General features: G+C 51.5%; 3 protein-coding genes and 1 long non-coding RNA gene across 4 annotated transcripts; 1 reads left to right on the top strand and 3 right to left on the bottom strand.

Annotated features, from left to right (window-relative positions):
- Nucleotides 1-1,701: 1,701 nt before the first annotated feature.
- On the bottom strand, nucleotides 1,702-17,773 carry doc2a (double C2-like domains, alpha). Its single transcript, XM_069186543.1, has 8 exons — nucleotides 17,682-17,773; nucleotides 11,640-11,935; nucleotides 10,681-10,760; nucleotides 9,780-9,854; nucleotides 9,547-9,656; nucleotides 5,454-5,580; nucleotides 4,149-4,208; nucleotides 1,702-1,863 (listed from the first exon to the last, which is right to left on the bottom strand). Exons 2-8 carry the CDS (start codon nucleotides 11,929-11,931, stop codon nucleotides 1,702-1,704), a joined length of 906 nt encoding a protein of 301 aa, XP_069042644.1. The 5' UTR covers nucleotides 11,932-11,935; nucleotides 17,682-17,773.
- A 12,801-nt stretch (nucleotides 17,774-30,574) lies between these two features.
- nupr1b (nuclear protein 1b) lies at nucleotides 30,575-35,142 on the bottom strand. The gene is made up of 3 exons (XM_069186541.1): nucleotides 34,809-35,142; nucleotides 31,904-32,038; nucleotides 30,575-31,083 (listed from the first exon to the last, which is right to left on the bottom strand). Exons 1-2 carry the CDS (start codon nucleotides 34,906-34,908, stop codon nucleotides 31,911-31,913), a joined length of 228 nt encoding a protein of 75 aa, XP_069042642.1. The 5' UTR covers nucleotides 34,909-35,142; the 3' UTR covers nucleotides 30,575-31,083; nucleotides 31,904-31,910.
- Nucleotides 32,045-34,802, bottom strand: LOC138231335 (uncharacterized). The gene is made up of 3 exons (XR_011186607.1): nucleotides 34,378-34,802; nucleotides 34,232-34,267; nucleotides 32,045-34,195 (listed from the first exon to the last, which is right to left on the bottom strand). It is a non-coding gene; the product is annotated as an uncharacterized lncRNA (long non-coding RNA).
- Nucleotides 35,143-42,340: 7,198 nt separating the features above from the next.
- Nucleotides 42,341-62,421, top strand: sgf29 (SAGA complex associated factor 29). The gene is made up of 10 exons (XM_069186542.1): nucleotides 42,341-42,720; nucleotides 45,723-45,800; nucleotides 45,936-46,011; nucleotides 52,241-52,313; nucleotides 54,326-54,390; nucleotides 56,501-56,630; nucleotides 58,351-58,497; nucleotides 59,048-59,083; nucleotides 59,895-60,057; nucleotides 61,950-62,421. Exons 2-10 carry the CDS (start codon nucleotides 45,726-45,728, stop codon nucleotides 62,064-62,066), a joined length of 882 nt encoding a protein of 293 aa, XP_069042643.1. The 5' UTR covers nucleotides 42,341-42,720; nucleotides 45,723-45,725; the 3' UTR covers nucleotides 62,067-62,421.
- Nucleotides 62,422-62,500: the final 79 nt, after the last annotated feature.

Raw genomic sequence — 62,500 nt, 5'->3', positions numbered from 1 at the left:
TTCTCTAATCCCAGAGTATCTGTCACAGTGCAGTAGGAAGTGCACCTCTGTCTCTATTTCTCCCTGCTGGCAGTGGGAGCACAGCCTGTCCTCTCTGGGCAGCCAGGTCTGCCTGTGTCGCCCAGTTTCTATGGCCAGGTTGTGGTCACTGAGCCTGTCCTCTCTGGGCAGCCAGGTCTGCCTGTGTCGCCCAGTTTCTATGGCCAGGTTGTGGTCACTGAGCCTGTACTTCGTCAGGGTCTGTTTCTGTTTGTTATTTTTTATTTTGGTCTAATATTCAGCTCGAGTGTTTTGTCTGTTTAAGGTTCTGTAGCATTCCAGTTTATGTTGTGTTTGTGTGTGTGTGTCCCAGTGTGTGAGATATTGCTGTTTGATCTGTGCTGTGATGTGGTTGAGTCTGGGTTGTGATGCTCTAGCAGTGCTGTCCTGAGGCTGGTTAGTGTTGGTGTGGCTCAGGTCAGTGAGCCTCAGGACCAGCTGGCTCAGGGGGCTCTGTTTTGGGCTCAGCTCTTGGCTCAGCAGGGCTTTGTGGTGGTAGGAATTTTGGTCACTGTTTTTTAGGTGTAGCCAATACTTTAATATTCTTTTCTGTATGTTTATCAATAGTGGGTACTGGCCTAATTCGGCCCTGCACCCGTTGTTAGGAGTTTTTCTCTGCACACGGAGGATGATTCTACAGATCTCCATGTGCAGAGTTTCTGTGGGGTGTTTGTCCCATTGGGTGTAATCCTGGTCTGTGAGGGGACCCCAAACTTCACTGCCGTATAGGTCAATGGGTTGGATTACACTTTCAAATATTTGGAGCCAGATTCTTGTTGGTGGGTTGATGTTGAAGAGCCTCCTTCTTATTGCGTAGAAAGCCCTGAGTGCCTTCTCCCTCAGTGCCTTCACTGCCAGGTCAAAACTCCCGGAAGAGCTGATGGTGAGACCGAGATATGTGTAGCTGGATGTGTGCTCCAATGTGTTGTTGTTCAGTGTGAATTTGTACCTGTTTCCCTGAGGTCTGGCTTTCTTCTGGAAAACCATAACTCTGGTCTTGTCCAGATTGACTGTCAGTGCCCAGGTCTGACAGTCCTGCTCCAGCAGTGCCAGGTTCTGCTGTTCTGGGTCCAGATGGGCTGGCAGTGCCCAGGTCTGACAGTACTGCTCCAGCAGCGCCAGGTTCTGCTGTTCTGGGTCCAGATTGACTGTCAGTGCCCAGGTCTGACAGTCCTGCTCCAGCAGTGCCAGGTTCTGCTGTTCTGGGTCCAGATGGGCTGTCAGTGCCCAGGTCTGACAGTCCTGCTCCAGCAGTGCCAGGTTCTGCTGTTCTGGGTCCAGATGGGCTGGCAGTGCCCAGGTCTGACAGTCCTGCTCCAGCAGTGCCAGGTTCTGCTGTTCTGGGTCCAGATTGACTGGCAGTGCCCAGGTCTGACAGTACTGCTCCAGCAGTGCCAGGTTCTGCTGCAGCCCCTGTTCTGTGGGCGACAGCAGGACCAGGTCATCTGCGTAGAGCAGGAACTTGATTTCTGTGTGGTGTAGTGTGAGACCAGGAGCTGCAGACTGCTCCAACATTCCTGCTAATTCATTGATATAGATATTGAACAGTGTTGGGCTCAGGCTGCAGCCCTGTCTCACCCCGCGGCCTTGGGTGAAGAATTTAGTCCTTTTGTCTCTCTCTCTCCTCTCTCTCATCTCACCCCCCCGCCCCCCGCCCTGTGCTCACGTCTTGACGTAGGGGTCGGAGAAGCCGTTGACATCCATGGCGGCGAGATGAGCACAGCGCACCACCCCCACAGCCAGACCCCCCCGCTGGGGGCAGAAGAGCAGAGACAACAAGATCCTGCCCCTCTCCTCCATCACCTGACTCTCCACACACTCCCACTGTCAGAGAGAGAGAGAGAGAGAGGGATTAATACGCACACACTGACTGGACACTCCAGTACATTAACACTGCACTGAGAGAGAGGGGTTAATACACACACACTGACTGGACACTCCAGTACATTAACACTGCACTGAGAGAGAGAGAGAGGGGTTAATACAGACACACTGACTGGACACTCCAGTACATTAACACTGCACTGAGAGAGAGAGAGAGAGAGGGGTTAATACACACACTGACTGGACACTCCAGTACATTAACACTGCACTGAGAGAGAGAGAGGGGTTCATACAGACACAGACTGGACACTCCAGTACATTAACACTGCACTGAGAGAGAGAGGGGTTCATACACACACACTGACTGGACACTCCAGTACATTAACACTGCACTGAGAGAGAAAGGGGTTCATACACACACACTGACTGGACACTCCAGTACATTAACACTGCACTGAGAGAGAGAGGGGTTAATACAGACACACTGACTGGACACTCCAGTACATTAACACTGCACTGAGAGAGAGAGAGAGAGGGGTTAATACACACACTGACTGGACACTCCAGTACATTAACACTGCACTGAGAGAGAGAGAGGTTAATACACACACTGACTGAACACTCCAGTACATTAACACTGCACTGAGAGAGAGAGGGGTTCACACACACACACTGACTGGACACTTCAGTACATTAACACTGCACTGAGAGAGAGGGGTTCATACAGACACACTGACTGGACACTCCAGTACATTAACACTGCACTGAGAGAGAGAGGGGTTCATACAGACACACTGACTGGACACTCCAGTACATGAACGCTGCACTGAGAGAGAGAGGGGTTAATACACACACACTGACTGGACACTCCAGTACATTAACACTGCACTGAGAGAGAGAGAGAGGGGTTCATACAGACACACTGACTGGACACTCCAGTACATGAACGCTGCACTGAGAGAGAGAGGGGTTAATACACACACACTGACTGGACACTCCAGCACATTAACACTGCACTGAGAGAGAGGGGTTAATACAGACACACTGACTGGACACTCCAGTACATTAACACTGCACTGAGAAAGAGAGGGGTTAATACAGACACACTGGACACTCCAGTACATTAACAGTGTACTGAGAGAGAGAGGGGTTAATACAGACACACTGACTGGACACTCCAGTACATTAACACTGCGCTAAGAGAGAGAGAGAGGGGTTAATACAGACACACTGGACTGAGAGAGAGGGGTTAATATCTCTCATGTAGCAGGATATTCTCTGTGTGTCTCACCTGTCTCAGGTAGCAGGATATTCTCTGTGTGTCTCACCTCTCTCAGGTAGCAGGATATTCTCTGTGTGTCTCACCTGTCTCAGGTAGCAGGATATTCTCTGTGTGTCTCACCTCTCTCAGGTAGCAGGATATTCTCTGTGTGTCTCACCTCTCTCAGGTAGGAGGATATTCTCTGTGTGTCTCACCTGTCTCAGGTAGCAGGATATTCTCTGTGTGTCTCACCTCTCTCAGGTAGCAGGATATTCTCTGTGTGTCTCACCTCTCTCAGGTAGCAGGATATTCTCTGTGTGTCTCACCTCTCTCAGGTAGCAGGATATTCTCTGTCTGTCTCACCTGTCTCAGGTAGCAGGATATTCTCTGTGTGTCTCACCTCTCTCAGGTAGCAGGATATTCTCTGTGTGTCTCACCTTTCTCAGGTAGCAGGATATTCTCTGTGTGTCTCACCTCTCTCAGGTAGCAGGATATTCACTGTGTGTCTCACCTGTCTCAGGTAGCAGGATATTCACTGTGTGTCTCACTTTTCTCAGGTAGCAGGATATTCTCTGTGTGTCTCACCTTTCTCAGGTAGCAGGATATTCTCTGTGTGTCTCACCTCTCTCAGGTAGCAGGATATTCACTGTGTCTCACCTGTCTCAGGTAGCAGGATATTCTCTGTGTGTCTCACCTCTCTCAGGTACAGGATATTCTCTGTGTGTCTCACCTGTCTCAGGTAGCAGGATATTCTCTGTGTGTCTCACCTCTCTCAGGTAGCAGGATATTCACTGTGTGTCTCACCTGTCTCAGGTAGCAGGATATTCACTGTGTGTCTCACCTCTCTCAGGTAGCAGGATATTCTCTGTTTGTCTCACCTCTCTCAGGTAGCAGGATATTCTCTGTGTGTCTCACCTCTCTCAGGTAGCAGGATATTCTCTGTGTGTCTCACCTCTCTCAGGTAGCAGGATATTCACTGTGTCTCACCTGTCTCAGGTTGCAGGATATTCTCTGTGTGTCTCACCTCTTTCAGGTAGCAGGATATTCCTCTCAGAGCTTCACTCATGGCTGATGGTGATGGCAGCTGTGACAGAGATAAAGAGGATTCATATAATTTATTTTTATAATCTTTCCTGTCTGTCTCTCTTCTCTCCCTCTCTTGTCTCTCTGCTCTCTCTGTGCTGTCTCTCCCTCTATCCCTCTCCCTGTCCCATCTCTCTCTGTCCTGTCTGTCTCTCTCCTCTCTTTGTCCTGTGTCTCTCTCTGTCCCATCTCTCCCTTTATCCCTCTGTCTGTCCCATCCCTCTCTTTCCTGTCTGTCTCTCTTTGTCCTATCTCTCTCTCTGTCCTGTGTATCTCTGTCCTGTCTCTCTCTCTGTCCCGTCTCTCTCTGTCCCGTGTCCTTGACTGGGGCTGTGTCTCTCTGTCCTGTGTCCAAGTCTGGGGCTGTGTCTCTCTGTCCTGTCCCTGTCTGGGGCTGTGTCTCTGTCCTGTGTCCCTGTCTGGGGCTGTGTCTCTCTTTGTCCTGTGTCCAAGTCTGGGTCTGTCTCTCTCTGTTCTGTGTCCCAGTGTGGGGCTGTCCTGTCTCTCTGTCCTGTGTCCCTTTGTCCTGTGTCCCGGTGTGGGACTGTCTCTCTCTCTGTCCTGTGTCCCGGTGTGGGTCTGTCTCTCTCTCTCTGTCCTGTGTCTCTCTGTCCTGTGTCCCGGTGTGGGGCTGTCCTGTCTCTCTGTCTTGTGTCTCTCTGTCCTGTGTCCTGGTGTGGGTCTGTGTCTCTCTCTGTCCTGTGTCTCTCTGTTCTATGTCCCGGTGTGGGGCTGTCCTGTCTCTCTGTCCTGTGTCCCGGTTTGGGGCTGTCTCTCTCTCTCTGTCCTGTGTCTCTCTGTCCTGTGTCCCAGTGTGGGGCTGTCCTGTCTCTCTGTCCTGTGTCTCTCTGTCCTGTATCCTGGTAAGGGTCTGTGTCTCTCTCTGTCCTGTGTCTCTCTGTCCTATGTCCCGGTGTGGGGCTGTCCTGTCTCCATCTGTCCTGTGTCCCCGTGTGGGACTGTCTCTCTCTCTGTCCTGTGTCCTGGTGTGGGGCTGTCTCTCTCTCTGTCTTGTGTCTCTCTGTCCTGTGTCCCGGTGTGGGGCTGTCTCTCTGCCTGTGTCCCGATGTGGGACTGTCCTGTCTCTCTCTCTGTCCTGTGTCCTGTGTGGGGCTGTCCTGTCTCTCTCTGTCCTGTGTCCTGTGTGGGGCTGTCCTGTGTCCTGTGTGGGGCTGTCCTGTGTCCTGTCTCTCTCTGTCCTGTGTCCCGGTGTGGGGCTGTGTTCGAGACAGGTGTCTTTGCTCACAGGGGGGTGTGGCTCTAGACAGATGTTGTACTGCTTGATCAGGCCTGGCTTCAGCCTCCTCAGAGCCAGGCGTGCCTCACCGATGAACTCGTTGTGGGTCAGCTTGTCCTCATCGCAGACCGTCACCCTGAGACAGAGACAGTCTGCATTAACACTGACTCCCCACTCATCTCTGGACTGGAGGGGGACAGTGTGACCCCGACTGGACCAGTGATCTCTGGACTGGTCTAGTCTAACACTGCACTGAGAGAGAGAGGGGTTAATACAGACACACTGACTGGACACTCCAGTACATTAACACTGCACTGAGAGAGAGAGGGGTTAATACAGACACACTGACTGGACACTCCAGTACATTAACACTGCACTGAGAGAGAGGGGTTAATACACACACACTGACTGGACACTCCAGTACATTAACACTGCACTGAGAGAGAGAGAGGGGTTAATACAGACACACTGACTGGACACTCCAGTACATTAACACTGCACTGAGAGAGAGAGGGGTTAATACAGACACACTGACTGGACACTCCAGTACATTAACACTGCACTGAGAGAGAGAGAGGGGTTAATACAGACACACTGACTGGACACTCCAGTACATTAACACTGCACTGAGAGAGAGGGGTTAATACAGACACACTGACTGGACACTCCAGTACATTAACACTGCACTGAGAGAGAGGGGTTAATACACACACACTGACTGGACACTCCAGTACATTAACACTGCACTGAGAGAGAGAGGGGGGTTAATACACACACACTGACTGGATACTCCAGTACATGAACACTGCACTGAGAGAGAGAGGGGTTAATACAGACACACTGACTGGACACTCCAGTACAGTAACACTGCACTGAGAGAGAGAGGGGTTATAACAGACACACTGACTGGACACTCCAGTACATTAACACTGTACTGAGAGAGAGAGGGGTTAATACAGACACACTGACTGGACACTCCAGTACATTAACACTGCACTGAGAGAGAGAGAGAGGGGTTAATACACACACACTGACTGGACACTCCAGTACATTAACACTGCACTGAGAGAGAGAGGGGGGTTAATACACACACACTGACTGGATACTCCAGTACATGAACACTGCACTGAGAGAGAGAGGGGTTAATACAGACACACTGACTGGACACTCCAGTACAGTAACACTGCACTGAGAGAGAGAGGGGTTATAACAGACACACTGACTGGACACTCCAGTACATTAACACTGCACTGAGAGAGAGGGGTTAATACACACACACTGACTGGACACTCCAGTACATTAACACTGCACTGAGAGAGAGAGAGGGGTTAATACACACACACTGACTGGATACTCCAGTACATGAACACTGCACTGAGAGAGAGAGGGGTTAATACAGACACACTGACTGGACACTCCAGTACAGTAACACTGCACTGAGAGAGAGAGGGGTTAATACACACACACTGACTGGACACTCCAGTACATTAACACTGCACTGAGAGAGAGAGAGGGGTTAATACAGACACACTGACTGGACACTCCAGTACAGTAACACTGCACTGAGAGAGAGAGGGGTTAATACAGACACACTGACTGGACACTCCAGTACAGTAACACTGCACTGAGAGAGAGAGGGGTTCATACAGACACACTGACTGGACACTCCAGTACATTAACACTGCACTGAGAGAGAGGGGGGTTCATACACACACACTGACTGGACACTCCAGTACAGTAACACTGCACTGAGAGAGAGAGGTTTATATAGACAAAGATATTTGCCTTCTGGTGTAGTTTAATTGGGGAATATCACAGCATGTTAAGACAAGAACACAGATTTAAATAATTGGAGAGTGAGAAAGCAGAGTGAAAGTTTGGCTCTTGAGAAATCAGCAGAGTATTGAGTCTCACGTGTGAGACTGTGTTTGTAATTAGAATGCTACAAAGACAGACAGGCAGGTCAGCAGAGAGAGAGACAGGCAGAGCACTAGCAAGACAAACAGATCAGTAGAGAGACAGACAGGCAGATCACTAGCGAGACAAACAGATCAGTAGAGAGACAGACAGGCAGATCTCTAGCGAGACAAACAGATCAGTAGAGAGACAGACAGGCAGGTCAGCAGAGACGGACAGGTCAGTAGAGAGACAGACAAGCAGATCAGCACAGACAGGAAGGTCAGTAGAGATAAAGACAGGCTGATCAGCACAGAGACAGACAGGCACAACACAGAGACAGACAGGCAGATCAGCATAGAGACAGACAGGCAGATCAGCGCAGAGACAGACAGACAGACCAGCACAGAGACAGGCAGGCAGGTCAGCACAGAGACAGACTGGAAAATCATCAGAGAGAGAAAAAGAGACAGACAGGTTGAGAGATTGAGAGAGATATTTGTGCTCCACAGAGGTCAGGCCAACCCGCTTGAGACACACTGTCTGTCCTCCAGGGCCCAACAGCACTGACCCCCAGCAGAGTGCCTGGCCTCAATCTGTCACTGAAGGACTGACACTGGCCGACGGGCGAGACAGGCGCTGACAGTGTTTACATCAGGCTGTCAGAGAGTCTGAGAGTCACACACACCCAGCCCAGAGCCTCTGAGAGTCACACACACCCACCCCAGTGAGAGTCTGAGAGTCACACACACACACCCCAGAGCCTCTGAGAGTCACACACACCCACCCCAGTGAGAGTCTGAGAGTCACACACACACACCCCAGAGCGTCTGAGAGTCACACACACCCACCCCAGTGAGACTCTGAGAGTCACACACACACCAGTGAGTCTGGATCAGTGTCTCAGTGTCTCAGTGGGTCAGTGGGTCAGTGGGTCAGTGTGTCAGTGTCTCAGTGGATCAGAGGATTAGTGGATCAGTGGATCAGAGGATCAGAGTATCAGTGGGTCAGAGGATCAGTGTGTCAGTGCCTCAGTGGGTCAGTGGGTCAGTGGGTCAGTGTCTCAGTGGATCAGTGGGTCAGAGGATCAGTGGGTCAGTGGATCAGATGATCAGCGGATCAGAGGATCAGTACCTCAGTGGATCAGTGGATCAGTGGATCAGTGGGTCAGTGTGTCACTGTGTCACTGTGTCACTGTGTCAGTGCCTCAGTGGGTCAGTGGGTCAGTGGGTCACTGTGTCAGTGGGTCAGTGGGTCAGTGGGTCAGTGGATCAGTGGATCAGAGGATCAGTACCTCAGTGGATCAGTGGGTCAGTGGGTCAGTCTGTCAGTGGATTAGTGGGTCAGAGGATCAGTAGGTCAGTGGGTCAGTGGGTCACTGTGTCGTTGGATCAGAGGATCAGAGGATCAGATGATCAGATGATCAGAGGATCAGTGTGTCAGTACCTCAGTGGGTCAGTGGGTCAGTGGGTGACTGTGTCAGTGCCTCAGTGGGTCAGTGGGTCAGTGGGTCAGTGGATCAGTGTCTCAGTGTCTCAGTGGGTCAGTGGGTCAGTGGGTCAGTGGGTCACTGTGTCAGTGCCTCAGTGGGTCAGTGGATCAGTGTCTCAGTGTCTCAGTGGATCAGTGGATCAGAGGATCAGAGGATCAGAGGATCAGATGATCAGAGGATCAGTGTGTCAGTACCTCAGTGGGTCAGTGGGTCACTGTGTCAGTGCCTCAGTGGGTCAGTGGGTCAGTGGGTCAGTGGGTCAGTGGATCAGTGTCTCAGTGGATCAGTGGATCAGTGGATCAGTGTCTCAGTGTCTCAGTGGATCAGTGGGTCAGAGGATCAGAGGATCAGAGGATCAGTGTCTCAGTGTCTCAGTGTCTCAGTGTCTCAGTGTCTCAGTGGATCAGAGGATCAGAGGATCAGTGGATCAGAGGATCAGAGGATCAGAGTATCAGTGTGTCAGTACCTCAGTGTCTCAGTGTCTCAGTGGATCAGAGGATCAGAGGATCAGTGGATCAGTGGATCAGAGGATCAGAGGATCAGAGGATCAGAGTATCAGTGTGTCAGTGTCTCAGTGTGTCAGTGTCTCAGTGGATCAGTGGATCAGAGGATCAGAGGATCAGTGGATCAGTGGATCAGTGGATCAGTGGATCAGTGGATCAGAGGATCAGAGGATCAGAGGATCAGAGGATCAGAGGATCAGTGTGTCAGTACCTCAGTGTTCTCTTCATGATGTCCTCGTTAGTGATTCCGAAATAGGTGAGGGTCTCATTCCAGACGGGGTTCAGGGAGTTCCTCACGGTCCGAGTCTTCAGCTTGTTGGCCTAAACCCCCACAGGGAGAAACACAGCTGCAGTCACCAAGCCACAGTGACAGCGCCCCCCGCCGCTCAGGCCAGCTGCAGAACTGCAGCCACCAGGCCTCTCACTGCCTCTGGTCAACAGTACCTTGCAGGCGCCAGGCAGGAGGTGGAGCTTCACATAGGGGTCAGCCAGTCCATTAAAATCCATTGGTTTCAAACCCTGAAACACAGACAGGGGTTAATACAGACAGCAGCTGAACACCACTGTACATTAACACTGCACTGAGAGAGAGAGGGGTTAATACACAAACACTGACTGGACACTCCAGTACATTAACACTGCACTGAGAGAGAGGGGGGTTAATACAGACACAATGACTGGACACTCCAGTACATTAACACTGCACTGAGAGAGAGAGGGGTTCATACACACACACTGACTGGACACTCCAGTACATTAACACTGCACTGAGAGAGAGAGGGGTTAATACAGACACACTGACTGGACAGTCCAGTACATTAACACTGCACTGAGAGAGAGGGGGTTAATACAGACACACTGACTGGACACTCCAGTACATGAACACTGCACTGAGAGAGAGAGGGGTTAATACACACACTGACTGGACACTCCAGTACATTAACACTGCACTGAGAGAGAGAGAGGGGTTAATACAGACACACTGACTGGACACTCCAGTACATTAACACTGCACTGAGAGAGAGAGAGGGGTTAATACACACACTGACTGGACACTCCAGTACATTAACACTGCACTGAGAGACAGAGAGGGGTTCATACAGACACACTAACTGGACACTCCAGTACATTAACACTGCACTGAGAGAGAGGGGTTAATACACACACTGACCAGACACTCCAGTACATTAACACTGCACTGAGAGAGAGAGGGGTTAATACAGACACTGACTGGACACTCCAGTACATTAACACTGCACTGAGAGAGAGGGGTTAATACAGACACACTGACTGGACACTACAGTACATTAACACTGCACTGAGAGAGAGAGGGGTTAATACAGACCTTGGCTCTCAGTATAGTACAGTGCAGGGTGCTGGTGTCTCTCTCATACAGCAGGTTGAACTCCAAAGTGCCCAGAGATGCTGAAACAGAGAATCTGTTTGAAGTCCGATGCCCCAGAGACAGGAGGCCTGTGGGTCACTTGATCACTTTCCCTTGACCCCAGATGCTCAGTCACACAATTCACTAGTGATCATGCACAATCATGCACAATCAGTCACTCTTCAGCCCAGATCTCTTCTGAGCACTGACATAAGATCACTGTTGTGATTCTTGTCATTATTCTGTCACTCTCTTCACCCAGCTCAGTGTGTATTAACCCCTCTCTCTCTCAGTGCAGTGTTAATGTACTGGAGTGTCCAGTCAGTGTGTCTGTATTAACCCCTCTCTCTCTCAGTGCAGTGTTAATGTACTGGAGTGTCCAGTCAGTGTGTCTGTATTAACCCCTCTCTCTCAGTGCAGTGTTAATGTACTGGAGTGTCCAGTCAGTGTGTCTGTATTAACCCCTCTCTCTCTCAGTGCAGTGTTAATGTACTGGAGTGTCCAGTCAGTGTGTGTGTATTAACCCCCCTCTCTCTCAGTGCAGTGTTAATGTACTGGAGTGTCCAGTCAGTGTGTCTGTATTAACCCCACTCTCTCTCAGTGCAGTGTTAATGTACTGGAGTGTTCAGTCAGCGTGTCTGTATTAACCCCTCTCTCTCTCAGTGCAGTGTTAATGTACTGGAGTGTCCAGTCAGTGTGTGTGTATTAACCCCTCTCTCTCTCAGTGCAGTGTTAATGTACTGGAGTGTCCAGTCAGTGTGTGTATTAACCCCTCTCTCTCTCAGTGCAGTGTTAATGTACTGGAGTGTCCAGTCAGTGTGTCTGTATTAACCCCTCTCTCTCTCTCAGTGCAGTGTTCATGTACTGGAGTGTCAGTCAGTGTGTCTGTATTAACCCCTCTCTCTCTCAGTGTGTCTTACTTGTGTCGTCACTGTCGTAGCTGTCGATTTCCACGGACGTGTCCATGCTTCCCAGCATGCTCTGCCTGTCTGCCAGGGTCAGCGCCCCCGTGCCCCCCGGAGGCAGCCCTGGCGAGAGCCCCCCCCCGGCCCCCCCGGGGAGGGTGGGGGGGGGCAGGTCGGCCCCCGTGGGGGAGAGCCGGGGGAAGTAGGCGGAGATCTGCCGGATGGGCCTGATGGGACCGGGACAGACGTCTATGGCCATGTGCTCCTGGATCGAGATGGTGAGTCTCTTGCCCCTGCGGACCGTCATGGGGCTGAGCCACAGAGAGAGGGGTTAATACACAGAGAGACAGGGGAGTTAATACACAGAGAGAGAGAGAGGGGTTAATACACACACAGAGAGAGAGAGACTGGGGTTAATACACAGAGAGAGGGGTTAAAATATACAGAGGGAGACTGTGGTTAATACACAGAGAGAGAGACTGGGGTTAATACACAGAGAGAGAGAGACTGGGGTTAATACACAGAGAGAGAGACTGGGGTTAATACACAGAGGGAGACTGGGGTTAATACACAGAGAGAGAGACTGGGGTTAATACACAGAGAGAGAGAGCCACACCGACACTAACCAGCCTCAGGACAGCACTGCTAGAGCACCACAACCCAGACTCAACCACATCACAGCACAGATCAAACAGCAATATCTCACACACTGGGACACACACACACAAACACAACATAAACTGGAATGCTACAGAACCTTAAACAGACAATACACACTAGCTGAATATTTGACCAAAATAAAAAATAACAAACAGAAACAGACCCTGACGAAGTACAGGCTCAGTGACCACAACCTGGCCATAGAAACTGGACACAGGCAGACCTGGCTGCCCAGAGAGGACAGGCTCAGTGACCACAGCCTGGACACACACACTGGACACAGGCAGACCTGGCTGTCCAGAGAGGACAGGCTCAGTGACCACAGCCTGGACACACACACTGGACACAGGCAGACCTGGTTGTCCAGAGAGGACAGGCTCAGTGACCACAGCCTGGACACACACACTGGACACAGGCAGACCTGGCTGTCCAGAGAGGACAGGCTCAGTGACCACAGCCTGGACACACACACTGGACACAGGCAGACCTGGTTGTCCAGAGAGGACAGGCTCAGTGACCATAGCCTGGACACACACACTGGACACAGGCAGACCTGGCTGTCCAGAGAGGACAGGCTCAGTGACCACAGCCTGGACACACACACTGGACACAGGCAGACCTGGTTGTCCAGAGAGGACAGGCTCAGTGACCACAGCCTGGACACACACACTGGACACAGGCAGACCTGGCTGTCCAGAGAGGACAGGCTCAGTGACCACAGCCTGGACACACACACTGGACACAGGCAGACCTGGTTGTCCAGAGAGGACAGGCTCAGTGACCACAGCCTGGACACACACACTGGACACAGGCAGACCTGGCTGTCCAGAGAGGACAGGCTGTGCTCCCACTGCCAGCGGGGAGAAATAGAGACAGAGGTGCACTTCCTACTGCACTGTGACAGATACTCTGGGATTAGAGAAACATTCTTCCCCAAATTCAGAAATCTAATCCCAGAGTTCCCACACCTGCCAGAATCACAACGGGTCCCAATCCTACTGGGAGAGGGAGGAGGGAACTCAGTTGATCTGGCAGCCCAGTATGTGATCTCCTGTCACAGCCTGAGGAACAGTGAGTCTCCCAATAATGCTCCAGCCGCCTACAGTATATGTCAATATTTTATAATATGTCTTTGTTGTAAATGTCTGTAACATGTCTGTAGATTTTATTTTACTTCTATTTTTTGTTTTGTTCCATGTTAATTTTATTATTTTTATTTGCTTTGGCAACACTGATTGTACCCATCGGTCATGCTAATAAAGCACCTTGAACTGAACTGAATTGAATTGAGAGAGAGAGAGGGGTTAATACACAGAGAGACAGGGGGGTTAATACACAGAGAGAGACTGGGGTTAATACACAGAGAGACAGGGGGGTTAATACAGACAGAGAGAGAGGGGTTAATACTCAGAGAGATAGAGGGGTTAATACACGGAGAGAGACTGGGGTTAATACACAGAGAGAGAGAGAGGTTAATACACAGAGAGAGACTGGGGTTAATACACAGAGAGACAGGGAGGTTAATACACAGAGAGACAGGGGGGTTAATACACAGAGAGAGACTGGGGTTAATACACAGAGAGAGGGGTTAAAATATACAGAGAGCGAGAGGGGTTAATACACAGACGGGGGGTTAATATAGAGAGGGGGTTAATACACAGAGAGAGAGGGGTTAATACACAGAGACAGGGTTAATACACAGAGAGAGAGGGGTTAATATATAGAGAGGGGGGTTAATACACGGAGAGAGGTTAATACACAGAGTGAGACTGGGGTTAATACACAGAGAGAGAGGGGTAAATACACAGAGGTACAAATGGAGAGACAGAGAGACAGAGAGAGAGAGACAGGCTTAGATACATGTAGAGAGAGAGAGATTCACAGACAGACACAGAGACAGACAGACACAGAGAGGGAGGGAGACAGGCAGAGAGACAGACAAACACCGAGAGTGAGAGAGGGAGACAGACAGAGAGACAGACAGACACAGAGAGAGAAGGAGACAGGCAGAGAGATAGACAGACACACAGAGAGAGAGGGGGAGACAGGCAGAGAGAGACAGAGAGAGAGGGAGACAGGCAGAGAGACAGATACACAGAAAGAGAGATAGAGAGAGGGAGACAGGCAGAGAGACAGACAGATACACAGAGAGGGAGATAGAGAGAGGGAGACAGCAGAGAGACAGACAGATACACAGAGAGAGAGATAGAAAGAGAGAGAGAGGCAGAGAGACAGACACAGAGAGAGAGGAAGAGAGACAGTGAAAGGCAGCAGCAGAGACAGAAGGCAGTTTGAGAATTTGGGGCTGTGCAGCTGAGACTGAAGGAGAGACTTTGTAAATTTTTAATTAGCTTGTGTTCCTGCCAGTGTCCCTCAGCATGTGTCTGAGTATTAGTGTTTGTGTGTGTGTGAGAGACTGTGTCTGAGAATTAGTGTTTGTGTGTGAGAGACTGTGTGTCTGAGTATTAGTGTTTGTGTGTGTGTGAGAGACTGTGTGTCTGAGTATTAGTGTTTGTGTGTGTGTGAGAGACTGTGTGTCTGAGTATTAGTGTTTGTGTGTGTGTGTGAGAGACTGTGTGTCTGAGTATTAGTGTTTGTGTGTGTGAGAGAGACTGTGTGTCTGAGTATTAGTGTTTGTGTGTGTGTGAGAGACTGTGTGTCTGAGTATTAGTGTTTGTGTGTGTGAGAGAGACTGTGTGTCTGAGTATTAGTCTTTGTTTGTGTGTGAGACACTGTGTGTGTCTGTGTATTAGTGTTTGTGTGTGTGTGAGAGACTGTGTGTCTGAGTATTAGTGTTTGTGTGTGTGTGAGAGACTGTGTGTCTGAGTATTACTGTTTGTGTGTGTGTGAGAGACTGTGTGTCTGAGTATTAGTGTTTGTGTGTGTGTGAGAGACTGTGTGTCTTAGTACTAGTGTTTGTGTGTGTGTGTGTGAGAGACTGTGTGTCTGAGTATTAGTGTTTGTGTGTGTGTGAGAGACTGTGTGTCTGAGTATTAGTGTTTGTGTGTGTGTGAGAGACTGTGTGTGTCTGAGAATTAGTGTTTGTGTGTGTGAGAGAGACTGTGTGTGTCTGAGAATTAGTGTTTGTGTGTGTGAGAGACTGTGTGTCTGAGTATTAGTGTTTGTGTGAAAGAGACTGTGTGTCTGAATATTAGTGTTTGTGTGTGTATGAGAGAGACACTGTGTGTCAGAGTATTAGTGTTTGTGTGTGAGACTGTGTGTCTGAGTATTAGTGTTTGTATATGTATGAGAATCTGTGTCTGAGCATTAGTGTCTATGTGTGTGAGAATCTGTGTGTCTGAGTATTAGTGTCTTTGTGTGTGAGTGAGAATTTGTGTGTGTGTGCGTGAGAATTTGTTTGTGTATGATTGTGTGTGTGAATCCGTGTGTGAGTGACAATTTGTGATTTTCTATGAGTGTGAATTTGTGTGCATTAGTCTGAATTTGTTTGCATGAATCTGTGTGTATGAATGAGAATTTGTATGTGCATGAATCTGTGTGTATGAATGAGAATTTGTTTGCATGAATCTGTGTGTGTGAATGAGAATTTGTTTGCATGAATCTGTGTGTGTGAATGAGAATTTGTGTGTGCATGAGTGGGACTATGTCTATGAGTGAGAATTTGTATGTATGAGTGAGAATTTGTGATTGTGTAGGAGTGTGAATTGGTGATCGTGTCTGTGAATTTGTGTGTATGAGTGTGAATCTGTGATTGTGTAAGAATGTGAATTGGTGATTGTGTCTGTGACTTTGTGTGTATCAATGTGAATCTGTGATTGTGTAGGAGTGTGAATTGGTGATTGTGTATGTGAATTTGTGTGTATCAGTGTGAATCTGTGATTGTGTAAGTGTGAATCTGTGATTGTGTGTGTAAATAGTATTGATAGTGATGATCTGTATGTGCCGTTGTTGATTGAACTGAATAATAGAGTCAACTGGATACAAACAGACAGAGAGAGACAGGAGAGAGAGAGAGACAGGAGAGATGGGAGAGAGACAGGGGAGAGATAGAGACAGGAGAGACGGGAGACAGGGGAGAGAGAGAGACAGGAGAGATGGGAGAGAGACAGGGGAGAGAGAGAGGCAGGAGAGATGGGAGAGAGACAGGGGAGAGATAGAGGCAGGAGAGACGGGAGAGAGACAGGGGAGAGAGAGACAGGGGAGAGAGACAGAAGAGAGATAGACAGGAGAGACGGGAGAGAGACAGGGTAGAAAGACAGGGGAGAGAGAGACAGGGGAGATGGGAGAGAAACGAGAGAGAGAGACAGGGGAGAGAGACAGGAGAGACGGGAGAGAGACAGGGGAGAGAAAGATAGGAGAGACGGGAGAGAGAGACAGGAGAGACGGGAGAGAGACAGGGGAGAGAGAGAGACAGGTGATAAAGGGGAGAGAGACAGAAGAGAGAGAGGGAGGGAGAGAAACGGGAGAGAGAGAGACAGGAGAGACGGGAGAGAGGAAAGAGAGAGACAGGAGAGACGGGAGAGAGACAGGAGAGACGGGAGAGAGGAAAGAGAGAGACAGGAGAGAGACAGGGGAGAGAGACAGGAGAGATGGGAGAGAGACAGGGGAGAGATAGAGACAGGAGAGACGGGAGAGAGACAGGGGAGAGAGACAGGAGAGACGGGAGAGAGACAGGGGAGAGAGAGACAGGGGAGAGAGACAGAAGAGAGATAGACAGGAGAGACGGGAGAGAGAGACAGGGTAGAAAGACAGGGGAGAGAGAGACGGGGGAGATGGGAGAGAAACGAGAGAGAGAGACAGGGGAGAGAGACAGGAGAGACGGGAGAGAGACAGGGGAGAGAGAGATAGGAGAGATGGGAGAGAGACGGGAGAGAGAGACAGGAGAGACGGGAGAGAGACAGGGGAGAGAGAGAGAGACAGGTGATAAAGGGGAGAGAGACAGAAGAGAGAAAGGGAGGGAGAGAAACAGGGGAGAGAGAGAGACAGGAGAGACGGGAGAGAGGAAAGAGAGAGACAGGAGAGACGAGAGAGAGACAGGAGAGAGAGAGACAGGAGAGACGGGAGAGAGGAAAGAGAGAGACAGGAGAGAGACAGGAGAGACGGGAGAGAGACAGGGGAGAGAGACAGAAGAGATGGGAGAGAGAGACGGGAGAGAGACAGGAGAGGGAGAGACAGGAGAGACGGGAGAGAGACAGGGGAGAGAGGCAGAAGAGATGGGAGAGAGAGACGGGAGAGAGACAGGGGAGAGAGAGAGACAGAAGGAGAGACAGGAGAGAGAAAGACAGGGGATAGAGAGGGGGAGAGAGAGACAGGAGGAGAGACGGGGAGGGATACAGGGGGACAGAGCCAGAGAGAGAGAGGCAGGGCGAGGGGAAGGAGGAGAGAGAGGAGAGGGAGATTGAGAGAGATGGAGGACGATGCCGGCGGTCCTCTTACCTGGTGCAGGGTGAGTAGGGCGGTCAGAGAGGAAGAGGAGAGCTCGCTCTGCTGATGGAGCTGGGCTGTGCCTGACAGTGGAGGACGGAGAGAGAGAGGGAGAGAGGGAGAGAGAGAGGGAGAGAGAGAGGATGAGTCTCTGGTGAGCAATGAGAGAGCAGGAGAGAAACAGCCCTCCATTCCTGCACAGTGTGTGCGTGTCTCCGCGTGCGTGTGAGTCTCTGTGTTTGGTGTGTGTCACTCTCTGTGTGTGTCTGTGAGTGTGTGCGTTTCTGTGTGTGTCTCTGTGTTTCTCTGGTGTGTTGCTCTCTGGGTGTGTGTGTCTGTGACTGTGAGTGTGTGTGTTTCTGTGTGTGTCTCTGTGAGTGTCTGTATGCGTGTGTTTCTGTGTGAGTGTGTATGTGTGTGTCTGTGAGTTTGTGTGTTACTGTATGAGTGCGTGTATGTGTGTGTTTGTGACTGTGAGTGTTTCTGTGTGAGTGTGTATGTGTGTGTCTGTGTGAGTGTGTGTATGTGTGTGTCTGTGACTGTGTGTGTCTCTGTGTGAGTGTGTATGTGTGTGTCTGTGAGAGTGTGAGTGTGTGTCTCTGTGTGAGTGTGTGTATGTGTGTGCCTGTGTTGGTGGCTCTGTAGCAGAGCTGAGATGTTAAGTCAGTGAGTTAAGCCTCTCCGGGTGGTGTTAAGGTACAGTAGTGAACTGCACCAGCTGTAGTCTGCCTGCTCGCTCGTCTCGCAGTATAATTAGACCCTAATGACACCTCTCTCTGTATGTGACTGCGGCTCTCCCTCTGCATGCAGATCATGCCCAGAGCTCTGTCACGCAGTCAGGGTGTCAGTGTGTCACGCAGTCAGGGTGTCAGTGTGTCAGTGTGTCAGGCAGTCAGGGTGTCAGGCAGTCAGGGTCTCAGGCAGTCCGTGTGTCAGTGTGTCACTGTGTCACTGTGTCAGGCAGTCAGTGTGTCAGTCTGTCAGTATGTCAGTGTGTCAGGCAGTCAGTGTGTCAGTGTGTCAGTGTGTCAGGCAGTCAGTGTGTCAGTGTGTCAGTGTGTCAGTGTGTCAGGCAGTCAGGGTCTCAGGCAGTCCGTGTGTCAGTGTGTCACTGTGTCACTGTGTCAGGCAGTCAGTGTGTCAGTCTGTCAGTATGTCAGTGTGTCAGGCAGTCAGTGTGTCAGTGTGTCAGTGTGTCAGGCAGTCAGTGTGTCTGTGTGTCAGTGTGTCAGTGAGTCAGGCAGTCAGTGTGTCAGTGTGTCAGTATGTCAGTGTGTCAGGCAGTCAGTGTGTCAGTGTGTCAGTGTGTCAGGCAGTCAGTGTGTCTGTGTGTCAGTGTGTCAGTGTGTCAGGCAGTCAGTGTGTCAGTGTGTCAGTATGTCAGTGTGTCAGGCAGTCAGTGTGTCAGTGTGTCAGTGTGTAAGTGTGTCAGTGTGTCAGGCAGTCAGTGTGTCAGTGTGTCAGTATGTCAGTGTGTCAGGCAGTCAGTGTGTCTGTGTGTCAGTGTGTCAGGCAGTCAGTGCGTCTTCTGTCAGTGTGTCACTGTGTCAAGCCGTCAGTGTGTCAGTTTGTCAGTGTGTCAGGCAGTGAGTTTGTCAGTTTGTCAGTGTTTCAGGCAGTCACTGTGTCAGGCAGTCTGTCAGCGTGTCAGTAGGTCTGGGTGTCAGTGTGTCAGGCAGAAAGTGTGTCAGTTGGTCAGTGTGTCAGGAAGTCAGCGTGTTAGTTAGTCAGTGTGTCAGAGTGTCAGGCAGACAGTGTGTCAGTATTTCTCTCAGTGTGTAAGTCGGTCAGTGCGTCATTGTGTCAGGCAGTCTGTCAGGCAGCCAGTGTGTCAGAAGGACAGTGTGTAGTATATATATATATCAGGAGTATGTGAATATACTGATTGTGTGTGTACTAGCAGTGTGTTTATACAGTATACATACTGTCAGTGTGTGTGTATACTAGCAGTGTGTTTATACAGTATATATACTGTCAGTGTGTGTATATACTAGCAGTGTGTTTATACAGTATATATACTGTCAGTGTGTATATATACTAGCAGTGTGTTTATACAGTATATATACTGTCAGTGTGTGTGTATATACTAGCAGTGTGTTTATACAGTATATATACTGTCAGTGTGTGTGTGTATACTAGCAGTGTGTTTATACAGTATATATACTGTCAGTGTGTGTGTATATACTAGCAGTGTGTTTATACAGTATATATACTGTCAGTGTGTGTGTATACTAGCAGTGTGTTTATACAGTATCTATACTGTCAGTGTGTGTGTATATACTAGCAGTGTGTTTATACAGTATATATACTGTCAGTGTGTGTATATACTAGCAGTGTGTTTATACAGTATATATACTGTCAGTGTGTGTGTATATACTAGCAGTGTGTTTATACAGTATATATACTGTCAGTGTGTGTGTATATACTAGCAGTGTGTTTATACAGTATATATACTGTCAGTGTGTGTGTATATACTAGCAGTGTGTTTATACAGTATATATACTGTCAGTGTGTGTGTATATACTAGCAGTGTGTTTATACAGTATCTATACTGTCAGTGTGTGTGTATACTAGCAGTGTGTTTATACAGTATATATACTGTCAGTGTGTGTATATACTAGCAGTGTGTTTATACAATATATATACTGTCAGTGTGTGTGTATACTAGCAGTGTGTTTATACAGTATATATACTGTCAGTGTGTGTATATACTAGCAGTGTGTTTATACAGTATATATACTGTCAGTGTGTGTGTATATACTAGCAGTGTGTTTATACAGTATATATACTGTCAGTGTGTGTGTATATACTAGAAGTGTGTTTATACAGTATCTATACTGTCAGTGTGTGTATATACTAGCAGTGTGTTTATACAGTATATATACTGTCAGTGTGTGTATACTAGCAGTGTGTTTATACAGTATATATACTGTCAGTGTGTGTGTATACTAGCAGTGTGTTTATACAGTATATATACTGTCAGTGTGTGTGTGTACTAGCAGTGTGTTTATACAGTATATATACTGTCAGTGTGTGTATATACTAGCAGTGTGTTTATACAGTATATATACTGTCAGTGTGTGTGTATACTAGCAGTGTGTTTATACAGTATATATACTGTCAGTGTGTGTGTATATACTAGCAGTGTGTTTATACAGTATATATACTGTCAGTGTGTGTGTATACTAGCAGTGTGTTTATACAGTATACATACTGTCAGTGTGTGTGTATATACTAGCAGTGTGTTTATACAGTATATATACTGTCAGTGTGTGTATATACTAGCAGTGTGTTTATACAGTATATATACTGTCAGTGTGTGTGTATATACTAGCAGTGTGTTTATACAGTATATATACTGTCAGTGTGTGTGTATATACTAGCAGTGTGTTTATACAGTATATATACTGTCAGTGTGTGTATACTAGCAGTGTGTTTATACAGTATACATACTGTCAGTGTGTGTGTATACTAGCAGTGTGTTTATACAGTATATATACTGTCAGTGTGTGTATATACTAGCAGTGTGTTTATACACTATATATACTGTCAGTGTGTGTATACTAGCAGTGTGTATATACAGTATATATACTGTCAGTGTGTGTGTATATACTAGCAGTGTGTTTATACAGTATATATACTGTCAGTGTGTGTGTATACTAGCAGTGTGTTTATACAGTATATATACTGTCAGTGTGTGTGTATATACTAGCAGTGTGTTTATACAGTATCTATACTGTCAGTGTGTGTGTATATACTAGCAGTGTGTTTATACAGTATATATACTGTCAGTGTGTGTGTATATACTAGCAGTGTGTTTATACAGTATATATACTGTCAGTGTGTGTATACTAGCAGTGTGTTTATACAGTATATATACTGTCAGTGTGTGTGTATACTAGCAGTGTGTTTATACACTATATATACTGTCAGTGTGTGTGTATATACTAGCAGTGTGTTTATACAGTATATGTACTGTCAGTGTGTGTGTATATACTAGCAGTGTGTTTATACAGTATATATACTGTCAGTGTGTGTGTATACTAGCAGTGTGTTTATACAGTATATGTACTGTCAGTGTGTGTATACTAGCAGTGTGTTTATACAGTATCTATACTGTCAGTGTGTGTGTATACTAGCAGTGTGTTTATACACTATATATACTGTCAGTGTGTGTGTATATACTAGCAGTGTGTTTATACAGTATATATACTGTCAGTGTGTGTGTATACTAGCAGTGTGTTTATACACTATATATACTGTCAGTGTGTGTGTATATACTAGCAGTGTGTTTATACACTATATATACTGTCAGTGTGTGTGTATATACTAGCAGTGTGTTTATACAGTATATGTACTGTCAGTGTGTGTATACTAGCAGTGTGTTTATACAGTATATATACTGTCAGTGTGTGTGTATACTAGCAGTGTGTTTATACAGTATCTATACTGTCAGTGTGTGTGTATATACTAGCAGTGTGTTTATACAGTATATATACTGTCAGTGTGTGTATATACTAGCAGTGTGTTTATACAGTATATGTACTGTCAGTGTGTGTGTATATACTAGCAGTGTGTTTATACAGTATATATACTGTCAGTGTGTGTGTATACTAGCAGTGTGTTTATACAGTATCTATACTGTCAGTGTGTCTCTCTGCCTCTCTGCTCCTCTGTCTTTCTCTCTGATGTTTTTGCAGCTGTTAGAAGTGTGCAGTGGGATTCTGGGAAGTAATTCAGAGAGCAGGCTTGTGAAGGAGAGAGAGAGCTAAATTAATTTCAGTCACATTTCAGTTGAACTACGTGAAATTAGATTAATTGAAAATGATCATCGTCAGTACATGACCTCCTTATTAATTCATTAGGAATGTCTTCTTTGGCCCAGTGGCTACAGCTCCATTAGTCTGCAGCACGACTTCATTATCAGGGGAACAGATTAATACAACCAGTATCAGGAGCTACAGTCCCAGTACAGTAGACCAGTCTGTTACAATAGGAGCTACAGTCCCAGTACAGTAGGACAGTCCTGTTACAATAGGGGCTACAGTCCCAGTACAGTAGACCAGTCTGTTACAATAGGGGCTACAGTCCCAGTACAGTAGGACAGTCTGTTACAATAGGAGCTACAGTCCCAGTACAGTAGGACAGTCTGTTACAATAGGAGCTGCAGCTCCAGTACAGATGTACTCAGTGTCACAAACAGGACTGAAATCTTCCCAATTTCCTTTGGAGTTCTCAGAAGCAGTTGCTAGGCAACAAGAGGAACTTCATTGGAATTGCAGATAGAAGCAGGGATGAGCACTGACTGTCTGTGTGTCTGTGTGTCTGTGTGAGTCTGTGTGTGTGTGTGAGAGTCTGTGTGTGTTTGTGTGAGTCTGTGTGTGTGTGAGTCTGTGTGTGTGTGAGTCTTTGTGTGTGTGAGTCTGTGTATGTGTGTCTGTGTGAGTCTGTCTGTCTCCCTGTCTGTGTGTGTGTGTGTGTCTGTGTCTGTGTTTCTGTCTGTCTCCCTGTCTGTGTGTGTGTGAGTCTCTGTGTGTGTGAGTCTGTGTGAGTCTGTCTCCCTGTCTGTCTGTGTGTTTGTCTTTGTGAGTCTTTGTGAGTCTGTGTGTGTCTGTGTCACTGAGGTCACCCCTCTCTCTCACCTCACTGAGGTCACCCCTCTCTCTCTCTCCTCACTGAGGTCACCCCTCTCTCTCTCCTCACTGAGGTCACCCCTCTCTCTCTCCTCACTGAGGTCACCCCTCTCTCTCTCCTCACTGAGGTCACCCCTCTCTCTCCTCACTGAGGTCACCCCTCTCTCTCTCTCCTCACTGAGGTCACCCCTCTCTCTCTCCTCACTGAGGTCACCCCTCTCTCTCTCCTCACTGAGGTCACCCCTCTCTCACCTCACTGAGGTGACCCCTCTCTCACCTCACTGAGGTCACCCCTCTCTCTCCTCACTGAAGTCACCCCTCTCTCTCCTCACTGAGGTCACCCCTCTCTCTCTCTCCTCACTGAGGTGACCCCTCTCTCTCCTCACTGAGGTCACCCCTCTCTCTCTCTCCTCACTGAGGTCACCCCTCTCTCTCTCCTCACTGAGGTCACCCCTCTCTCTCTCCTCACTGAGGTCACCCCTCTCTCTCCTCACTGAGGTCACCCCTCTCTCTCTCTCCTCACTGAGGTCACCCCTCTCTCTCTCATCACTGAGGTCACCCCCTCTCTCTCTCCTCACTGAGGTCACTCCTCTCTCTCTCTCCTCACTGAGGTCACCCCTCTCTCTCTCCTCACTGAGGTCACCCCTCTCTCTCTCCTCACTGAGGTCACCCCTCTCTCTCTCTCCTCACTGAGGTCACCCCTCTCTCTCTCCTCACTGAGGTCACCCCTCTCTCTCCTCACTGAGGTCACCCCTCTCTCTCCTCACTGAGGTCACCCCTCTCTCTCTCCTCACTGAGGTCACCCCTCTCTCTCCTCACTGAGGTCACCCCCCTCTCTCACCTCACTGAGGTCACCCCTCTCTCTCTCACCTCACTGAGGTCACCCCTCTCTCTCTCTCCTCACTGAGGTCACCCCTCTCTCTCTCCTCACTGAGGTCACCCCTCTCTCTCTCCTCACTGAGGTCACCCCTCTCTCTCTCTCCTCACTGAGGTCACTCCTCTCTCTCTCCTCACTGAGGTCACCCCTCTCTCTCTCTCCTCACTGAGGTCACCCCTCTCTCTCTCCTCACTGAGGTCACCCCTCTCTCTCTCACCTCACTGAGGTCACCCCTCTCTCTCTCTCCTCACTGAGGTCACCCCTCTCTCTCTCCTCACTGAGGTCACCCCTCTCTCTCCTCACTGAGGTCACCCCTCTCTCTCTCTCCTCACTGAGGTCACCCCTCTCTCTCTCACCTCACTGAGGTGACCCCTCTCTCACCTCACTGAGGTCACCCCTCTCTCTCCTCACTGAGGTCACCCCTCTCTCTCTCTCCTCACTGAGGTCACCCCTCTCTCTCCTCACTGAGGTCACCCCTCTCTCTCACCTCACTGAGGTCACCCCTCTCTCTCTCTCCTCACTGAGGTCACCCCTCTCTCTCCTCACTGAGGTCACCCCTCTCTCTCTCTCCTCACTGAGGTCACCCCTCTCTCTCTCCTCACTGAGGTCACCCCTCTCTCTCCTCACTGAGGTCACCCCTCTCTCTCCTCACTGAGGTCACCCCTCTCTCACCTCACTGAGGTCACCCCTCTCTCTCTCTCCTCACTGAGGTCACCCCTCTCTCTCCTCACTGAGGTCACCCCTCTCTCTCTCCTCACTGAGGTCACCCCTCTCTCTCTTATCACTGAGGTCACCCCTCTCTCTCTCTCCTCACTGAGGTCACCCCTCTCTCTCTCCTCACTGAGGTCACCCCTCTCTCTCTCCTCACTGAGGTCACCCCTCTCTCTCTCTCCTCACTGAGGTGACCCCTCTCTCTCCTCACTGAGGTCACCCCTCTCTCTCTCTCCTCACTGAGGTCACCCCTCTCTCTCTCCTCACTGAGGTCACCCCTCTCTCTCTCTCCTCACTGAGGTCACCCCTCTCTCTCTCCTCACTGAGGTCACCCCTCTCTCTCTCCTCACTGAGGTCACCCCTCTCTCTCCTCACTGAGGTCACCCCTCTCTCTCTCTCCTCACTGAGGTCACCCCTCTCTCTCTCCTCACTGAGGTCACCCCTCTCTCTCTCCTCACTGAGGTCACCCTCTCTCTCTCTCCTCACTGAGGTCACCCCTCTCTCTCTCCTCACTGAGGTCACCCCTCTCTCTCTTATCACTGAGGTCACCCCTCTCTCTCTCTCCTCACTGAGGTCACCCCTCTCTCTCTCCTCACTGAGGTCACCCCTCTCTCTCCTCACTGAGGTCACCCCTCTCTCTCTCTCCTCACTGAGGTCACCCCTCTCTCTCACCTCACTGAGGTCACCCCTCTCTCTCACCTCACTGAGGTGACCCCTCTCTCACCTCACTGAGGTCACCCCTCTCTCTCTCTCCTCACTGAGGTCACCCCTCTCTCTCCTCACTGAGGTCACCCCTCTCTCACCTCACTGAGGTCACCCCTCTCTCTCTCATCACTGAGGTCACCCCTCTCTCTCTCCTCACTGAGGTCACCCCTCTCTCTCTCTCCTCACTGAGGTCACCCCTCTCTCTCTCTCCTCACTGAGGTCACCCCTCTCTCTCTCCTCACTGAGGTCACCCCTCTCTCTCTCCTCACTGAGGTCACCCCTCTCTCTCCTCACTGAGGTCACCCCTCTCTCTCTCCTCACTGAGGTCACCCCTCTCTCTCTCTCCTCACTGAGGTCACCCCTCTCTCTCCTCACTGAGGTCACCCCTCTCTCTCTCCTCACTGAGGTCACCCCTCTCTCTCTCCTCACTGAGGTCACCCCTCTCTCTCTCTCCTCACTGAGGTCACCCCTCTCTCTCTCCTCACTGAGGTCACCCCTCTCTCTCTCCTCACTGAGGTCACCCCTCTCTCTCTCTCTCCTCACTGAGGTCACCCCTCTCTCTGCTCACTGAGGTCACCCCTCTTTCTCCTCACTGAGGTCACCCCTCTCTCTCTCACCTCACTGAGGTCACCCCTCTCTCTCTCTCTCCTCACTGAGGTCACCCCTCTCTCTCTCCTCACTGAGGTCACCCCTCTCTCTCCTCACTGAGGTCACCCCTCTCTCTCTCTCCTCACTGAGGTCACCTCTCTCTCACCTCACTGAGGTCACCCCTCTCTCTCCTCACTGAGGTCACCCCTCTCTCTCTCTCCTCACTGAGGTCACCCCTCTCTCTCTCCTCACTGAGGTCACCCCTCTCTCTCTCCTTACTGAGGTCACCCCTCTCTCTCTCCTCACTGAGGTCACCCCTCTCTCTCTCCTCACTGAGGTCACCCCCCTCTCTCACCTCACTGAGATCACTCCTCTCTCTCTCCTCACTGAGGTCACCCCTCTCTCTCTTACCTCACTGAGGTCACCCCTCTCTCTCTCACCTCACTGAGGTCACCCCTCTCTCACCTCACTGAGGTCACCCCTCTCTCTCTCTCCTCACTGAGGTCACCCCCTCTCTCCTCACTGAGGTCACTCCTCTCTCACCTCACTGAGGTCACCCCTCTCTCTCTCTCCTCACTGAGGTCACCCCTCTCTCTCACCTCACTGAAGTCACCCCTCTCTCTCCTCACTGAGGTCACCCCTCTCTCTCACCTCACTGAGGTCACCCCTCTCTCTCTCCTCACTGAGGTCACCCCTCTCTCTCCTCACTGAGGTCACCCCTCTCTCTCTCCTCACTGAGGTCACCCCTCTCTCTCTCTCCTCACTGAGGTCACCCCTCTCTCTCTCTCCTCACTGAGGTCACCTCTCTCTCTCCTCACTGAGGTCACCCCTCTCTCTCCTCACTGAGGTCACCCCTCTCTCTCTCCTCACTGAGGTCACCCCTCTCTCTCTCTCCTCACTGAGGTCACCCCTCTCTCTCACCTCACTTAGGTCACCCCTCTCTCTCTCCTCACTGAGGTCACCCCTCTCTCACCTCACTGAGGTCACCCCTCTCTCACCTCACTGAGGTCACCCCTCTCTCTCCTCACTGAAGTCACCCCTCTCTCTCCTCACTGAGGTCACCCCTCTCTCTCTCCTCACTGAGGTGACCCCTCTCTCTCTCTCCTCACTGAGGTGACCCCTCTCTCTCCTCACTGAGGTCACCCCTCTCTCTCTCCTCACTGAGGTCACCCCTCTCTCTCTCCTCACTGAGGTCACCCCTCTCTCTCACCTCACTGAGGTCACCCCTCTCTCTCCTCACTGAGGTCACCCCTCTCTCTCACCTCACTGAGGTCACCCCTCTCTCTCTCACCTCACTGAGGTCACCCCTCTCTCTCTCCTCACTGAGATCACTCCTCTCTCTCTCATCACTGAGGTCACCCCTCTCTCACCTCACTGAGGTCACCCCTCTCTCTCTCCTCACTGAGGTCACCCCTCTCTCTCTCCTCACTGAGGTCACCCCTCTCTCTCCTCACTGAGGTCAGCCCTCTCTCTCTCCTCACTGAGATCACTCCTCTCTCTCTCATCACTGAGGTCACCCCTCTCTCTCCTCACTGAGTTCACCCCTCTCTCTCTCCTCACTGAGGTCACCCCTCTCTCTCCTCACTGAGGTCCAGTGGTGGGGAGTCCATTCTCTGGGGTCTCAAACCCTGATTCCGATCTGGTCCAGGACCCTGGTGTCTCTTCTCTGCGGTCAGCAGTGCTGGGTGTGGGCTTGCTGCTGCCCCCTGGTGTTCGTCTCTGGTACTGAGACGCTACAGCGGTGCGATGTGGAATCTCCCATCTCTCAGACCAGATACTGGATCTTGGAACAAACTACATTTTTTTACAGATTACGAGTCAACTGCAGAATAGGGAAGTTCATGAAGGAGATGTAAGTCGACATGCTGTCTCGAACCCCTGATCTCTCCAAAGGTGATGTGAAGAGGCCCTTCCTGCTCACTAGTCCCTGTACTGACTGATGTACTGTGATGTGAAGAGGCCCTTCCTGCTCACTAGTCCCTGTACTGACTGATGTACTGTGATGTGAAGAGGCCCTTCCTGCTCACTAGTCCCTGTACTGACTGATGAACTGTGATGTGATGAGGCCCTTCCTGCTCACTAGTCCCTGTACTGACTGATGAACTGTGATGTGATGAGGCCCTTCCTGCTCACTAGTCCCTGTACTGACTGGTGTACTGTGATGTGAAGCGGCCCTTCCTGCTCACTAGTCCCTTTATTGACTGCTGTACTGTGATGTGAAGAGGCCCTTCCTGCTCACTAGTCCCTGTGCTGACTGATGTACTGTGATGTGAAGAGGCCCTTCCTGCTCACTAGTCCCTTTATTGACTGCTGTACTGTGATGTGAAGAGGCCCTTCCTGCTCACTAGTCCCTGTACTGACTGATGTACTGTGATGTGAAGAGGCCCTTCCTGCTCACTAGTCCCTGTACTGACTGGTGTACTGTGATGTGAAGAGGCCCTTCCTGCTCACTAGTCCCTGTGCTGACTGATGTACTGTGATGTGAAGAGGCCCTTCCTGCTCACTAGTCCCTTTATTGACTGCTGTACTGTGATGTGAAGAGGCCCTTCCTGCTCACTAGTCCCTGTACTGACTGATGTACTGTGATGTGAAGAGGCCCTTCCTGCTCACTAGTCCCTGTACTGACTGATGTACTGTGATGTGAAGAGGCCCTTCCTGCTCACTAGTCCCTGTACTGACTGGTGTACTGTGATGTGAAGAGGCCCTTCCTGCTCACTAGTCCCTGTGCTGACTGATGTACTGTGATGTGAAGAGGCCCTTCCTGCTCACTAGTCCCTGTACTGACTGCTGTACTGTGATGTGAAGAGGCCCTTTCTGCTCACTAGTCCCTGTACTGACTGATGTACTGTGACATGATGAGGCCCTTCCTGCTCACTAGTCCCTGTACTGACTGGTGTACTGTGATGTGAAGAGGCCCTTCCTGCTCACTAGTCCCTGTACTGACTGATGTACTGTGACGTGATGAGGCCCTTCCTGCTCACTAGTCCCTGTACTGACTGATGTACTGTGATGTGATGAGGCCCTTCCTGCTCACTAGTCCCTGTACTGACTGGTGTACTGTGATGTGAAGAGGCCCTTCCTGCTCACTAGTCCCTGTACTGACTGATGTACTGTGATGTGAAGAGGCCCTTCCTGCTCACTAGTCCCTGTACTGACTGCTGTACTGTGATGTGAAGAGGCCCTTTCTGCTCACTAGTCCCTGTACTGACTGATGTACTGTGACATGATGAGGCCCTTCCTGCTCACTAGTCCCTGTACTGACTGGTGTACTGTGATGTGAAGAGGCCCTTCCTGCTCACTAGTCCCTGTGCTGACTGATGTACTGTGATGTGAAGAGGCCCTTCCTGCTCACTAGTCCCTGTACTGACTGCTGTACTGTGATGTGAAGAGGCCCTTTCTGCTCACTAGTCCCTGTACTGACTGATGTACTGTGACATGATGAGGCCCTTCCTGCTCACTAGTCCCTGTACTGACTGGTGTACTGTGATGTGAAGCGGCCCTTCCTGCTCACTAGTCCCTGTACTGACTGATGTACTGTGATGTGAAGCGGCCCTTCCTGCTCACTAGTCCCTGTACTGACTGATGTACTGTGATGTGAAGAGGCCCTTCCTGCTCACTAGTCCCTTTATTGACTGCTGTACTGTGATGTGAAGAGGCCCTTCCTGCTCACTAGTCCCTGTACTGACTGCTGTACTGTGATGTGAAGAGGCCCTTCCTGCTCACTAGTCCCTGTACTGACTGATGTACTGTGATGTGAAGAGGCCCTTCCTGCTCACTAGTCCCTGTACTGACTGGTGTACTGTGACATGATGAGGCCCTTCCTGCTCACTAGTCCCTGTACTGACTGATGTACTGTGATGTGATGAGGCCCTTCCTGCTCACTAGTCCCTGTACTGACTGATGTACTGTGATGTGAAGAGGCTCTTCCTGCTCACTAGTCCCTGTACTGACTGATGTACTGTGATGTGAAGAGGCCCTTCCTGCTCACTAGTCCCTGTACTGACTGGTGTACTGTGATGTGAAGACGCCCTTCCTGCTCACTAGTCCCTGTACTGACTGTGTACTGTGATGTGAAGAGGCCCTTCCTGCTCACTAGTCCCTGTACTGACTGATGTACTGTGATGTGAAGAGGCCCTTCCTGCTCACTAGTCCCTGTACTGACTGGTGTACTGTGATGTGAAGACGCCCTTCCTGCTCACTAGTCCCTGTACTGACTGGTGTACTGTGATGTGAAGACGCCCTTCCTGCTCACTAGTCCCTGTACTGACTGATGTACTGTGATATACGAGCGAATAAGTACAGGCTGTGTAGCAGACATTTCACTGCTGTGCCGCACTGGGATGTGAACCCTCAGCCCCCCCCAGAGAGGCAGTCACAGACAACAGCGGGCGTGTGGTTCGAAAGCCTTTATTCGGGACAGAGGGGCTGAGTCTCAGGAAGGCGATCGCTGATGCTCCTCGCAGGGGGACAGTCTCGGGGCGCAGGGGCGCCATCTCGGGGCGCAGGGGGGTCCCAGGGGCACTGTCACCTGTCTGAGGGTCTGGGACAGTCATGTCTCACCCGGGGACACACTCCTCCTGTCTGGAGCCTCTCCTCTCCCTCTGTCTCTCCTCCATCCTCCTCTCTCTCACTCCTCTCTTCTCTCTCTCCTCTCTCTCTCCTCCATCCTCCTCTCTCTCCTCTCCTCTCTGTTGCCGGGGTCGTTGTCTTGCTCCGTTGCTAGGGCCGCCCGGGTCCGTTGCCGGGGTCGTTGTCTTGCTCCGTTGCTAGGGCCGCCCGGGTCCGTTGCCAGGGTCATTTTGCTCCGTTGCTAGGGCCGCCCGGGTCCGTTGCCAGGGTCATTTTGCTCCGTTGCTAGGGCCGTCCGGGTCCGATGCCGGGTTTGGCTGTCCGGTTCACACTGCAGAGTCCGAGAGACAGGAGAGGCAGGTCAACACAAGGACCCTGACTCACCTGTCTCACCTGTCTCTCACTCCCCTGTCTCACTGACTCACCTGTCTCTCACTCCCCTGTCTCACTGACTCATCTGTCTCTCACTCCCTTGTCTCACTGACTCACCTGTCTCACCTGTCTCTCACTCCCCTGTCTCACTGACTCATCTGTCTCACCTGTCTCTCACTCCCCTGTCTCACTGACTCATCTGTCTCACCTGTCTCTCACTCCCCTGTCTCACTGACTCATCTGTCTCTCACTCCCTTGTCTCACTGACTCACCTGTCTCACCTGTCTCTCACTCCCCTGTCTCACTGACTCACCTGTCTCTCACTCCCCTGTCTCACTGACTCATCTGTCTCTCACTCCCTTGTCTCACTGACTCACCTGTCTCACCTGTCTCTCACTCCCCTGTCTCACTGACTCATCTGTCTCACCTGTCTCTCACTCCCCTGTCTCACTGACTCATCTGTCTCTCACTCCCTTGTCTCACTGACTCATCTGTCTCACCTGTCTCTCACTCCCCTGTCTCACTGACTCACCTGTCTCTCACTCCCCTGTCTCACTAACTCATCTGTCTCTCACTCCCCTGTCTCTCACTCCCTTGTCTCACTGACTCACCTGTCTAACCTGTCTCTCACTCCCCTCTCTCACTGACCCACCTGTCTCTCTGACCCACCTGTCTCACTCACTCACCTGTCTCTCTCTCTGCCCCACCTGTCTCTCTGACCCACCTGTCTCACTCACTCACCTGTCTCTCTCTCTGCCCCACCTGTCTCTCTGGCTCACCTGTGTCTCACTCTCTGCTGTGCCTCAGGCTGTTCTGCAGCTTGGTGCTCAGTTTCCTCTCGTGTCCTGCTGGGCTGGGCCTGTTGGTGTTGCAGCTGGACTCTCGTTTGGACCGGCCCTTCCTGGAGGAGCTCACTGGGGGAGAGGAGAGGGACAGGCCCGTCAACAACCTGTCTCACCTCACACACCATCACACCTGTCACCAACCTGTCTCACCTCACACACCCTCACATCGTCACCAACCTGTCTCACCTCACACACCCTCACACCTGTCACCAACCTGTCTCACCTCACACACCCTCACACCTGTCACCAACCTGTCTCACCTCACACACACTCACACCGTCACCAACCTGTCTCACCTCACACACACTCACACCATCAACTACCTGTCTCACCTCACACACACTCACATCCGTCAACAACCTGTCTCACCTCACACACACTCACACCGTCACCAACCTGTCTCACCTCACACTCACTCACACCATCAACAACCTGTCTCACCTCATACACACTCACGCCTGTCACCAACCTGTCTCACCTCACACACACTCACGCCTGTCACCAACCTGTCTCACCTCACACACACTCACATCCGTCAACAACCTGTCTCACCTCACACACGCTCACACCGTCAACAACCTGTCTCACCTCACACACACTCACATCCGCCAACAACCTGTCTCACCTCACACACACTCACACCATCACCAACCTGTCTCACCTCACACACACTCACACCATCACCAACCTGTCTCACCTCACACACACTCACATCCGTCAACAACCTGTCTCACCTCACACACACTCACACCGTCACCAACCTGTCTCACCTCACACACACTCACACCATCAACTACCTGTCTCACCTCACACACACTCACGTCCGTCAACAACCTGTCTCACCTCACACACACTCACACCGTCACCAACCTGTCTCACCTCACACACACTCACACCATCACCAACCTGTCTCACCTCACACACCCTCACACCATCACCAACCTGTCTCACCTCACACACACTCACATCCGTCAACAACCTGTCTCACCTCACACACACTCACACCGTCACCAACCTGTCTCACCTCACACACACTCACACCATCAACTACCTGTCTCACCTCACACACACTCACGTCCGTCAACAACCTGTCTCACCTCACACACACTCACACCGTCACCAACCTGTCTCACCTCACACTCACTCACACCATCAACAACCTGTCTCACCTTATACACACTCACGCCTGTCACCAACCTGTCTCACCTCACACACACTCACGCCTGTCACCAACCTGTCTCACCTCACACACACTCACGTCCGTCAACAACCTGTCTCACCTCACACACACTCACACCGTCAACAACCTGTCTCACCTCACACACACTCACATCCGTCAACAACCTGTCTCACCTCACACACCCTCACACCATCACCAACCTGTCTCACCTCACACACACTCACATCCGTCAACAACCTGTCTCACCTCACACACACTCACACCGTCACCAACCTGTCTCACCTCACACACACTCACACCATCAACTACCTGTCTCACCTCACACACACTCACGTCCGTCAACAACCTGTCTCACCTCACACACACTCACACCGTCACCAACCTGTCTCACCTCACACTCACTCACACCATCAACAACCTGTCTCACCTTATACACACTCACGCCTGTCACCAACCTGTCTCACCTCACACACACTCACGCCTGTCACCAACCTGTCTCACCTCACACACACTCACGTCCGTCATCAACCTGTCTCACCTCACACACACTCACGCCTGTCACCAACCTGTCTCACCTCACACACACTCACGTCCGTCACCAACCTGTCTCACCTCACACACACTCACACCATCAACAACCTGTCTCACCTCACACACACTCACACCGTCAACAACCTGTCTGACCTCACACACACTCACACCGTCAACAACCTGTCTCACCTCACACACACTCACACCGTCAACAACCTGTCTGACCTCACACACACTCACACCGTCAACAACCTGTCTCACCTCACACACACTCACACCGTCAACAACCTGTCTCACCTCACACACACTCACACCATCAACAACTTGTCTCACCTCACACACACTCACGCCTGTCACCAACCTGTCTCACCTCACACTCACTCACACCATCAACAACCTGTCTCACCTCACACACACTCACACCATCAACAACCTGTCTGACCTCACACACACTCACACCATCAACTACCTGTCTCACCTCACACACACTCACGTCCGTCAACAACCTGTCTCACCTCACACACACTCACACCATCACCAACCTGTCTCACCTCACACACACTCACACCATCAACTACCTGTCTCACCTCACACACACTCACACCATCAACAACCTGTCTCACCTCACACACACTCACGCCCGTCACCAACCTGTCTCACCTCACACTCACTCACACCTGTCACCAACCTGTCTCACCTCACACACACTCACGTCCGTCACCAACCTGTCTCACCTCACACACACTCACACCATCAACAACCTGTCTCACCTCACACACACTCACGTCCGTCACCAACCTGTCTGACCTCACACACACTCACACCATCAACTACCTGTCTCACCTCACACACACTCACGTCCGTCAACAACCTGTCTCACCTCACACACACTCACACCATCAACTACCTGTCTCACCTCACACACACTGTTGGTCAGGTTGTAGAACTCGTACTTGTCAGAGTACTAACCATCACACACACACACTCACACTCACACTCACACACACACACTCACACTCACACTCACACAATCACACATTCATACACACACACTCACACACTCATACACACACACTCTCACTCACACTCACACTCACACACACACTCACACACACTCTGGTGTCTTACCACAGTATCTGTCGGTCAGGTTGTAGAACTCATACTTGTCATAGTACTCTCCCTCAAACTGGGTGGGCTGCAGTTTCTTCACCTCGACAAAGCAGGCCATGGCTCTGAGCGGGCTCTGAGAGGGCTCTGAGCGGGTTCTGAGGGGGTCCCCTGGTTCTGCTCAGGAGTCAGGGAGCTCTGTGCTCTGTGCTCTGTGCTCTGATCGTCACTGACGTCTGCTCTGTGAAAAACAGCTTGAGCCCCTGTTATATAACCCCTGTCTCCTCCCTGCCTGACTCACCTCCTCTCTCTCTCTCCTCTCTCTCTCCTCTCTCTCTCCACTCTCTCTGCTCTCTCCTCTCTCTCTCCACTCTCTCTCCACTCTCTCTCTCTCCTCTCTCTCCCCTCCCAGTTTCACTCACATGATGAGTGTTGCATCAGCTCAGTCAATATTATTGCTGCTCCCAGTGTCTGGACAGCTGGACACATGGACACATGGACACATTCCCAGTCCAGAGGGAAGACAGATCTGCTCCAGGGCACTGCAGCCTGGTCTCGGCTGGGCAAGACAGAGCTGAAAGGTGCTATATGACCTAAAGATTATTCCTACTGGAGACTGGACGCTGGTTCAGTACAGACTGTACACACACACCACACTCTCCTCGTCTCACTCTCTCTCTCTCTCTCTCAGTCGCACTATCACCTGACTTCAGATTAGATTAGAAAAGTCAATATTTTTCTACAAACCTGTGTGCAAAACACCCGTAAATGTCACCTGACAGAGGACAGGACACTGGGTGACACAGACAGACCTGGCTGTCCAGAGAGGACAGGCTCAGTGACCACAGCCTGGACACACACACTGGACACAGGCAGACCTGGTTGTCCAGAGAGGACAGGCTCAGTGACACAGCCTGGACACACACACTGGACACAGGCAGACCTGGCTGCCCAGAGAGGACAGGCTCAGTGACCACAGCCTGGACACACACACTGGACACAGGCAGACCTGGCTGTCCAGAGAGGACAGGCTCAGTGACCACAGCCTGGACACACACTGGACACAGGCAGACCTGGCTGTCCAGAGAGGACAGGCTCAGTGACCACAGCCTGGACACACACACTGGACACAGGCAGACCTGGCTGTCCAGAGAGGACAGGCTCAGTGACCACAGTCTGGACACACACACTGGACACAGGCAGACCTGGCTGTCCAGAGAGGACAGGCTGTGCTCCCACTGCCAGCAGGGTGAAATAGAGACAGAGGTGCACTTCCTACTGCACTGTGACAGATACTCTGGGATTAGAGAAACATTCTTCTCCAAATTTACACAGCTAATCCCGGAATTCCCACATATACGTTGTATTAACAATAATACAGTGTGTGATCTCCTGTCCCAGCCTGAGGAACAGACAGTGAGCCTGTCTCTCAATAATAATAATACAGTGTGTGATCTCCTGTCCCAGCCTGAGGAACAGACAGTGAGCATTTCTCTCAATAATAATAATACAGTGTGTGATCTCCTGTCCCAGCCTGAGGAACAGACAGTGAGCCTGTCTCTCAATAATAATACAGTGTGTGATCTCCTGTCCCAGCCTGAGGAACAGACAGTGAGCCTGTCTCTCAATAATAATAATACAGTGTGTGATCTCCTGTCCCAGCCTGAGGAACAGACAGTGAGCCCGTCTCTCAATAATAATAATACAGTGTGTGATCTCCTGTCCCAGCCTGAGGAACAGACAGTGAGCCTGTCTCTCAATAATAATAATACAGTGTGTGATCTCCTGTCCCAGCCTGAGGAACAGACAGTGAGCCTGTCTCTCAATAATAATAATACAGTGTGTGATCTCCTGTCCCAGCCTGAGGAACAGACAGTGAGCCTGTCTCTCAATAATAATAATACAGTGTGTGATCTCCTGTCCCAGCCTGAGGAACAGACAGTGAGCCTGTCTCTCAATAATAATAATACAGTGTGTGATCTCCTGTCCCAGCCTGAGGAACAGACAGTGAGCCTGTCTCTCAATAATAATAATACAGTGTGTGATCTCCTGTCCCAGCCTGAGGAACAGACAGTGAGTCTGTCTCTCAATAATAATAATACAGTGTGTGATCTTCTGTCCCAGCCTGAGGAACAGACAGTGAGCCAGTCTCTCAATAATATTAATACAGTGTGTGATCTCCTGTCCCAGCCTGAGGAACAGACAGTGAGCCTGTCTCTCAATAATAATAATACAGTGTGTGATCTCCTGTCCCAGCCTGAGGAACAGACAGTGAGCTCGTCTCTCAATAATAATAACACAGTGTGTGATCTCCTGTCCCAGCCTGAGGAACAGACAGTGAGCCCGTCTCTCAATAATAATAACACAGTGTGTGATCTCCTGTCCCAGCCTGAGGAACAGACAGTGAGCCTGTCTCTCAATAATAATAATACAGTGTGTGATCTCCTGTCCCAGCCTGAGGAACAGACAGTGAGCCTGTCTCTCAATAATAATAATACAGTGTGTGATCTCCTGTCCCAGCCTGAGGAACAGACAGTGAGCCTGTCTCTCAATAATAATAATACAGTGTGTGATCTCCTGTCCCAGCCTGAGGAACAGACAGTGAGCCTGTCTCTCAATAATAATAATACAGTGTGTGATCTCCTGTCCCAGCCTGAGGAACAGACAGTGAGCCTGTCTCTCAATAATAATAATACAGTGTGTGATCTCCTGTCCCAGCCTGAGGAACAGACAGTGAGCCTGTCTCTCAATAATAATAATACAGTGTGTGATCTCCTGTCCCAGCCTGAGGAACAGACAGTGAGCCCGTCTCTCAATAATAATAATAATACAGTGTGTGATCTCCTGTCCCAGCCTGAGGAACAGACAGTGAGCCCGTCTCTCAATAATAATAATAATAATACAGTGTGTGATCTCCTGTCCCAGCCTGAGGAACAGACAGTGAGCCCATCTCTCAATAATAATAATACAGTGTGTGATCTCCTGTCCCAGCCTGAGGAACAGACAGTGAGCCCGTCTCTCAATAATAATAACACAGTGTGTGATCTCCTGTCCCAGCCTGAGGAACAGACAGTGAGCCTGTCTCTCAATAACAATAACACAGTGTGTGATCTCCTGTCCCAGCCTGAGGAACAGACAGTGAGCCTGTCTCTCAATAATAATAATACAGTGTGTGATCTCCTGTCCCAGCCTGAGGAACAGACAGTGAGCCCGTCTCTCAATAATAATAATAATACAGTGTGTGATCTCCTGTCCCAGCCTGAGGAACAGACAGTGAGCCCGTCTCTCAATAATAATAATAATAATAATAATACAGTGTGTGATCTCCTGTCCCAGCCTGAGGAACAGACAGTGAGCCCATCTCTCAATAATAATAATACAGTGTGTGATCTCCTGTCCCAGCCTGAGGAACAGACAGTGAGCCCGTCTCTCAATAATAATAACACAGTGTGTGATCTCCTGTCCCAGCCTGAGGAACAGACAGTGAGCCTGTCTCTCAATAACAATAACACAGTGTGTGATCTCCTGTCCCAGCCTGAGGAACAGACAGTGAGCCTGTCTCTCAATAATAATAATACAGTGTGTGATCTCCTGTCCCAGCCTGAGGAACAGACAGTGAGCCCGTCTCTCAATAATAATAATAATACAGTGTGTGATCTCCTGTCCCAGCCTGAGGAACAGACAGTGAGCCCGTCTCTCAATAATAATAATACAGTGTGTGATCTCCTGTCCCAGCCTGAGGAACAGACAGTGAGCCTGTCTCTCAATAATAATAATACAGTGTGTGATCTCCTGTCCCAGCCTGAGGAACAGACAGTGAGCCTGTCTCTCAATAATAATAATACAGTGTGTGATCTCCTGTCCCAGCCTGAGGAACAGACAGTGAGCCTGTCTCTCAATAATAATAATACAGTGTGTGATCTCCTGTCCCAGCCTGAGGAACAGACAGTGAGCCTGTCTCTCAATAATAATAATACAGTGTGTGATCTCCTGTCCCAGCCTGAGGAACAGACAGTGAGCCTGTCTCTCAATAATAATACAGTGTGTGATCTCCTGTCCCAGCCTGAGGAACAGACAGTGAGCCTGTCTCTCAATAATAATAATACAGTGTGTGATCTCCTGTCCCAGCCTGAGGAACAGACAGTGAGCCCGTCTCTCAATAATAATAATACAGTGTGTGATCTCCTGTCCCAGCCTGAGGAACAGACAGTGAGCCTGTCTCTCAATAATAATAATACAGTGTGTGATCTCCTGTCCCAGCCTGAGGAACAGACAGTGAGCCCGTCTCTCAATAATAATAATACAGTGTGTGATCTTCTGTCCCAGCCTGAGGAACAGACAGTGAGCCTGTCTCTCAATAATATTAATACAGTGTGTGATCTCCTGTCCCAGCCTGAGGAACAGACAGTGAGCCTGTCTCTCAATAATAATAATACAGTGTGTGATCTCCTGTCCCAGCCTGAGGAACAGACAGTGAGCCTGTCTCTCAATAATAATAATACAGTGTGTGATCTCCTGTCCCAGCCTGAGGAACAGACAGTGAGCCTGTCTCTCAATAATAATAATACAGTGTGTGATCTCCTGTCCCAGCCTGAGGAACAGACAGTGAGCCTGTCTCTCAATAATAATAATACAGTGTGTGATCTCCTGTCCCAGCCTGAGGAACAGACAGTGAGCCTGTCTCTCAATAATAATAATACAGTGTGTGATCTCCTGTCCCAGCCTGAGGAACAGACAGTGAGTCTGTCTCTCAATAATAATAATACAGTGTGTGATCTTCTGTCCCAGCCTGAGGAACAGACAGTGAGCCAGTCTCTCAATAATATTAATACAGTGTGTGATCTCCTGTCCCAGCCTGAGGAACAGACAGTGAGCCTGTCTCTCAATAATAATAATACAGTGTGTGATCTCCTGTCCCAGCCTGAGGAACAGACAGTGAGCTCGTCTCTCAATAATAATAACACAGTGTGTGATCTCCTGTCCCAGCCTGAGGAACAGACAGTGAGCCCGTCTCTCAATAATAATAACACAGTGTGTGATCTCCTGTCCCAGCCTGAGGAACAGACAGTGAGCCTGTCTCTCAATAATAATAATACAGTGTGTGATCTCCTGTCCCAGCCTGAGGAACAGACAGTGAGCCTGTCTCTCAATAATAATAATACAGTGTGTGATCTCCTGTCCCAGCCTGAGGAACAGACAGTGAGCCTGTCTCTCAATAATAATAATACAGTGTGTGATCTCCTGTCCCAGCCTGAGGAACAGACAGTGAGCCTGTCTCTCAATAATAATAATACAGTGTGTGATCTCCTGTCCCAGCCTGAGGAACAGACAGTGAGCCCGTCTCTCAATAATAATAATACAGTGTGTGATCTCCTGTCCCAGCCTGAGGAACAGACATTGAGCCTGTCTCTCAATAATAATAATACAGTGTGTGATCTCCTGTCCCAGCCTGAGGAACAGACAGTGAGCCCGTCTCTCAATAATAATAACACAGTGTGTGATCTCCTGTCCCAGCCTGAGGAACAGACAGTGAGCCTGTCTCTCAGTAATGTTCTTTGTGTTATATGTTGTGTATAAATGTTTTAAGATGTATTTGAACTGTAAATGTCTGTAGACGTTGGACTGGTTGTATCTGCTTTGGCAACCCTGTGACGGTCACACTAAAGATTCCGCCTGAACTGGAGGAGAGCAAGGGGTTACTGTGGAGTGTGGCTCACTGCTGTAATTACAGACTCCTCCCTCTGACTCACCCTGCCTGCAGGAAGAGAGCACTCCGCTCGTGTTTATTCTTGGAGAGCCTGCTGGAACTTTCCAGACTTGTACTGGATGTTTCTCAGGGAGTCTCGCACTCCTTCCTGTAAATACACCACAGCCCTGTATCAGAGTGAGTGTGAGACAGGAGATCACGCACTGTGTCTTACCTATAAAAAACAAAAGGGCTCTGGGGCTCAGGCACTGTGCCTGTGGCTGGGAGGTTGCTGGTTCGAATCCCGCGGCCCAGCAGAGGAATCCTCCTCCGTCGGGGCCCTGAGCCAGGAGGCCCTGAACCCCAGCTGCTCCAGGGGCGCTGTATAAATGTGTGTCCCTGCACTCTGACCCCCAGCTTCTCTCCCTGTGTGTGTGTGTGTCTCCTGGAGAGCGAGCTGGGATCTGTGAGACGATACCCTCCTCATACAGGACAATGTAGACGGCCCATACAGTGATCAAGTCCTCTGTCTTATCGATTATTATTACTGAGAGATCACTGTCTGTTCCTCAGGCTGTGACAGGAGATCACACACTGTATTATTATTATTGAGAGACAGGCTCACTGTCTGTTCCTCAGGCTGGGACAAGAGATCACACACTGTATTATTATTATTGAGAGACAGGCTCACTGTCTGTTCCTCAGGCTGGGACAGGAGATCACACACTGAATTATTATTATTGAGAGACGGGCTCACTGTCTGTTCCTCAGGCTGGGACAGGAGATCACACACTGTATTATTATTATTGAGAGACGGGCTCACTGTCTGTTCCTCAGGCTGGGACAGGAGATCACACACTGTATTATTATTATTGAGAGACAGGCTCACTGTCTGTTCCTCAGGCTGGGACAGGAGATCACACACTGTATTATTATTATTGAGAGACGGGCTCACTGTCTGTTCCTCAGGCTGGGACAGGAGATCACACACTGTATTATTATTATTATTGAGAGACAGGCTCACTGTCTGTTCCTCAGGCTGGGACAGGAGATCACACACTGTATTATTATTATTGAGAGACGGGCTCACTGTCTGTTCCTCAGGCTGGGACAGGAGATCACACACTGATCTGGGAATGTGTTCTGGTTCTGGCTGGTTTGGGGATTCTGGATGCAGATTCCTGGTATAAGTGAGAAATCCTGAATATCATCTCTCTGAAGATTTTCTGTTTTTGTTCCAAGCTGGAGGCAAAGGGTAAAGAGTCACACGATTGCGAAACGTCCCTTCTCTCTGCACGTGCTCTGTTGTTGTTTTTAAGTTTTCAGATGTTCCCGTCTGTACTGAATTAGACTCTGTTCCCTCCCTCTCTCTCTCTCTCTCCTGCACGTTCTCCACATGCCAGGAGAGACAGGACCAGGAGGGGGGGGGGAGGGGTAGGAGAGAGGCAGGAATTTGAATTTGAATTTGAATAGGAGAGAGCTCCCAGACTGCTCTTCTCAAGAGACTACAGCTCCCACACTGCTCTTCTCAAGAGACTACAGCTCCCACACTGCTCTTCTCAACAGGCTACAGCTCCCACACTGCTCTTCTCAAGAGACTACAGCTCCCACACTGCTCTTCTCAACAGGCTACAGCTCCCACACTGCTCTTCTCAACAGGCTACAGCTCCCACACTGCTCTTCTCAAGAGACTACAGCTCCCACACTGCTCTTCTCAAGAGACTACACCTCCCACACTGCCATGTTCAAAAGACTACAGCTCCCACAATGCCCTGCTAAAGAGACTACAGCTCCCACAGTGCCCTTCTGACTGGACTATAGGTCCCACACCATCATTCGATCACAAAAACTACAGCTCCCACACTGCCTTGGTCCTCCAGGCCTGGTGGGGAGCGGTGTGACGCTGTCTGTGTGTGTCTGGATCTGGAGGGGTGGTGGTGAAGCACAGCGTCTCCTGTTTAGACAACACGGTTGGACTGGATTTCACGTCGCTGTGGAGGAGCCGTGAGCAAGAGAGCCTCAGCCTCTCTCTCTCCTTTCCCCGCCGGCAGCGCTCGTCCGGCCGGGGCTCTGTGCGTCCCTCGCCGGCACCCGTCGCCGCGGCCTTCCGCGCCCCCGTCACGTGATTGCGGACTCGCTGCTCCGCGGCGGCCTCGGCGCTGGCTCAGTCGGGACCGACAAGTCACAACACAGCGGGTCGTGTGGCGCGGAGCGCGGCAGCGGGACCGGACTCTGGGCCCAGCGAGCGTGAGTACATATCAATGATCGTGATAATGGCGGAGATAGCGACAGTGATAACGGGCTCTGCCCCCGCGGCCGAGGCGATGTCTGTACCCGACCGACAGCCCGGTCCCGCTGCACCGGGCCGGTTCAGAACTGCGCTCCGCCGGGCCTGACTTTGGGTCTGTGGGGGAGGCGGTGAGGCTCTGGGGTCCGGAACCGCCCGGACAGTCTGACTACCTGTGCTTCTGTTTCACCTCCAGACTGACCACCGTGTCCTGGGATCTGTACTGACCAGCGGACTGGACACCCCTACTCTTACTGACGGTGTCCTGGGATCTGTACTGACCAGCGGACTGGACACCCCTACTCTTACTGACAGTGTCCCAGGATCTGTACTGACCAGCGGACTGGACACCCCTACTCTTACTGACAGTGTCCCGGGATCTGTACTGACCAGCAGTCAGGACACCCCTACTCTTACTGACAGTGTCCTGGGATCTGTACTGACCAGTGGACTGGACACCCCTACTCTTACTGACAGTGTCCTGGGATCTGTACTGACCAGCAGTCAGGACACCCCTACTCTTACTGACAGTGTCCGGGGATCTGTACTGACCAGTGGACTGGACACCCCTACTCTTACTGACAGTGTCCTGGGATCTGTACTGACCAGTGGACTGGACACCCCTACTCTTACTGACAGTGTCCTGGGATCTGTACTGACCAGTGGACTGGACACCCCTACTCTTACTGACGGTGTCCTGGGATCTGTACTGACCAGCGGACTGGACACCCCTACTCTTACTGACAGTGTCCTGGGATCTGTACTGACCAGCAGTCAGGACACCCCTACTCTTACTGACAGTGTCCTGGGATCTGTACTGACCAGCAGTCAGGACACCCCTACTCTTACTGACAGTGTCCTGGGATCTGTACTGACCAGTGGACTGGACACCCCTACTCTTACTGACAGTGTCCCGGGATCTGTACTGACCAGCAGTCAGGACACCCCTACTCTTACTGACAGTGTCCTGGGATCTGTACTGACCAGCAGTCAGGACACCCCTACTCTTACTGACAGTGTCCTGGGATCTGTACTGACCAGTGGACTGGACACCCCTACTCTTACTGACAGTGTCCTGGGATCTGTACTGACCAGCAGTCAGGACACCCCTACTCTTACTGACAGTGTCCGGGGATCTGTACTGACCAGTGGACTGGACACCCCTACTCTTACTGACAGTGTCCTGGGATCTGTACTGACCAGTGGACTGGACACCCCTACTCTTACTGACAGTGTCCTGGGATCTGTACTGACCAGTGGACTGGACACCCCTACTCTTACTGACGGTGTCCTGGGATCTGTACTGACCAGCGGACTGGACACCCCTACTCTTACTGACAGTGTCCTGGGATCTGTACTGACCAGCAGTCAGGACACCCCTACTCTTACTGACAGTGTCCTGGGATCTGTACTGACCAGTGGACTGGACACCCCTACTCTTACTGACAGTGTCCCGGGATCTGTACTGACCAGCAGTCAGGACACCCCTACTCTTACTGACAGTGTCCTGGGATCTGTACTGACCAGCGGACTGGACACCCCTACTCTTACTGACGGTGTCCCGGGATCTGTACTGACCAGCGGACTGGACACCCATACTCTTACTGACAGTGTCCTGGGATCTGTACTGACCAGTGGACTGGACACCCCTACTCTTACTGACAGTGTCCTGGGATCTGTACTGACCAGCGGACTGGACACCCCTACTCTTACTGACAGTGTCCTGGGATCTGTACTGACCAGCGGACTGGACACCCCTACTCTTACTGACAGTGTCCTGGGATCTGTACTGACCAGCAGTCAGGACACCCCTACTCTTACTGACAGTGTCCTGGGATCTGTACTGACCAGTGGACTGGACACCCCTACTCTTACTGACAGTGTCCTGGGATCTGTACTGACCAGCGGACTGGACACCCCTACTCTTACTGACAGTGTCCCGGGATCTGTACTGACCAGCGGACTGGACACCCCTACTCTTACTGACGGTGTCCTGGGATCTGTACTGACCAGTGGACTGGACACCCCTACTCTTACTGACGGTGTCCCGGGATCTGTACTGACCAGCGGACTGGACACCCCTACTCTTACTGACAGTGTCCTGGGATCTGTACTGACCAGCGGACTGGACACCCCTACTCTTACTGACAGTGTCCTGGGATCTGTACTGACCAGCGGACTGGACACCCCTACTCTTACTGACGGTGTCCTGGGATCTGTACTGACCAGCGGACTGGACACCCCTACTCTTACTGACAGTGTCCCGGGATCTGTACTGACCAGCGGACTGGACACCCCTACTCTTACTGACAGTGTCCCGGGATCTGTACTGACCAGCGGACTGGACACCCCTACTCTTACTGACAGTGTCCCGGGATCTGTACTGACCAGCGGACTGGACACCCCTACTCTTACTGACAGTGTCCTGGGATCTGTACTGACCAGCGGACTGGACACCCCTACTCTTACTGACGGTGTCCTGGGATCTGTACTGACCGGTGGCCTGGACACCCCTACTCTTACTGACGGTGTCCCGGGATCTGTACTGACCAGCGGACTGGACACCCCTACTCTTACTGACAGTGTCCTGGGATCTGTACTGACCAGCGGACTGGACACCCCTACTCTTACTGACGGTGTCCTGGGATCTGTACTGACCGGTGGCCTGGACACCCCTACTCTTACTGACCAGCGGACTGGACACCCCTACTCTTACTGACAGTGTCCTGGGATCTGTACTGACCAGCGGACTGGACACCCCTACTCTTACTGACGGTGTCCTGGGATCTGTACTGACCGGTGGCCTGGACACCCCTACTCTTACTGACGGTGTCCCGGGATCTGTACTGACCAGCGGACTGGACACCCCTACTCTTACTGACGGTGTCCCGGGATCTGTACTGACCGGTGGCCTGGACAGCAGTGGGTTTCAGCGGTCAGTGACCTGTCTGTCTCTCCTCAGATCATGGCTCTGGTCTCTGCTGACACCAAGATCTCCGAGCTGCTGGGAGAGCTGCACCAGCTGATCAAGCAGACGCAGGTGAGAGAGGAGAGAGAGCAGAGCAGGTCTGCGCCCCTGCCCCCCTGCCCCCCTGCCCCCCTGCGCCCCTGCGCCCTGCGCCCTGCGCCCCTGCGCCCCTGCGCCCCCCCTGTCTGACTGTCTGTCTCGCCACAGGAGGAGCGCTCTCGCAGTGAACACAACCTGCTCAACATCCAGAAGACACACGAGAGGATGCAGACCGAGAACAAGAGTGAGACCCCTTCTCTCTCTCTCAGTGCAGTGTTCATGTACTGGAGTGTCCAGTCAGTGTGTCTGTATTAACCCCTCTCTCTCTCAGTGCAGTGTTAATGTACTGGAGTGTCCAGTCAGTGTGTGTGTATTAACCCCTCTCTCTCTCTCAGTGCAGTGTTAATGTACTGGAGTGTCCAGTCAGTGTGTGTATTAACCCCTCTCTCTCTCAGTGCAGTGTTCATGTACTGGAGTGTCCAGTCAGTGTGTCTGTATTAACCCCTCTCTCTCTCAGTGCAGTGTTAATGTACTGGAGTGTCCAGTCAGTGTGTGTATTAACCCCTCTCTCTCTCAGTGCAGTGTTAATGTACTGGAGTGTCCAGTCAGTGTGTGTGTATTAACCCCTCTCTCTCTCTCAGTGCAGTGTTAATGTACTGGAGTGTCCAGTCAGTGTGTCTGTATTAACCCCTCTCTCTCTCAGTGCAGTGTTAATGTACTGGAGTGTCCAGTCAGTGTGTCTGTATTAACCCCTCTCTCTCTCAGTGCAGTGTTAATGTACTGGAGTGTCCAGTCAGTGTGTGTATTAACCCCTCTCTCTCTCTCAGTGCAGTGTTAATGTACTGGAGTGTCCAGTCAGTGTGTGTATTAACCCCTCTCTCTCTCAGTGCAGTGTTCATGTACTGGAGTGTCCAGTCAGTGTGTCTGTATTAACCCCTCTCTCTCAGTGCAGTGTTCATGTACTGGAGTGTCCAGTCAGTGTGTCTGTATTAACCCCTCTCTCTCAGTGCAGTGTTAATGTACTGGAGTGTCCAGTCAGTGTGTCTGTATTAACCCCTCTCTCTCTCAGTGCAGTGTTCATGTACTGGAGTGTCCAGTCAGTGTGTGTGTATTAACCCCTCTCTCTCTCAGTGCAGTGTTAATGTACTGGAGTGTCCAGTCAGTGTGTGTGTATTAACCCCTCTCTCTCTCAGTGCAGTGTTCATGTACTGGAGTGTCCAGTCAGTGTGTCTGTATTAACCCCCCTCTCTCTCAGTGCAGTGTTCATGTACTGGAGTGTCCAGTCAGTGTGTGTGTATTAACCCCTCTCTCTCTCTCAGTGCAGTGTAAATGTCCTGGAGTGTCCAGTCAGTGTGTCTGTATTAACCCCTCTCTCTCAGTGCAGTGTTCATGTACTGGAGTGTCCAGTCAGTGTGTGTGTATTAACCCCTCTCTCTCTCTCAGTGCAGTGTTAATGTCCTGGAGTGTCCAGTCAGTGTGTCTGTATTAACCCCTCTCTCTCTCAGTGCAGTGTTCATGTACTGGAGTGTCCAGTCAGTGTGTGTGTATTAACCCCTCTCTCTCTCTCAGTGCAGTGTTAATGTACTGGAGTGTCCAGTCAGTGTGTGTGTATTAACCCCTCTCTCTCTCAGTGCAGTGTTAATGTACTGGAGTGTCCAGTCAGTGTGTCTGTATGAACCCCTCTCTCTCTCAGTGCAGTGTTCATGTACTGGAGTGTCCAGTCAGTGTGTCTGTATGAACCCCTCTCTCTCTCAGTGCAGTGTTCATGTACTGGAGTGTCCAGTCAGTGTGTCTGTATGAACCCCTCTCTCTCTCAGTGCAGTGTTCATGTACTGGAGTGTCCAGTCAGTGTGTCTGTATTAACCCCTCTCTCTCTCAGTGCAGTGTTAATGTACTGGAGTGTCCAGTCAGTGTGTGTGTATTAACCCCTCTCTCACTCTCAGTGCAGTGTTAATGTACTGGAGTGTCCAGTCAGTGTGTGTGTATTAACCCCTCTCTCTCTCAGTGCAGTGTTAATGTACTGGAGTGTCCAGTCAGTGTGTCTGTATGAACCCCTCTCTCTCTCAGTGCAGTGTTCATGTACTGGAGTGTCCAGTCAGTGTGTCTGTATTAACCCCTCTCTCTCAGTGCAGTGTTCATGTACTGGAGTGTCCAGTCAGTGTGTCTGTATTAACCCCTCTCTCTCTCAGTGCAGTGTTAATGTACTGGAGTGTCCAGTCAGTGTGTGTGTATTAACCCCTCTCTCTCTCTCAGTGCAGTGTTAATGTACTGGAGTGTCCAGTCAGTGTGTGTGTATTAACCCCTCTCTCTCTCAGTGCAGTGTTAATGTACTGGAGTGTCCAGTCAGTGTGTCTGTATTAACCCCTCTCTCTCTCAGTGCAGTGTTCATGTACTGGAGTGTCCAGTCAGTGTGTCTGTATTGACCCCTCTCTCTCTCTGTGCAGTGTATTGACCCCTCTCAATTCAATTCAATTCAATTCAAGGTGCTTTATTAGCATGACCGATGGGTACAATCAGTGTTGCCAAAGCAAATAAAAATAATAAAATTAACATAGAACAAAACAAAAAATAGAAGTAAAATAAAATCTACAGACATGTTACAGACATTTACAACAAAGACATATTATATAATATCGACATATACTGTAGGTATATGTCGATATTATATAATAATATCCCTCTCTCTCCCCTCTCTCCCCTCTCTCCCTCCTCTCTCTCCTCTCTCTCCCCTCTCTCTCCCCTCTCTCTCCCCTCTCTCTCCCCTCTCTCTCTCCCCTCTCTCTCTCCCCTCTCTCTCCCCTCTCTCTCTCCCCTCTCTCTCCCCTCTCTCTCTCCCCTCTCTCTCTCCCCTCTCTCTCCCCTCTCTCTCCCCTCTCTCTCTCCTCTCTCTCTCCCCTCTCTCTCCCCTCTCTCTCTCCCCTCTCTCTCTCCCCTCTCTCTCTCCCCTCTCTCTCCCCTCTCTCTCTCCCCTCTCTCTCCCCTCTCAATTTTCAATTCAATTCAAGGTGCTTTATTAGCATGACCGATGGGTACAATCAGTGTTGCCAAAGCAAATAAAAATAATAAAATTAACATAGAACAAAACAAAAAATAGAAGTAAAATAAAATCTACAGACATGTTACAGACATTTACAACAAAGACATATTATATAATATTGACATACTGTAGGCAGCTGGAGCATTATTGGGAGACGGACTCCCTGTTCCTCAGGCTGTGACAGGAGATCACATACTGGGCTGCCAGATCAACTGAGTTCCCTCCTCCCTCTCCCAGTAGGATTGGGACCTGTTGTGGTTTTGGCAGGTGTGGGAACTCTGGGATTAGATTTCTGAATTTCGGGAAGAATGTTTCTCTAATCCCAGAGTACCTGTCACAGTGCAGTAGGAAGTGCACCTCTGTCTCTATTTCTCCCTGCTGGCAGTGGGAGCACAGCCTGTCCTCTCTGGGCAGCCAGGTCTGCCTGTGTCGCCCAGTTTCTATGGCCAGGTTGTGGTCACTGAGCCTGTACTTCGTCAGGGTCTGTTTCTGTTTGTTATTTTTTATTTTGGTCAAATATTCAGCTAGTGTGTATTGTCTGTTTAAGGTTCTGTAGCATTCCAGTTGATGTTGTGTTTGTGTGTGTGTGTCCCAGTGTGTGAAATATTGCTGTTTGATCTGTGCTGTGATGTGGTTGAGTCTGGGTTGTGGTGCTCTAGCAGTGCTGTCCTGAGGCTGGTTAGTGTTGGTGTGGCTCAGGTCGGTGAGCCTCAGGACCAGCTGGCTCAGGGGGCTCTGTTTTGGGCTCAGCTCTTGGCTCAGCAGGGCTTTGTGGTGGTAGGAATTTTGGTCACTGTTTTTTAGGTGTAGCCAATACTTTAATATTCTTTTCTGTATGTTTATCAATAGTGGGTACTGGCCTAATTCGGCCCTGCACCCGTTGTTAGGAGTTTTTCTCTGCACACGGAGGATGATTCTACAGATCTCCATGTGCAGAGTTTCTGTGGGGTGTTTGTCCCATTGGGTGTAATCCTGGTCTGTGAGGGGACCCCAAACTTCACTGCCGTATAGGGCAATGGGTTGGATTACACTTTCAAATATTTGGAGCCAGATTCTTGTTGGTGGGTTGATGTTGAAGAGCCTCCTTCTTATTGCGTAGAAAGTCCTGAGTGCCTTCTCCCTCAGTGCCTTCACTGCCAGGTCAAAACTCCCGGAAGAGCTGATGGTGAGACCGAGATATGTGTAGCTGGATGTGTGCTCCAATGTGTTCTTGTTCAGTGTGAATTTGTACCTGTTTCCCTGAGGTCTGGCTTTCTTCTGGAAAACCATAACTCTGGTCTTGTCCAGATTGACTGTCAGTGCCCAGGTCTGACAGTACTGCTCCAGCAGTGCCAGGTTCTGCTGCAGCCCCTGTTCTGTGGGCGACAGCAGGACCAGGTCATCTGCGTAGAGCAGGAACTTGATTTCTGTGTCGTGTAGTGTAAGACCAGGAGCTGCAGACTGCTCCAACATTCCTGCTAATTCATTGATATAGATATTGAACAGTGTTGGGCTCAGGCTGCAGCCCTGTCTCACCCCGCGGCCTTGGGTGAAGAATTTAGTCCTTTTGTTTCCAATTTTCACTGCACATTTGCTCTCTGAATACATTGATTTAATGATGTCGTACACTTTGCCCCCTATGCCACTTTGGAGTAGTTTATAAAACAATCTCTCATGCCAAATCGAGTCAAATGCTTTTTTGAAATCGACAAAGCAGGCAAAAATTTTTCCTTTGTGTTTTTGGTGGACGTGTTTGTCTATCAGTGTGTGTAGGGTGTAAATGTGATCAGATGTGCGGTGATCTGGCAAGAAGCCAATCTGACTTTTACTCAGGACATTGTGTTCGGTAAGGAAGGCCAGTATTCGTGTATTTAGGATACTGCAGAATACCTTCCCCAGGTTACTGTTCACACAGATGCCCCGGTAGTTGTTGGGCATCCTCTCTCTCTCAGTGCAGTGTTAATGTACTGGAGTGTCCAGTCAGTGTGTCTGTATTAACCCCTCTCTCTCTCAGTGCAGTGTTAATGTACTGGAGTGTCCAGTCAGTGTGTGTGTATGAACCCCTCTCTCTCTCAGTGCAGTGTTAATGTACTGGAGTGTCCAGTCAGTGTGTGTGTATGAACCCCTCTCTCTCTCAGTGCAGTGTTAATGTCCTGGAGTGTCCAGTCAGTGTGTCTGTATTAACCCCTCTCTCTCTCAGTGCAGTGTTAATGTACTGGAGTGTCCAGTCAGTGTGTCTGTATTAACCCCCCTCTCTCTCTCAGTGCAGTGTTAATGTACTGGAGTGTCCAGTCAGTGTGTCTGTATTAACCCCCCTCTCTCTCAGTGCAGTGTTAATGTACTGGAGTGTCCAGTCAGTGTGTCTGTATTAACCCCTCTCTCTCTCAGTGCAGTGTTAATGTACTGGAGTGTCCAGTCAGTGTGTCTGTATTAACCCCCCTCTCTCTCTCAGTGCAGTGTTAATGTACTGGAGTGTCCAGTCAGTGTGTCTGTATGAACCCCTCTCTCTCTCTCTCAGTGCAGTGTTAATGTACTGGAGTGTCCAGTCAGTGTGTCTGTATTAACCCCTCTCTCTCTCAGTGCAGTGTTAATGTACTGGAGTGTCCAGTCAGTGTGTCTGTATTAACCCCTCTCTCTCTCTCAGTGCAGTGTTAATGTACTGGAGTGTCCAGTCAGTGTGTCTGTATGAACCCCTCTCTCTCTCAGTGCAGTGTTGATGTACTGGAGTGTCCAGTCAGTGTGTCTGTATTAACCCCTCTCTCTCTCAGTGCAGTGTTAATGTACTGGAGTGTCCAGTCAGTGTGTCTGTATTAACCCCTCTCTCTCTCTCAGTGCAGTGTTAATGTACTGGAGTGTCCAGTCAGTGTGTCTGTATGAACCCCTCTCTCTCTCAGTGCAGTGTTAATGTACTGGAGTGTCCAGTCAGTGTGTCTGTATTAACCCCTCTCTCTCTCTCAGTGCAGTGTTAATGTACTGGAGTGTCCAGTCAGTGTGTCTGTATGAACCCCTCTCTCTCTCAGTGCAGTGTTAATGTACTGGAGTGTCCAGTCAGTGTGTGTGTATTAACCCCTCTCTCTCAGTGCAGTGTTAATGTACTGGAGTGTCCAGTCAGTGTGTCTGTATTAACCCCTCTCTCTCAGTGCAGTGTTCATGTACTGGAGTGTCCAGTCAGTGTGTGTGTATTAACCCCTCTCTCTCTCAGTGCAGTGTTAATGTACTGGAGTGTCCAGTCAGTGTGTCTGTATGAACCCCTCTCTCTCTCAGTGCAGTGTTAATGTACTGGAGTGTCCAGTCAGTGTGTCTGTATTAACCCCTCTCTCTCAGTGCAGTGTTCATGTACTGGAGTGTCCAGTCAGTGTGTGTGTATTAACCCCTCTCTCTCTCAGTGCAGTGTTAATGTACTGGAGTGTCCAGTCAGTGTGTCTGTATTAACCCGTCTCTCTGTCTGTCTCTTCAGCGTCTCCATATTACCGGACGAAGCTCAGGGGGTTGTATACCACAGCGAAGGCTGACGCAGAGGCTGAGTGCAGGTGAGTGAGACGGGTGTTTTGGAGTTGGTCTGGGTGTTACCTGCAGGTCTCGCCAGCTCGTCGGATCAGTGAGTGAAAGTTTGCAGGAGGCCGGATCCCCGGCAGGGGTGCTTCACTCTGACCTCCTGTCTCTCCTGTCTCAGTATACTCCGACACTCTGACCTCCTGTCTCTCCTGTCTCAGTATACTCCGACACTCTGACCTCCTGTCTCTCCTGTCTCAGTGTACTCCGACACTCTGACCTCCTGTCTCTCCTGTCTCAGTATACTCCGACACTCTGACCTCCTGTCTCTCCTGTCTCAGTATACTCCGACACTCTGACCTCCTGTCTCTCCTGTCTCAGTATACTCCGACACTCTGACCTCCTGTCTCTCCTGTCTCAGTATACTCCGACACTCTGACCTCCTGTCTCTCCTGTCTCATGATTTCTCAGACACACTGACACTCTGACCTCCTGTCTCTCCTGTCTCAGTATACTCTGACACTCTGACCTCCTGTCTCTCCTGTCTCATGATTTCTCAGACACACTGACACTCTGACCTCCTGTCTCTCCTGTCTCAGTATACTTCGACACTCTGACCTCCTGTCTCTCCTGTCTCAGTATACTCCTACACTCTGACCTCCTGTCTCTCCTGTCTCAGTATACTTCGACACTCTGACCTCCTGTCTCTCCTGTCTCATGATTTCTCAGACACACTGACACTCTGACCTCCTGTCTCTCCTGTCTCAGTATACTCCTACACTCTGACCTCCTTTCTCTCCTGTCTCAGTATACTCCGACACTCTGACCTCCTGTCTCTCCTGTCTCAATATACTCCGACACTCTGACCTCCTGTCTCTCCTGTCTCGGTATACTCCGACACTCTGACCTCCTGTCTCTCCTGTCTCAGTATACTCCGACACTCTGACCTCCTGTCTCTCCTGTCTCGGTATACTCCGACACTCTGACCTCCTGTCTCAGTATTCTCAGACACTCTGACACCCTGTCTCTCCTGTCTCAGTATACTTCGACACTCTGACCTCCTGTCTCTCCTGTCTCAGTATACTTCGACACTCTGACCTCCTGTCTCTCCTGTCTCAGTATACTCCGACACTCTGACCTCCTGTCTCAGTATACTCCGACACTCTGACCTCCTGTCTCTCCTGTCTCAATATACTCCGACACTCTGACCTCCTGTCTCTCCTGTCTCAGTATACTCCGACACTCTGACCTCCTGTCTCTCCTGTCTCGGTATACTCCCACACTCTGACCTCCTGTCTCTCCTGTCTCGGTATACTCCCACACTCTGACCTCCTGTCTCTCCTGTCTCAGTATACTCCCACACTCTGACCTCCTGTCCCCCCTGTCTCAGTATACTCCCACACTCTGACCTCCTGTCTCTCCTGTCTCGGTATACTCCCACACTCTGACCTCCTGTCTCTCCTGTCTCGGTATACTCCCACACTCTGACCTCCTGTCTCTCCTGTCTCAGTATTCTCCGACACTCTGACCTCCTGTCTCCTGTCTCAGTATACTCCGACACTCTGACCTCCTGTCTCTCCTGTCTCAGTATACTCCGACACTCTGACCTCCTGTCTCTCCTGTCTCAGTATACTCCCACACTCTGACCTCCTGTCTCTCCTGTCTCAGTATACTCCCACACTCTGACCTCCTGTCTCTCCTGTCTCAGTATACTCCCACACTCTGACCTCCTGTCTCTCCTGTCTCGGTATACTCCCACACTCTGACCTCCTGTCTCTCCTGTCTCGGTATACTCCCACACTCTGACCTCCTGTCTCGGTATACTCCCACACTCTGACCTCCTGTCTCTCCTGTCTCGGTATACTCCCACACTCTGACCTCCTGTCTCGGTATACTCCCACACTCTGACCTCCTGTCTCTCCTGTCTCGGTATACTCCCACACTCTGACCTCCTGTCTCTCCTGTCTCAGTATACTCCCACACTCTGACCTCCTGTCTCTCCTGTCTCAGTATACTCCGACACTCTGACCTCCTGTCTCTCCTGTCTCAGTATACTCCGACACGCTCTCGACAAGATCGCCGAGATCAAGTCACTGCTGGAGGAGAGACGCATTGGTGAGTCTGTGTGTGTGTGTGTGTGTGTGTGTGTGGGGCAGCCCTTACATATCGATCCTGTCTTTAGGGGCGCTGTGTCTCGGGGTGTGAGGGTGGCGCTGTCTGTAGGGGCGCTGTGTCTCGGGGTGTGAGGTGTGAGGGTGGTGCTGTCTGTAGGGGCGCTGTGTCTCGGGGTGTGAGGTGTGAGGGTGGTGCTGTCTGTAGGGGCGCTGTGTCTCGGGGTGTGAGGTGTGAGGGTGGTGCTGTCTGTAGGGGCGCTGTGTCTCGGGGTGTGAGGTGTGAGGGTGGTGCTGTCTGTAGGGGCGCTGTGTCTCGGGGTGTGAGGTGTGAGGGTGGTGCTGTCTGTAGGGGCGCTGTGTCTCGGGGTGTGAGGTGTGAGGGTGGTGCTGTCTGTAGGGGCGCTGTGTCTCGGGGTGTGAGGTGTGAGGGTGGTGCTGTCTGTAGGGGCGCTGTGTCTCGGGGTGTGAGGTGTGAGGGTGGCGCTGTCTGTAGGGGCGCTATGTCTCGGGGTGTGAGGTGTGAGGGTGGTGCTGTCTGTAGGGGCGCTGTGTCTCGGGGTGTGAGGGTGGCGCTGTCTGTAGGGGCGCTGTGTCTCGGGGTGTGAGGTGTGAGGGTGGTGCTGTCTGTAGGGGCGCTGTGTCTCGGGGTGTGAGGTGTGAGGGTGGTGCTGTCTGTAGGGGCGCTGTGTCTCGGGGTGTGAGGTGTGAGGGTGGTGCTGTCTGTAGGGGCGCTGTGTCTCGGGGTGTGAGGGTGGCGCTGTCTGTAGGGGCGCTGTGTCTCGGGGTGTGAGGTGTGAGGGTGGTGCTGTCTGTAGGGGCGCTGTGTCTCGGGGTGTGAGGTGTGAGGGTGGTGCTGTCTGTAGGGGCGCTATGTCTCGGGGTGTGAGGTGTGAGGGTGGTGCTGTCTGTAGGGGCGCTGTGTCTCGGGGTGTGAGGGTGGCGCTGTCTGTAGGGGCGCTATGTCTCGGGGTGTGAGGTGTGAGGGTGGTGCTGTCTGTAGGGGCGCTGTGTCTCGGGGTGTGAGGTGTGAGGGTGGTGCTGTCTGTAGGGGCGCTGTGTCTCGGGGTGTGAGGTGTGAGGGTGGTGCTGTCTGTAGGGGCGCTGTGTCTCGGGGTGTGAGGGTGGCGCTGTCTGTAGGGGCGCTATGTCTCGGGGTGTGAGGTGTGAGGGTGGTGCTGTCTGTAGGGGCGCTGTGTCTCGGGGTGTGAGGTGTGAGGGTGGCGCTGTCTGTAGGGGCGCTGTGTCTCGGGGTGTGAGGGTGGCGCTGTCTGTAGGGGCGCTGTGTCTCGGGGTGTGAGGGTGGTGCTATCTGTAGGGGCGCTGTGTCTCGGGGTGTGAGGTGTGAGGGTGGTGCTGTCTGTAGGGGCGCTATGTCTCGGGGTGTGAGGTGTGAGGGTGGTGCTGTCTGTAGGGGCGCTGTGTCTCGGGGTGTGAGGTGTGAGGGTGGTGCTGTCTGTAGGGGCGCTGTGTCTCGGGGTGTGAGGGTGGCGCTGTCTGTAGGGGCGCTATGTCTCGGGGTGTGAGGTGTGAGGGTGGTGCTGTCTGTAGGGGCGCTGTGTCTCGGGGTGTGAGGGTGGCGCTGTCTGTAGGGGCGCTATGTCTCGGGGTGTGAGGTGTGAGGGTGGTGCTGTCTGTAGGGGCGCTATGTCTCGGGGTGTGAGGTGTGAGGGTGGTGCTGTCTGTAGGGGCGCTGTGTCTCGGGGTGTGAGGTGTGAGGGTGGTGCTGTCTGTAGGGGCGCTGTGTCTCGGGGTGTGAGGTGTGAGGGTGGTGCTGTCTGTAGGGGCGCTGTGTCTCGGGGTGTGAGGTGTGAGGGTGGTGCTGTCTGTAGGGGCGCTGTGTCTCGGGGTGTGAGGTGTGAGGGTGGCGCTGTCTGTAGGGGCGCTATGTCTCGGGGTGTGAGGTGTGAGGGTGGTGCTGTCTGTAGGGGCGCTATGTCTCGGGGTGTGAGGTGTGAGGGTGGTGCTGTCTGTAGGGGCGCTGTGTCTCGGGGTGTGAGGTGTGAGGGTGGTGCTATCTGTAGGGGCGCTGTGTCTCGGGGTGTGAGGGTGGCGCTGTCTGTAGGGGCGCTGTGTTAACCCCTCTCCCTCTCCCTCTCCCCCTCCCCGCTCAGCGGCGAAGATGGCGGGGGTGTACAGTGACAGTGACCCCCCCAGGAAGACGATGCGTCGGGGGGTGCTCATGACCCTGCTACAGCAGTCCGCCATGACGCTACCCCTGTGGATCGGCAAGCCTGGAGAGAGGTGAGACAGCACCTGTCTGAGCTCCTGACTCCTCTCACTCCTCTCCTCTCTTCCTGTCTGTCTCTCTCTCACTCTCCTCCTGCCTCTCTGTGAGCTCTCACCCTCCTCCTGTCTCTCTCTCTGAGCTCTCACCCTCCTCCTGTCTCTCTCTCTCTCAGCTCTCACCCTCCTCCTCCTCCTCTCTCTCTGTGAGCTCTCACCCTCCTCCTCCTGTCTCTCTCTCTGTGAGCTCTCACCCTCCTCCTGTCTCTCTCTCTCTCAGCTCTCACCCTCCTCCTGTCTCTCTCTCTGTGAGCTCTCACCCTCCTCCTGTCTCTCTCTCTGTGAGCTCTCACCCTCCTCCTCCTGTCTCCCTCTCTGTGAGCTCTCACCCTCCTCCTGTCTCCCTCTCTGTGAGCTCTCACCCTCCTCCTCCTCCGTCTCTGTGAGCTCTCGCCCTCCTCCTCTCTCTCTGTGAGCTCTCGCCCTCCTCCTCTCTCTCTGTGAGCTCTCGCCCTCCTCCTCTCTCTCTGTGAGCTCTCACCCTCCTCCTGTCTCTCTCTGTGAGCTCTCACCCTCCTCCTCCTGTCTCCCTCTCTGTGAGCTCTCACCCTCCTCCTGTCTCCCTCTCTGTGAGCTCTCACCCTCCTCCTCCTCTCTCTCTGTGAGCTCTCGCCCTCCTCCTCTCTCTCTGTGAGCTCTCACCCTCCTCCTGTCTCTCTCTGTGAGCTCTCACCCTCCTCCTCCTGTCTCTCTCTGTGAGCTCTCACCCTCCTCCTCCTCTCTCTGTGAGCTCTCGCCCTCCTCCTGTCTCTCCTGTGAGCTCTCACCCTCCTCCTGTCTCTCTCTCTGTGAGCTCTCACCCTCCTCCTCCTCTCTCTCTCTCTGTGAGCTCTCACCCTCCTCCTCCTCTCTCTCTGTGAGCTCTCGCCCTCCTCCTGTCTCTCCTGTGAGCTCTCACCCTCCTCCTGTCTCTCTCTCTGTGAGCTCTCACCCTCCTCCTGTCTCTCTCTGTGAGCTCTCACCCTCCTCCTCCTCTCTCTCTGTGAGCTCTCACCCTCCTCCTGTCTCTCTCTCTCTCTCTGTGGGCTCTCGCCCTCCTCCTGTCTCTCTCTCTGTGAGCTCTCACCCTCCTCCTGTCTCTCTCCGTGAGCTCTCACCCTCCTCCTCCTCTCTCTGTGAGCTCTCGCCCTCCTCCTCCTCTCTCTCTGTGAGCTCTCACCCTCCTCCTCCTCTCTCTCTGTGAGCTCTCGCCCTCCTCCTCCTCTCTCTGTGAGCTCTCACCCTCCTCCTGTCTCTCTCTCTGTGAGCTCTCACCCTCCTCCTCCTCTCTCTGTGAGCTCTCACCCTCCTCCTGTCTCTCTCTGTGAGCTCTCACCCTCCTCCTCCTCTCTCTCTGTGAGCTCTCACCCTCCTCCTCCTCTCTCTCTGTGAGCTCTCACCCTCCTCCTCCTCCTCTCTCTCTCTCAGCTCTCACCCTCCTCCTCCTCTCTCTCTCTCAGCTCTCACCCTCCTCCTCCTCTCTCTCTGTGAGCTCTCACCCTCCTCCTGTCTCTCTCTGTGAGCTCTCACCCTCCTCCTCCTGTCTCTCTCTGTGAGCTCTCACCCTCCTCCTCCTCTCTCTGTGAGCTCTCGCCCTCCTCCTCCTCTCTCTCTGTGAGCTCTCGCCCTCCTCCTGTCTCTCCTGTGTGAGGTTGTGTCCTGGGCCTGACTGCTCTCTCTCCTCTCCCTGCGCTGCCAGTCCTCCACCACTGTGTGGCGCTGTGCCGGCCAGCAGTGACTACGTGGCGCGGCCGGGCGACAAGGTGGCGGCGCGGGTCAAGGCGGTGGACGGCGACGAGCAGTGGATCCTGGCCGAGGTCGTGAGCTACAGCCACTCCACCAACAAGTGAGCGCGCCTTCCATTAACCAATTAACCAATTAACCAATTATCTGCCATCGCTGCCTAAAAGGCTCGGGCTGGGAATGCACAGCTGGTCCGGTGGCTCAGGTCCGGTCCTGTTGGACCAGGAGGACAGCCGGTCCGGTGGCTCAGGTCTGGTCCTGTTGGACCAGGAGGACAGCCGGTCCGGTGGCTCAGGTCCGGTCCTGTTACACCAGGAGGACAGCCGGTCCGGTGGCTCAGGTCCGGTCCTGTTACACCAGGAGGACAGCCGGTCCGGTGGCTCAGGTCCGGTCCTGTTGGACCAGGAGGACAGCCGGTCCGGTGGCTCAGGTCCGGTCCTGTTACACCAGGAGGACAGCGGTCCGGTGGCTCAGGTCCGGATCTGTTGGACCAGGAGGACAGCCGGTCCGGTGGCTCAGGTCCGGATCTGTTGGACCATTGTTGTCCAGTGCTGTCCAGTTAGCTGGGAGCTGCAGGGCTGTTTAGTACAGGGATCACTCTGTGTGTCCCTCTGTGTGTCCCCTACAGCACCGATTCTCTCTCTGTCTTTCAGGTATGAAGTTGATGATATTGATGAAGAAGGAAAAGAGTAAGTAAACTTCCTGTCTGTCCAGTCAGTGTGTTTGTATGAACCCCTCTCTCTCTCTCTCAGTGCAGTGTTAATGTACTGGAGTGTCCAGTCAGTGTGTCTGTATTAACCCCTCTCTCTCAGTGCAGTGTTAATGTACTGGAGTGTCCAGTCAGTGTGTGTATTAACCCCTCTCTCTCTCAGTGCAGTGTTAATTTACTGGAGTGTCCAGTCAGTGTGTGTGTATTGACCCCTCTCTCTCTCAGTGCAGTGTTAATGTACTGGAGTGTCCAGTCAGTGTGTCTGTATTAACCCCTCTCTCTCTCAGTGCAGTGTTAATGTACTGGAGTGTTCAGTCAGTGTGTGTGTATTAACCCCTCTCTCTCTCAGTGCAGTGTTAATGTACTGGAGTGTCCAGTCAGTGTGTGTGTATTAACCCCTCTCTCTCTCAGTGCAGTGTTAATGTACTGGAGTGTCCAGTCAGTGTGTCTGTATTAACCCCTCTCTCTCTCTCTCAGTGCAGTGTTAATGTACTGGAGTGTCCAGTCAGTGTGTGTGTATTAACCCCTCTCTCTCTCAGTGCAGTGTTAATGTACTGGAGTGTCCAGTCAGTGTGTCTGTATTAACCCCTCTCTCTCTCTCAGTGCAGTGTTAATGTACTGGAGTGTCCAGTCAGTGTGTGTGTATGAACCCCTCTCTCTCTCAGTGCAGTGTTAATGTACTGGAGTGTCCAGTCAGTGTGTCTGTATTAACCCCTCTCTCTCTCAGTGCAGTGTTCATGTACTGGAGTGTCCAGTCAGTGTGTCTGTATTAACCCCTCTCTCTCTCTCAGGAGACACACTCTGTCCCGGAGGAGGATCATCCCTCTGCCCCAGTGGAAAGCGAACCCGGAGACGGACCCTGAGGCTCTGTTCAGCAAAGACCAGCTGGTTCTGGCTCTGTACCCTCAGACCACCTGCTTCTACAGAGCGCTGATACACACACCCCCCCACCGGGTACCTGTCTCTCTCCTCTCTCCTCTCAATTCAATTCAATTCAAGGTGCTTTATTAGCATGACCGATGGGTACAATCAGTGTTGCCAAAGCAAATGAAAATAATACAATTAACATGGAACAAAACAAAAAATAGAAGTAAAATAAAATCTACAGACATGTTACAGACATTTACAACAAAGACATATTATATAATATTGACATATACTGTAGGCGGCTGGAGCATTATTGGGAGACAGACTCACTGTTCCTCAGGCTGTGACAGGAGATCACATACTGGGCTGCCAGATCAACTGAGTTCCCTCCTCCCTCTCCCAGTAGGATTGGGACCCGTTGTGATTCTGGCAGGTGTGGGAACTCTGGGATTAGATTTCTGAGTTTAGGGAAGAATGTTTCTCTAATCCCAGAGTATCTGTCACAGTGCAGTAGGAAGTGCACCTCTGTCTCTATTTCTCCCGCTGGCAGTGGGAGCACAGCCTGTCCTCTCTGGACAGCCAGGTCTGCCTGTGTCCAGTGTGTGTGTCCAGGCTGTGGTCACTGAGCCTGTCCTCTCTGGTCAGCCAGGTCTGCCTGTGTCCAGTGTGTGTGTCCAGGCTGTGGTCACTGAGCCTGTCCTCTCTGGACAGCCAGGTCTGCCTGTGTCCAGTGTGTGTGTCCAGGCTGTGGTCACTGAGCCTGTCCTCTCTGGGCAGCCAGGTCTGCCTGTGTCCAGTGTGTGTGTCCAGGCTGTGGTCACTGAGCCTGTCCTCTCTGGGCAGCCAGGTCTGCCTGTGTCCAGTGTGTGTGTCCAGGTTGTGGTCACTGAGCCTGTCCTCTCTGGACACCCAGGTCTGCCTGTGTCCAGGCTGTGTCACTGAGCCTGTCCTCTCTGGACAGCCAGGTCTGCCTGTGTCCAGTGTGTGTGTCCAGGCTGTGGTCACTGAGCCTGTCCTCTCTGGACAGCCAGGTCTGCCTGTGTCCAATGTGTGTGTCCAGGCTGTGGTCACTGAGCCTGTCCTCTCTGGACAGCCAGGTCTGCCTGTGTCCAGTTTGTGTGTCTAGGCTGTGGTCACTGAGCCTGTCCTCTCTGGACAGCCAGGTCTGCCTGTGTCCAGTGTGTGTGTCCAGGCTGTGGTCCCTGAGCCTGTCCTCTCTGGACAGCCAGGTCTGTCTGTGTCACCCAGTGTGTGTGTCCAGGCTGTGGTCACTGAGCCTGTCCCCTCTGGACAGCCAGGTCTGCCTGTGTCCAGTGTGTGTGTCCAGGCTGTGGTCACTGAGCCTGTCCCCTCTGGACAGCCAGGTCTGCCTGTGTCCAGTGTGTGTGTCCAGGCTGTGGTCCCTGAGCCTGTCCTCTCTGGACAACCAGGTCTGCCTGTGTCCAGTGTGTGTGTCCAGGCTGTGGTCACTGAGCCTGTCCTCTCTGGACAGCCAGGTCTGCCTGTGTCGCCCAGTTTCTATGGCCAGGTTGTGGTCACTGAGCCTGTACTTCGTCAGGGTCTGTTTCTGTTTGTTATTTTTTATTTTGGTCAAATATTCAGCTAGTGTGTATTGTCTGTTTAAGGTTCTGTAGCATTCCAGTTTATGTTGTGTTTGTGTGTGTGTGTCCCAGTGTGTGAGATATTGCTGTTTGATCTGTGCTGTGATGTGGTTGAGTCTGGGTGTGGTGCTCTAGCAGTCTGTCTCTCTCTCACTGTGTGTCTGTGTGTCTGTCTGTCTCTCTCTCTCACTGCGTGTCTGTGTGTCTGTCTGTCCTCTCTCTCTCACTGCGTGTCTGTGTGTCTGTCTGTCTCTCTCTCTCTCACTGCGTGTCTGTGTGTCTGTCTGTCTCTCTCTCACTGCGTGTCTCTGTGTCTGTCTGTCTCTCTCACTGCTGTCCCTGGATATTGACTCTCTGTGTCTGTGTTGTGACTCCCAGCCACAGGACGATTACTCTGTGCTGTTTGAAGACACCTCCTATGCTGATGGATACTCTCCGCCCCTGAACGTGGCTCAGAGATACGTCGTCGCCTGCAAGGAGACCAAGAAGAAGTGATGATGGAGAGGGAGAGAGGGAGGGAGAGTACTCTCTGTGTGTGTGTGTAGATTGTGAGTGTATATAGTGTGTACAGTGAGGGAGTGTGTGACAGGACAGTCTTTTCTCCTGTCACACAGATGCACAGGAGTCTGAGTGTAAGAGTGAGTGTGTGTGTGCGCGCTCAGATGAGTCTGAGTGTGTTCTGTATTCTGAGTGTGAGTGTGAGTGTGAGTGTGAGTGTGAGTGTGAGTGTGAGTGTGAGTGTGAGTGTGAGTGTGAGTGTGAGTGTGAGTGTGAACACTACCAGCCTGTATTTACCTGTCTGGTCTGGTTTTATCGCTGTGTGTCACTCGTCTGAATAAACGAGTCCCCCTACCCCTGTGTGTCCTGGTGAATCACAGCGCAGACAGACACACAGACAGACAGACGCACACAGACGTGGTGTGGGCTGG

This window comes from Lepisosteus oculatus, unplaced genomic scaffold (genome assembly GCF_040954835.1).
Source record: "Lepisosteus oculatus isolate fLepOcu1 unplaced genomic scaffold, fLepOcu1.hap2 HAP2_SCAFFOLD_544, whole genome shotgun sequence".
NCBI lineage: Eukaryota > Metazoa > Chordata > Actinopteri > Semionotiformes > Lepisosteidae > Lepisosteus > Lepisosteus oculatus.
Note: the sequence above shows the minus strand (reverse complement) of the source record. Positions and strands in the feature narration are given on the sequence as shown.

Bases quoted from the DNA above. Each gene is read 5' to 3' on its own strand.
- doc2a (XM_069186543.1), bottom strand. From the start codon at position 11,931: ATGACGGTCCGCAGGGGCAAGAGACTCACCATCTCGATCCAGGAGCAC. The intron at 5,581-9,546 runs GTACTGACACAC...TCTCTGTCTCAG, and splicing joins ATCATGAAGAGAACACTGAG to GGTGACGGTCTGCGATGAGG. The intron at 1,864-4,148 runs GTGAGACACACA...TCTCTCTGACAG, and splicing joins TATCCTGCTACCTGAAAGAG to TGGGAGTGTGTGGAGAGTCA.
- nupr1b (XM_069186541.1), bottom strand. From the start codon at position 34,908: ATGGCCTGCTTTGTCGAGGTGAAGAAACTGCAGCCCACCCAGTTTGAG. The intron at 32,039-34,808 runs GTAAGACACCAG...CCTCTCCCCCAG, and splicing joins CCTGACCGACAGATACTGTG to TGAGCTCCTCCAGGAAGGGC.
- sgf29 (XM_069186542.1), top strand. From the start codon at position 45,726: ATGGCTCTGGTCTCTGCTGACACCAAGATCTCCGAGCTGCTGGGAGAG. The intron at 54,391-56,500 runs GTGAGTCTGTGT...CTCCCCGCTCAG, and splicing joins GCTGGAGGAGAGACGCATTG to CGGCGAAGATGGCGGGGGTG. The intron at 56,631-58,350 runs GTGAGACAGCAC...CTGCGCTGCCAG, and splicing joins ATCGGCAAGCCTGGAGAGAG to TCCTCCACCACTGTGTGGCG.